This window comes from Cnephaeus nilssonii (assembly GCF_951640355.1).
Source record: "Cnephaeus nilssonii genome assembly, chromosome: 1".
NCBI lineage: Eukaryota > Metazoa > Chordata > Mammalia > Chiroptera > Vespertilionidae > Cnephaeus > Cnephaeus nilssonii.
The window spans coordinates 41,457,905-41,529,993 of NC_137072.1; positions in this window are offsets into that span (position 1 = coordinate 41,457,905).

The following is a 72,089-nucleotide window of genomic DNA, read 5'->3' on the forward strand; positions in this document are numbered from 1 at the left end:
TATAAAATAGCAATAAATTTCAATTCATAATTGGTTTCACATAATAATGACTAAATTATTTTATTACATTTTATGTAATCAGAGCAAACCAACTGAGCCATTCAGAAATTAAGTATATCTGAGATTTATTGGGAGAAATAGATAAAATTCCAAATACTTTTTCCAATTAAAAATGCCTTTTAAAAGACTTTTTGGATCTCATTACCCATACTTCAAAACAAATTGTTTTAACTTCACAGACATATTTAGAAAAGCCTAAGTTCATTTTAAAAATACTTGATAAATACATAGTTCTCCAAACATTGTGCATTACCTTAAAGAATCCCATTGACAATAGAGTTCCTTTGCTGAAACAGAGCAAAAATAAGCTCAATTACAAATATGCTCCCAAACTGTTTAAGTTAACAAATGGCTGCATATTTTATACCAGAGTTTTAGCAGATTCTAAATCCATGCTTATTACAACCAAGAAGATATGCCACAAACATCACAGGAAATATTTTTCCATGCAGACCATTGGAAGGCATGTTGATGTGAAGCCCAGATACTATGAAAGCATGATACTTCAGCGTACAGCTTGAGCCCAGGAGCGCCTGATAGTTGTGGCAGGCTGCAGTCGTGCACAAGTGCTCACAGCTGCAGTGACATGGTGCTAAGCATGTTTTAAGACTAGTCCCAGTCGAGCGGCATCTTATCCAACCAGAAACAATCCCACAATCCAGCTCTTTTTAAGTGATCATCCTTGTATCATAACAGATTAAGGTTGCAGCTACTTTGGATTATGTTTAATCTAACCTTTATCCATTCACATCTTCACCTGAAACTTACAAGGACCAAGAGTCAATTGCCGGGGCATAATTCACAATGACACTGATCTTTCCTTCCTCACTCTAATTATCTGGATTAAGAATAACACTTTTGAGTAATTATTTTCACATTGGATAAACATTAAGCTTTCCTGGATTTATCTGAGCTTTTTCCTAACATGAAATAGATCCAACCAGGCTTATAAGAACATAACTGACAGCAGTGACAGCTTAATCAAGGCAACCCTAAACATCTAAAACAATAAGGAGATGTTTATTTCCCATTGTTTGGAGTATTCAGGAGTGAGAAACTTGACAAAATTAGTGGCAAAAAAATCCTGGACATTACATTTTAACGCTCTGTGTTTTTTTCTTTCACCATAATGATTCGGTTATCTTCAAGTAAAATTCAATCTCTAATGATGATATAAAATTGGCTGTACTAATACTAGTCTTGAAAATGAAATATCTTTATTTTTATAGTAAATGTAATGTCCTAAAACTAAAGAACATGCTACATTAGAATCAGTGTGCTGAAATAATAATTAGAGTGAATCAAGTACTTGCTGTATTACCTCTGATGTCTATTTTTGATCATTCTGTTTTGTTCACCCAAGATTGCACACAATCTCTAAAATTGCTATCACATACAGGCTAGAAAAATCTTCCAAGCTTGTCTTTGAAACTATCTGAGATCATATACAATTACACACTAAAATCACATCACAAAACCCAATTACACTTTGGCTTTGCAGATCCACAGATAACCTCTTAAAGAGCAAACTCTCTCACTGTGTCGACCTTTGACCTCAGCTCTTTTTCCAATCTCCAGCAGCAGTGCTGTATGTTTCTTAGCCCATCTGAGAAACCCATGCTTCCAGTGGTCAAAAAGGCCTGCAGGACTTTTGAAGGGTGCCAAGTGTCCCATCTATCACTAATTGAAGATTAAGATTAACATTACTAACGTTTTATTCCTGCTCTTTAATATATCTTGTATACTGTTCTATCACAAACTAATATTTACTAATATTTTAAATGGAGCAATTTATATAAAGTGCACTGGCTTTTATTTTAATGGTTTAATGATTCCTAGACAGGAGCATTATTCAGCTTGAAAAAAAAAGAAAAGATAAAAAGAGAGCTCACTATTTTAATTGAATTGAAAAAACACTACAGATAAATAAAAAATATTCCAAAAGAATATCAAACAAGCATTTGCAATGAGAAGAGTAAAAGAAGTGAGCTGGCTCTTTCAGTAGCATCTCTCAGAAGTCCACAATTACTTTGTTTGTCCATCCAAGTTTGGAACATCATAATCATTGACTACATGACTTTCCATAGAACAAAGAAGGATTCCAATTTTGTGAGAACTCTTATCTGCAGTCTCTGAAGGAAATCACCCAAAAGGAAAATATGTACCAGCTATTTATATTTTCTATGTCATAAATAACATTAAAAAATAAATAAAGAGGTAAATAAATTATCTAATTTTAAATGTGAAAAAACTCAAAATCATTGCTGATTTTTCTTCAGCTTTGCATTTGTTATGACTTTAGTTGTCTAAATGTGCCCTTAAGCTTGCTCATCTATGTAATAGCAATCATGGGGTCATATATATCTGAAGTGCAATTGCACTAACTTGTCAAGCCTTATCCTCTATAGTGTGCATTGATGACTGGTAAACATCCATTCAAATGACTGTCTATACTATCCCGCATTATAATGTCAAGTGTGTGTGAGCAGCTAAGTCAAAGGTACTCTTTTGCAATTGCCTTCCTCTCAAATGAAATATTATTGTTTTATAAGGTTGCATCCAAGATGTGAACAATAAAATTGTTTTAATACATAACTCAGGGCATCTTCAGCAATAGTTCATTTCATAGTCAATTTCTTTGAAACGTTGCCTAAATGCATAGAATATCACTCTGTTCACTACCTCAAAGGGTCTGTGATGGATCAGGAAAAGAATTAGACCATAAAAGTGCAGTGTCAGCAAGAACTGAGAATTTTGAAAAACATTTGGGTATAGGAGCAATATACTAGAGAACAAATGAGGACCGAATTAACATCATAAAGATGAAATGAACATCCTTAGTTGATTACAGACATCTTATGAATGAGAACAAACATTTGATTTCATATTTGAACAATGAAAGGCAGGGGAAAAAAACCCTAAAAATAAAGTCCTGTTCTTAGATGATGTTAAATTCTACAATGATAACATATTATTTCCATTTTAGAGGATACTCCTTAAAACTAGAATGCATAGAAATTTATTCATCTATGCCGTCAAGCTAGCTGGTAAGCTTTATGAGGCCAGGAGCTATATTCTTTATGCTTAGTTAGCTCATTTAAAGTGATTAGTCAACTGAATGAAACTCTGAGAGTACTCAGATACATGGATTAAATTAAGCTGCTATAAGTCTAATTACTAATACCCAAAATACCATTTCTATTATCTAAAATTATGGTGGGTCCCCTCCATAATCCTCTATACCCCTTAAATAAAGGAAAATGAAAAGGACTGTAATGCTTTTGCATTTCTACAGATCTGTGATGGGTGAAAGAGAAGCAACCAGAGACATAGGTAAGATTATTAAAATCTGAAAGACCAAAAAATATTCTAGTGCCTTAAAATACTCTCACATTGAAAATGTAATATAACTTTTTTTTCCAAGGAAAAATAAATAAATTAGGTGTTGGGTAGAAGAAGGTGTGAAATCGCGAACTGCTGACTGTGCTTTATAAACATTTACATTATCCTGGAGCTATTCATACTGTGAACTTCCTGAACACTATATAATTTTACCCATTGTTGTATAAATTGCCTTCCTCACACAAGTGTTGTACAAGGGGTATAAGGCATGTGTTCCTGACAATCTAGACAATTCCTTCTGGACAGTGCTGAGGGGCTGAGGCTCCATGACAGTCCCAGATGGTTTTTAGGTGAAGGATAGAAAAAGTGATATAATTGATTTGGTGCTTGTTGAGATGCCCTAAATGTTCAGTTTCAGCTTTTACCTAATTCATCGTTTCCACCTTTTTTTTTTTCTACTTTTTTTGTTAAAGCAACCCCATCAGGGATTGAGGTTCTTTGTGTAGTGTACTAAAATGTCTCAGAAATTATCTAGAGAAATAGATCCTTCAGAACTTTACTGTTAAGTTGCTATTTGACAAAGATGTTTAGAGTTAGTCTCTAAAAGGTTCTGCTAAGATATTCACCAGCTCCCAAGTTAACCTCCCTAAGTAACTAACCTTCTTTGAGTTGCTCTGCGTGAACATGGTTGTTGATAGAAATACAGATAACTATTCCCAAATTTTCAAATTTATATTTGAGTCCATGCAGGGGTGGGCAAAAGTAGGTTTCTAGTTGTTCGCATAGAAAATAAAGTAACTAATAAACAATAATACAAGAATAAACTCTGTTTTGTGTACTCATGACTGTAAATCTACTTTTGCCAACCTCTATACGTTCAGAGATATGGGAATAGAAATAATATGCATACAGAGTTCATAAATGTAAACATAGGAACTCAGGGCTATGAGACTGGTTATGGCTGAGTTTAGTTCAATTTCCTTTATACATCACATGATTTAATTTTACTGGATTTATCATAGTTTGATTTGGTTTTGTTGGTGTCATTGGTTTGGGAGAGGCAAGCTGTTGAAGCTGGGAAAGGGGCCCTGTGCTGGGTGGAACAATTAGTCACCCTTTGCCTTACCTTTTCACTTTAAAAAAATATATATATGTTTTTATTAATTTCAGAGAGAAAGAAAGAGGGAGAGAGAGAGAGAGAGAGAGATAGAAACATCAGTGATGAGAGACAATCATTGATCAGTTGCTTCCTGCCCACCTCCCACCCCCGACTTGGGATGGAGCCTGCAACCCTGGTATGTGCCCTGACAAGGAATCAAACCATGACCTCCTGGTTCATAGGTTAAAGCTCAACCACTGAGCCATTCAGCCAGGCCCTTTTCACTTTCTTAATGGTACTATTTAATAAACTGAACATCTTAATTTTAATGTAGTACAATTGTGTGTTTTTTTCTTTATGGTTAATTTTGTGTGTATTCCTCCTTAGCAAAACTTTGCTTTCTCCAATTTTGTGAAAATGTTCTCTTCTGCTTACTTTCTTAAAACTTTATTGTTTAGCTTTTCACCTTTAGGTTTATGACCCACCTGGATTTAATTTCTGTATATGATGAAATCTAGGAATTAAGGAATTTTTTATATGACTATCTAATTCATCCAGCCCCACTTATTGAAATCATCATTATTTCCCCACCATAATGTATTGTCATATTCATCATAAGTGAAGTGAGTGTATACATGGGGATCTGTTTATGGACTCTTTATTCAGTTCCACTGTTCTATTTATATCCTAGTTGTTAATTATTATGCCTTTGTAGTAAATCTAAAGATTTAAATACATATAAATATGTAGTAAAGTTGATCCTCCAACTCTGGTCTTCACTGAGATTGTCTTGGCTGTTCCCAGGCCTTTGTTAAATGTATTTTGGAGCCATCTTGTCAATTTCTACAATAAAATATCTACTAAAATTTTAACTGGGTTTGCACTAAATCTACAGATCTATGAAGGTAGAATTCACATCAGTGCAATACTGAGGCAAAAATTAAAGATATGGGACATTTCTCCATATATTATGTTCTCTTTTAATTTCTCTCAGAAATATTTAGTAGAAAAGTTTGCATAGGTCTTGTAAAAATCTTGTAGTTCGCTGCCCACCCTCCTGCAGATCCGTGATCCGGTCATTATGCGGTCGGTCATTACACCTCATGGCATAACAGATAATTAGCATATTCCTCTCTCATCATATAGAATGTTTTTATCCCTAAGGCTAAGTACTTGATGTGTTTGATGCTATTATTAAAAGTACCTTTTATTTTCATTTACTTTCCCACTTACTACTGGCTTATGGAAATACAGACATATTTTAATTTTGTACTATTTCTTCTTTATTATATATCTTTTACTTCCTTTACGTTACCTTATTGCATCAAATACAATATCTAGTTCAACACAATATAGGATCTAGTTCAATTTTGAGTAGAAATCTTTTAATAATTCACTATTAAGTATGATATATATATATGTATATATATATATGTGTGTATATATATATATATATATATATATATATATATATATATATATATAAAGAGAGAGAGAGAGAGAGAGAGAAATATACATATATATATTTTTTTTTCTTACTCTTTGACTTACCTTTTCACTTTCTTAATGGTACTATTTAACTGAATTACCATTTTGATGTTAACTTTCATCACCTGGCTAAGATGGCGTTTGTCAGGTTTCTTCACCACAAATTTATCCTTTTTTCTTCTTTTCATAATGCATGCTTCGGAAAGAAGTCACAATGTGCAACCCCTACCGAAGGGCAGGGGAGTGATGCTCCACCTCCTTGAGAGCAGGGTGTCAATATCAATTATTTTAAATTCTTCTGCATCCAACCCTTTTCTATTCTCTTCCTTTTATTAATCTATTTAATTGTTTATTTATATTAAATGCAATACTACATGATTTGTTTTATCATTTGGATAAAACATCCAGATTTGACCATTGGGAGTTCTTTCAGTTGGCAATAGTGTGCATTTTGTATACCCCCATTGTCGTCCTTCTTGTTGGGTGCTGTTGTTTGTATTGGGTTTTGTTCTCTGACAGTATGAGATGCTCCAGTCCTAATTTGTATATTTCCTGCTTGCCCCTAAAAATAGCCACTTTTCCAATGAGCTCTGGTTTCTCTTATTGAAGAATGGTATTAGAAATCAAAATCAGTGTGTTGAGTTTAATCATCATCACTAAGGTGTTGTTTCTGGAATCTCTCTGTTGACAGAACCAGAAAATATATGTGTGTATATCAATGCACATATATAAACATGTCTATAAAAGTTTCCCCATGTACCTGTCTTTATCTTGATTAAGCTAAACATGAAATTAATTCTAATCCAGTACCACATCGAATAATCCAAGCTTCCCCCTTGCTAGTCTGCAATCTCCCATATCAAAAGTTAGAAACCTGACTCCTACCATCTGCCATTTTATTAACCTATTGTTTAGTTCCAGTATATAAGTGTGGTGGTTTCAGAATTATTAATCTATACCCACTCATGAAACAACATTACCAATCAGAGTTTGGTGTTTATGTACAGTTCCTTTTGCTTTTAGTCTTAGTCTCCACTCATTTTCAAAACTAGGCTAGAACATTTTCTGCCCACAAACTTCAGTGAAGTTATTTAATTAATTTTTAAGGTACTTAGATATTTTTGTTTTGGTCTGCATTAAATGCTTGGACCTAAGTGCCTAAATATACTTATTTAATTTGCACACATCAAGATTCACTCTCTATGGTATAAAATTCTATGAGTTTAAACAAATGCATGGTGCCATGTATCCATCACAATATAGATTCACCTCCCTAAAATCCCCTTTGCTTTACCTATTCAACTGTATTCCCTTCCCAAACCCCTAGCAATCATTGACCTGTTTACCATCTCTATAGTTTCATCTTTTCCAGAATGTCATATAAATGAAATTGTACAATATGTATCAGACTTCTTTCATTTATACAATTTCATTTAGCAACTAGTATCCCTGCACACAAATCCATGCACCAGTAGGTCGCTGCCACCTCCTGTAGCTCTCCGCCCACTACCCCCCCTCCTGTAGCTCCCCCTAACCCCCCTTATAGCTTGTTGTCCTGCTCCCTCCTGTAGCTCTCTGCCTCCCGCTTACTTGCTGCTCCTGCCCCCTTTATGTAGCTCTCTGCCCACTGCCCCGCCCTCCTGTAGCTCCTCCTGCCCTCTCCCACTTCCCCCCTCATAGCTTGCTGCCCTGTCCCTTCCTGTAGCTCTCTGCCGCCCACTTGCAGTTCGCTGTCCCACCCTCCTGCAGATCTGTGATCCGGTCATTACATGGTTGGTTGTTATGCCTCATGGTGTAACAGATAATTAGCATATTCCTCTCTTATTATATAGGATATGTTTTTAAGAATCATCCATGTGCTTGTGTGACTGGATAATTCATTCCTTTTTATTATTGAACTAGAGGCCCAGTGCACAAAATTCATGCATGAAGGGGGCATCCCTCAGCCCAGCCTGCACCCTCTCACAATCTGGGACCCCTGGCTCCTAACCACTCACTGGCCGGCCTGCCTGCCTGATCACCCTTAACCACTCTGCCTGCCTGCCTCATTGCCCCTAACCACTTGCCTGCCTACCTGATCACCCCTAACCCCTCTGCCTGCCTGCCTGATCACCCCTAACCCCTCTGCCTGCCTGCCTGATCACCTCTAACTGCTTGCCTGCCTGCCTGATCGCCCCTAACCACCTCTGCCTTGGCCCCTGCCACTGCGGCTTTGTCCAGAAGAACATCCAGAATGATGTCTGGGACGTTGTTCAGCTGTCTGGTCTAATTAGCATATTACACTTTTATTATTATTGAATAACATTCCATTATATAAATGTATTGTAGTTTATATATGTTTACCTACTGAAGGTCATCTTAGTTGCTTCCGGCATTGGCAATTATAAATGAAACTGCTATTAACATTAGAATTCAGGTATTTGTGTGGTCATAAGTTTTCAAAACAGTTAAGTAAATATGTAGGAGTATGACTGTTTGATCATATGGTAAGACTATGTTTAGCTTTGTAAGTAATTGCCAAAATATCTTCTAAAGTGGCTATACCATTTTGCATTCTCAAAAGCAATGAACAAGAATTGCTGTTGCTCTGCATCCTCACCAGAAATTATTACCAGTTGTTTTGTTTAAATAATTTTTTAGCTATTCTAATATGAGTGCAATGGAATCTCATTGTTTTATTTGTTATTTTTCTAATGACAAGTGTTGAAAATATTATTGTATGCTTATTTGCCATCTTTATATCTTCTTTGGTGATATGTGTGTGTTCCAATCCTTTGCACATTTTTTAATTATGTTGTTTGTTTATTATTAAGTTTTAAGTGTTCTTTTTTACATTAATTATGTTGTTTATTATTAAGTTTTAAGTGTTCTTTTTTACATTTTGGATATAAGTTCTTTATTTGTTTTGCAATTTGAAAATATTTTCTACAAGTCCATTACTTGTTTTTTCATTTTCTTAGGTGTCTTTTGAGAGAAAATCTTTTTTATTAAAATAGCCCAACTTCTCATTTTTTTCTTATATGGATTAATGTTTTTGGTGTTAAAACTCTTCACCAAACTAAAGATTATGTAGATTTTACCTATATTTTTCTACTAGAAGTTTTATAGTTTTATATTTTATGTAGAGTTCTATTGTCTTTTTGAATTATTTTTTTGTTGAGGGTGGTAAGTTCTGTGTCTAGGTTATTTTATTTTATTTTATTTTATTTTTGCATATGGACATCTAACTTCTCTAGTACCTTTTGTTAGAAAGACTATTAATTTGCCATTTAATTTACTTTGTGCCATTGTCAAAAATCAGTTGACTATATTTGTTTATTCCTGAACTCGCTATTTTGTATTTATCTATGTGTCTGCTCTTCACTATCAACCTGTCTTCACTACTATAGCTTTATTATATTTCTTGAATCAGGGCATTATGAGTTTTCCAACTTAGTTCTACTTTAGTCTGTAATTTTCAATTCTCTTTTTTCCATATAAATTTTAGAATTGCTTTGTCAATATCTACGAAATAACTTGCAGAACTTTTTATTGGAATTGCATTAAATCTATAGCTCCAGTTCGGAAGAATCGACATCTTAATATTGAATCTTTCAATCAATAAAGGAAGTTTATCTTTCCATTTGTACATATCCTAATATATATGCAGGTAGATAAATGATAGAGAAAAAGACAGAACAGATAGATAATAGATAATATTATACAAAGCATTTAATTATTTTTGCACTATTTTCAAATTTTAGTTGTTTATTTCTGGTAAATAGGAAAACAATGGAGTTTTATATAATGACCTTTTATATTGCTATACTCATCTATTAGTTCCAGGAGGGATTTTGCAGGCTCTTTGGTGTTTTCTAAATAGACAATCTGGTCATCTGTGAATAATAACAGTTTATAGCTTTCAACTCCATATAAATTCTATTTCTCTTTCTTGCTGTATTGCACTAGCAAGGTCATTTATTATGATATTGAATAAGAATGATGAGAAAGGACATCCATGCCTTGTTATTTGTTTTAAGAGTAAGAGTTTTCTTAAGTAGACTGTGGACATTGTATTTTGTTAAATGTTTTTGTGCATTTATTCATATGATCATATGGTTTCTCTTATTCATTCTATTACTATCACAATTAATTAATTTATGAATGTGGAACCAGCTTTTCATTCTTAGAATAAACCTCACTTAATCAAAATTGATTATCCTTTTAACATATTGCTTAATTAAATTTTCTAATATTTTTAAATAATTTTTATATCTATTTCCTTGAGAGTTATTAGTCTTTAGAGTTATATTATTAGTAATGTCCTTATCTAGTATTGATATTATTGTATTGTTGACCTCATAAAATCAGTTGGGAAGTATTCAGCCTGCTTATATTTTCTGGGAGAGATTGTAGAGAATTGGCTATATATATATATATTTATATATATTTTCTGGGAGAAATTGCTATATATATATATTATATATATAAAATATATATAATATTTTATTGGAATTGCATTAAATCTATAGCTCCAGTTCGGAAGAATCGACATCTTAATATTGAATCTTTCAATCAATAAAGGAAGTTTATTATTTATTTTATATAAATATATATATATAAAATATATACATATTTTATATATATATATTTTCTGAGAGAATTGGCTATAAATATATTTATATATATTTTCTGGGAGAGATTGTAGAGAATTGGCTATATATATATATATATATATATATATATATATATATTTCACTTATTTATTTTTATTGAATGTATTGGGGTGACATTGGTTCACAAAACCATACAAGTTTGAGGTCTACAACTCAACAAAACATCATGGGCACACCGCATGGTGTGACCATCGTCCCACTGGCTATCACCACATTTTTTGTCTGTGTCCATTGGGTTGTGCATATATGTTCTTTGGTTAACCCCATCACCTACTTTCATTCAGGCCCCATCACCCTGCCCCTCTGACATCTGTCAGTCTGTTCCATGTATCCTTGCCTCTGTTTTTATTTTGTTCATCAATTTATCTGATTCATTAGATTCCACATATAGGTGAGTTCATATGGTATTGTCTTTCTTTGACAGACTAATTTTACTTAGCATTATAATCTCCAGATCCATCCAATTTACTGCAAAAGGTAAGATTTTCTTTTTTTTTTTTTTTTTTTTTACAGTTGACTAGTATTCCATTGTGTCAATGTACCACAGCTTTTTCTTTTCCTGGTTTAAAAATCTTTAACAGTTTTTTATTGTATTTTACTTTTTAAAGTGGTTTATTTTGATTTTTAATTTTTAATTATAATTTATATGCAATATTATTTTGTATTAGTGTCAGGTAGGCAGCAGAGTTGTTAGACAATTATATACTTTATAAAGTGTTCCCTTGATATATCCAGTATCCAACTTGCTTATCCAGTCATCTACTGACAGGCACTTGGGCTGTTTCCAGATCTGGGCTATGATAAATAACACTAGAGGCCCAATGCATGAAATTTGTGCAAGAGCAGGCCTTCCTTCCCCCAGCTGCCGGCACTGGCTTCCCTCTGGCACCCGGGACCCGGGCTTCCCTCTGGCTGCCGGCACCTGGGACCTGGGCTTCCCTTACAGAGGGAGGCCCTGCCTATCCACTGCAGCCCATGGTTTGGTGGCCTCGGCCTCCCTCTGCGGGGTGATCATGGGATGATGGCTGGGCCCCCGACCAATTGCATCGCACCTGCCTTGGCTGGTCTGGCATCAGTGGGTGTCATAGCATGGTCCCGGATGGTCATCTGAATGATCGTTCTGCTGTTCAGCTGTTCGGTCGATTTGCATATTACACTTTTATTATATAGGATTGCAATGAACATAGAGGTGTATATATTCTTTCTGATTAGTGTTTCAGGATTCTTATGATATACTAGAGGCCCGTTGCATGAAGATTCATGCAATAAGCCTTCCTTCCCCTGGCTGCCGGCACTGGTTTTCCTCTGGCACCCGGGACCCAGGCCTTCACTGCGGCCGTAGCGGAGAAGCCAAGCCTCTTCAGTCTTCAGTCGTCTTCAGTCTTCAGTCTTCGTTCCATGCCTGTGTATGCAAATTATCCCACCATCTTTGTTGGGTTAATTTGCATACTCACTCCTGATCTGCTGGTGGGCATTTCAGAGGTACAGTCAATTTGCACCTTTCTCTTTTATTAGTGTAGATTCCCCGAAGTGGAATGGATAGGTAAAAAAACAGTTCTATTTTTAATTTTTTGAAGCAACTACATATTTTTTTTCACAGTGGCTGCACCAGTCTGCATTCCCACCAACAGTGCATGAAGGTTCCCTTTTCTCCACATCCTTGACAGCACTTGTTGTTTGTTGATTTATTGATGGTAGCCATTCTGACAGGTATAAAGTAATATCTCATGGTGGTTTTAATTTGCATCTTTCTGATGATTAGTGACATTGAGCATTTTTTCATATGTCTATTGGCCATTTGTGTGTCCTCTTTGGAGAAGAGTCTACTCAGGTCCTTTGCCCGTTTTTTTAAATTGAGTTATTTTTCTTGTTGTTGATTACTATAAATTCTTTATATATTTTGAAAATTAACCCCATATCAGATGTATTATTGGCAAATATGTCCTCCCTTTCAGTAGGCTCCTTTTTCATTTTGTCAATGGTTTCTTTTGCTGCACAAAAGCTTTTTATTTTACTTTGGTAGAATTTACCAGTGAAACTATCCTCTGCTCTCAGAATCAATCTTCATCTAACACTCCAAAAATCAAAACTATTGATTTCTTTTGTGAAAATATTTAAATTTTAAATTAAATTTCTTTAAAATAGGTATAGGGCCGAGACCGGTTTGGCTCAGTGGATAGAGCGTCGGCCTGCGGACTGAAAGGTCCCAGGTTCGATTCCGGTCAAGGGCACGTACCTTGGTTGCGGGCACATCTCCAGTGGGAGGTGTGCAGGAGGCAGCTGATCGATGTTTCTCTCTCATCGATGTTTCTAACTCTCTCTCCCTCTCAATTCCTCTCTGTGAAACATCAATAAAATATATTAAAATAGGTATAGGGCTATTTTGATTATCTATATTTCCTTAAGTGAATATTTGTAGTTTTGTCATTCAAGTAAATTGTCAATTTTATCTAAATTATCAAGATTGTAGGCAGAGAGTTGTTTCATAGTATTCCCTTATTATTATTTCAATGCCCAATGGATCAGTAGTGATGATCTCTCCTTCATTTCTATATTGATAATTGGTGTCTTTTCTTTTCCTTTCTTGGTTAGCCTGGTTACAGGTTTATCGACTTTACCAACCATTTCAAAGGACTAATTTTTGCTTCATTGATTCTCTCTAACAATTTCTTGTTTTCAATTTTATTGATTTCTTTTCTATTTCTTAAACTTTATTCTTAATTGTTTTCATTATTATGATGTCCCCATTTCCCCCACTTTTACCCACCTTCCCTTGTCCTCATTCCCCCTTCCCTCTGGCCATCACCATACTGTCCTCTGTGTCTATGAGTTATGCATGTATGTTCTTTGGTTAAGCCCTTCTCTTTCTTTCATCCAGTTCCCCAACACCCCACCCCTCTGATAACTGTCAATCTGCTCCATGTAGCCATGCCTCTATTTCTATTTTGTTCATTATATTCCACATATAAATGAGATCATATGGTATTTGCCTTTCACTGACTGTGTAGGCTACTTTTTATCAGACCCTTGAATCTGGTTCTGATGTGTACTCTGTCTTTTCAGAGTGTGTTTTTCATGCTCTTGGCATACACTGTTAATTTTTACTTTGCTTTGTTTTGTTTGTTTATTTGTTTGTTTGTTTGTTTATAAATACCAGATATTGTACTTGGTGATGGAAACTAGACAAATAAACCTTTCATGGGCTTCAAATTCCTGGAGTGAGGGTGAGGGTGAGGGTGGAAGACACTAGACCTGGGGAAGGGGTGGTGAGAGTTTTCCAGGCTCCATCTCTGCTGTCCCTGCCTCCCAGAGAGGCTCTCACTGAACCCCTGGTGGTATAACCAGGGAAGTAGACTGGCCTCACCACTGCTGCTGGGAGGTAGGAGTAGTTGTCAGGAGACACCTGGTCTGGGTCTAGGGCTCAAGAACGCAATAATATTCTGTCTGAGATTCTTACTATGTTAATAATGCCGACTGAGAAGATAGTTCTTCCCCACAGCTCACCCCCAAAAAGTGACCTCCCTTCTCACTTAGAGAAGACACCTATTGTCCTCTCCATCTAACACTCCAAAAAGTATTCTTTCTTTTATCTCATTACACTATAGAATTTGCTACACTACTGAATACAATGAAAACTATAAAATATCTATAGAATACAAGACTCTTGCCTGTCACAAAAATAGAAATAATAAAGATCCCTGTTCCTCCTCCCCTGCCAGTGGTGCCCACAAGCCTACACTGCTCAAGTTTACCTCCACCAAGGTACACCTGCCCAATAGCTCCCCTGTTTAATAAAAACCCTTACTAATGAAACAGGTCTCAGACAGGGAAACCCTTACTCCAGATGAAGACATTCTCATAAAAAGACTCTTGCCTGCTCACTCAAGTTACTCAACTACTTCAATGCAAAGATGTGAAAAAAACCTTTGCAATATGAGGGCACTTGGGGCAAAGGGAGTGAAGCAGTGACCCTGGGGATTGTGCAGTCTCTCTTTTCTCCACGTGTGTAGAATATCAATGGGAAAAGATATCATCTTATTTAAAGTTTGAGTCAGCGGTTTTATCACTATAACCTGGAAATTACTCCACGGCAATTTATATAGAACCCTGTCATTGCATGATATAGAGTAGAGCACTGTAGTGTTCATTTGTAACATGACATTTCATTTGTCCCCTACAAATAGACTTTTAGGTGTGTTGTATGTGTGTGTGTGTGTGTGTGTGTGTGTGTGTGTGTGTGTGTGTGTGTTTGCATTTTTGCTGCTATAAATATTACTGGATGATGTGAAAATACTGCATGTGCAAATGTGTGTATTTGCTAAAAGTCAAATTCTCATTTATGATCGTCCAGTTTTTACCTTCCTTGACAAGAGGCATCATAAGTACAGAAGGAAACAATTGCTTGTAGAAAAACCCAACTATTATCTTTATTAAGGAAGTTTTAGTATTCCGGGATACAAGAAAGCCCTCCTATGCTGAACAACATTAAAAATTAAATTGTATACATAATAAATTCATATTTTAAAATGAAGTGATTTTTGAAACTATGCTTGGTTTTATTTGGATCACATTTAAAAGTTGATTATTTATTTTCCAGTTCTCTAATGTTATACGCCCTCAAGTTAAATTTTTTCAAATGAATTTCACTCTATATATGTTGGTTTTCTAACACGTCTCTTACCAAATGTTTGTCAGTATTCTATCATTCTGAGACTTACATTAAAACGTTTCATTGGTTTACATGAAGATAGTTTGGTCATCCAGAAAATTTACCTCAGGAAGTTGTAAAACCTTATCATGTTTCAGTTATTAGGAATTTCAAATTGGAAATTAATCTTCCTCAGACTTTCAAGAAGGTTCTCCTATCATGGAAATAAATTTGAAATCAACCTTTCTTCCCATCCACCTGCCATCTTTATAGTCAAAACCATATGTGCTTGGTCTTTGAAGTACAATTTTGTTCTCTAATGATATCCTTCACATAACAGCATTATTCCACTAGCCCTAACTTTCCGTTGCCCAACCTGGGCCAAAGTCAGCAGAAGAATGACGAATGTTGGTGCAGATAGGTGATGCCAAGGTAACAAATGACCACAGCCTATGAAGTTACAAACACGAAAAATGTCAACAGAAACTGCCCAGACAAAATGGCAAACAAAATGAATCGATATAGGCTGAATATTTAGGGAAATTTCTGGTTTGAATTACAAAATCAATTTTTCTTATATGAAATGTTTCTTGGAACAGTGGCTCTATTGTTTATTTGTTTAAAATATATGGCATAGCCTTTTCCAAAGCAACTGTGATTAATGTGTACTGATTCCCTTATTTTGTTCAGTGAATGAAACTTAACTTTTATTAATAAAATATACGTTTCACAAAACTGAAAAAGCACAAATTCTCATTCACCAGTCATTGTCTTAACCATCATATTATTTCAAAAAAAAGACTTTGTGGTAAATGAAATTTTATCTTATTTTAACTCATAAAAAGCAAAAGTAGAGAGTTTTAACCTGGCTAATATCAGCTGCTGGAATGTTGGACAGGAGAGGTGGAGCCTACAGAACACAGGATGGGCTCCGGCCTTCAGAAAAAAGCTTGGGTCAAATAAAAAGGAGGCCATTTTGAGGGATAAGTGATACAGCTTTTGGTCAGTTAAATGTAAAAAACAGATGGAAAAGAAAATCAAAAGGAAAGCTGCTCCATTTTTCAATCACACATCACAAGGTAAGCCCAGAACGCTTTAAAGCCTATCTGTTATGGTGCCTCATTTTCTGCATACCAACCATTCTAATTTTGTCACTCGGGAATCCTGCAGACAGTTTTGAAAGACTGAAAGGTGCAATTTTATTCCATGTTCATTATTCGCAATGTGCCCATAGCACTGAATCTATCCTTAAAGAAAACTTCATTTAAAAAAATACACTTTAACCAACTCTACTAAATATTCATTGGGTCTCATAAACCTTAAGCAGACAATTCTGCCTTAAAACTTTAAAAAATCTATGTAATAAGCCTCAGGTGAATAGTCTGGTCAAAAGCATCTCAACAGAAGTGCCAAAGTGCACGGGTGTTCCATAGATAGGTAATAGTTCTGCCTAAGAAGCTGTAGGCCTGCAGTTCTTGGAGTAGCTAGACCCTGGACCAGCAGCCTCCACCCAGGAACAGCACTACACAAATACCCTACCTCACCTCCTTCTTCATTTAGGTTTCCTTGACAGGAACTCTGGTAGAGCAGTCCAAGGTGCCACACTATCTTTCCCCAGTAGGCAGGGCATGGGGAGTCACAGTCACACTTGCCCATCTACTGCAATGCACACCGAACACCCACCAAAGTGATCTGCCAAGATGACATCTACTTCAGCAGCCAGGGCAAGATGTGCTCCTGTGGAGCTGCTAGAGGAGTTTGTATTCCTGACTTTTCCTGGGAGCAGCCCAAAGCCTAAGGAACAGCTGGTTGGAGTGGGGAGTGGCAACTGATGCAGAGGCTGGACAAGAATCTTGAGAAGAGATGCTCCATGAAAAGTTATCAAATATTTCTATGGTTGTGAAACCAGATAACTATTCTAAAAAGACAGGCATTCTGCAAATTAGAATTGGAGCATTTGGCATGATTGTATAGACTGCACTTAAAATTAATTCAAGTTTTAAAATGTTCAACATTATAATTCATCAGGAAAATGCAAATTGTAGGCATAATGAGATACTTCTACATGTTCACCAAAATGGTTAGAATTTTAAAAGACTGATAGTATCAAGTGTCGACAAGAATGTGGAGCAACTTGATGTCTCATACACTGCTGATGGGAATGTAAAATGGTTAAAGTCACTATAGAAAACTATTTTACCAGTTTTCTTAAAATAATATAATACCTACCATATATCCAGCCATTCCACTGTTAGATATTTATCTACTCAAGGAAAATGAAAACATACATCTACACAGACTTAAACCGTTCATAGCAGCTTTATTTACAACAGCCCCAGAGTGGAAAAAACCCAAATGCCATAAACAGGAGAATGAATAAACAAAAAACATGTATATCCCTACAATAGATTCCCTCAGTGATAAAAGGGAATAATGAGCTATTGAAACATGAAACAATATGGATGAATTTTGGAAACATTATGCTGAATGAAAGATCTAGACTGAAATGATACATTTAATATGATTCCATCGATATAAAATGCACACTAGTTTATAGTGACAAAATGCAGACCAGAGGTTGCCTCTGACCTGGAGTGAAGGAAGGAATGGACCGCAAAGGGGCACAAGGAATCTTTAAGGACAATTGGAATGTGCTGTATCCTGATCATCATAGAGAAGCATGGGCCATATAATTGTCAAAACTTGTAAAATTTTATAGTTGAAATTTATGCAATGAATTTGTTATTTTTCAATGTCATTGATTAGAAACATATCATTGATTATACTACTACAAAAATGTCAACCTTATATTTGTAAATGAAATAATGCTAATATATATTACATATTGTTATACATATTGTTATACATTTTGAATTGTATAAATCTTTAATTTTTTAAATTATATTCTTATTGAAAAAACTTACCTGTACTAAGATTTTGAAGAGCTTATATAAAACATCTAGATTCAAAATTACAGTCATCTCAAAAATAAAGCTTGCTATAAAATTTCATGTTGATGAGAATTCTTGTTTCTCGTTTTTAAATTTGAATATATTTTACTTGAATGTATAATACAAGTTCAATATTTGTTATATCTGGTAATACTTTATATTTTTATTTATTTTAAGTTATATATTAGAAAGAAAACTTGCCACTTTTTTAACAAACTCTTCACAAATATGCTACCTAACCTCCTTTATAATTCTCATTTCCCACGTGTGCCATGTGGGAACAATATTGTGACGATCCCCTGTCCAAGTGTGGTGATATAGATATAGCCCTAAAGTTTGAGGATCCTGGGGGAAGAGTATGAATGGGATGTCCTCTATCTCTCAACATTAAAGTTATGTCATGCTAACCACCTGTATCTTCCCCCTTTGACAGATATACCTTTAAATAAAACGAAATCTCTAACATTTCTCCTTTAAATTTTTTCCTATAATTTCCATTTCTCTTCTTACATTACCCATCTGTTTTCACATGCTGTCCACTTTTTCTGTTAGAGCCCTTGTCATATTAATCATAGTGGGGGTTTTTAAATCCTGGAATTTGATCATTTCAACATTCATGCTATATCTAACTCTGATTCTAATCTTCTTTTCAAACTGTGTGTTGTTTTTTGTTTTGGTTTTTGTTAATCCTCACCCAAGATTATTTTTTTCATTGATTTTTTTAGGGAGAGTGGAAGAGAGGGAGGAAATGGGGGAGCGAGAGAGACAGAGAGAGAGAGAGAGAGAGAGAGAGAGAGAGAGAGAGAGGCAGAGAGAGATGTGAAAGAGATACATTGATCGGTTGCCTCCTGCCCTGGGTCCTTCACCGGTCCCAACTGGGATGAAACCAGAAACCCTGGTATGTGACCTTGACCAGGAATGGTGAGCCTGCAACCCTTTGGTGCGAGGACTCCCTTACGACTGCACTGAAGTTTTTCACCTGCAGACTTATTATCCATACTGAGCCTTCAATTCATCAGTTACAGTTCAGATTTCCCTACTCGGGGACTGGTTCCTGCAAAGGTTTCCTCTTCAGTTCTTGTGGAGCTTTCTGCTGCTGGGAAAGTTATGATTCTCTGTATCCAGCCTGTTTGTCTTCCTAATTTTGTGGCAAGTAGTTTCCCTGTGGCCTTCTCTGATATATCTAAGAAGAGATGTTTACTTCTCAATATTTAGAATGTTCAACCGTTTGTTCAGCTTTTTACTTGTTGATAGGATGGAGTGACAATTTCCAAGCTCCTTACATGCTAGACCAGAAACTGGAAATCTTCTCAATAAGTTAAATTGCATAATTTATCAGCAATCCTTATGTTTTATACTAGAGGCCCGGTGCATGAATTCGTGCACTAGTGGGGTCCCACAGGGTTGAAACTGGCTCTCTGACATCCCCCGAGGGGTCCCAGATAGCAGGAGGGTGCAGGCCAGGCCGAGGGATCCTTCTGGTGCGTGAGCGGGGCCGGCGAAGGATGTGGGAGGTTTGCCAGTCAGGGAGGTACCATGGAAGGACTTGAGGGCATATCCAGCCAGTCTTGCTAAGTCCTGATAGGCCAGACCCCAGCAGCAAGTTAACCTATCAGTTGGAGCGTCTGCCCCCGGTGGCACGTCATAGCAACTGGTCAACCAGTCAACTGTCTTCCACCTGGTGGTCAGTGCATGTCATATTTAGTGGTTGAGCGGCCTTAACATATCATTAGCATACTATGCTTTGAATAGAGGCCCGGTACATGAAATTTGTGCACAGGGGGGTGTGTCCCTCAACCCAGCCTGCACCCTCTCCAATCTGGGACCCCTCGAAGGATGTCCAACTGTCCGGTTAGGCCCGATCCCGGTAGGATCAGCCCTAAACGGCAGTTGAACATAACTCTCACAATCCAGGACTGTTGGCTCCCAACTGCTCACCTGCCTGTCTTCCTGATTGCCCCTAACTGCTTCTGCCTGTCAGCCTGATCATCCCCTAATCACTACCCTGTTAGCCTGATTGATGCCTAACTGCTCCCCTGCCAGCCTGATTGCCCCTAACTGCGCTCCCCTGCAGGCCTGGTCACCCCTAACTGCCCTCCCCTGCAGGCTGGGTCCCCCCCAACTGCCCTTCCCTGCAGGCCCTGTCGCCCCCAACTTCCCTCCTCTGCTGGCCTGGTCAACCCTAACTGACCTCCCTTGATAGCCCCCAACTGCCCTCCCTTGCAGGCCTGGTCCCTCCCAACTGCCCTCCCCTGCTGGCCTGATCGCCCACAACTGCCCTCCCTTGCAGGCCTGTTGCCTCCCAATAGCCCTCCCCTGCTGGCCATCTGGTGGTGGCCATCTTGTGTCCACATGGGGGCAGCTATCTTTGACCACATGGGGGCAGCCATCTTGTGTGTTGGAGTGACAGTCAATTTTCATATTACTCTTTTATTAGATAGAATAGAGGCCTGGTGCACTGTTAGGGGCTGGCTTGTTTGCCCTGAAGGTTGTCCCAGATCAGGGTGGGGGTTCCCTTGGGGCGCGGGGCGGCCTGGGCAAGGGGCCTGTGGTGGTTTACAGGCTGGCAACACCCCCTTGTGACCCAAGTGGAGGCCCTGGTATCTGGGATTTATTTATCTTCTATAATTGAAACTTTGTAGCCTTGAGCATAGGCCGGGGCCGGCCAGAGCGGGCGGGAAGCTTGGCTTCCTCCATTGCCAGGGAAACCCAAGCCTCCTGTTTGCTCCATGGCCGCAGCCATCTTGCTTGGATTTATTTGCATACTCACTCCTGATTGGCTGGTGGGCATGGCTTGTGGGCGTAGCAGAGGTAAGGTCAATTTTCATGTTTCTCTTTTATTAGTGTAGATTGGTTGAATGGACGACTGGATGACCGGACACTTAGCATATTAAGCTTTTATTATATAGGATTAAATAAAACCCAATAGATGATGTCTTTAGCTGTTCTATTTACTTTGAGTAAGCTGGCATTTCCTAACTGCTGCCAGCAGTTTATCTGTGATAAAATGCCTAGTGTTTATTTTTGAGAAGTATGTAGTTCAAATTAAGAAGAGTGCCATTTATAATTGAAACATTAAGATATCCCCACCCATATTTCTTACAGGCTTGAAAATAGAGTGGTTAAAAACTAAACTTTAGAAAATGCATATAAGTTCAAGTTGGTTTTATCATAATTCATCTAAATAATTATACATCCAGTGTATGTATAGGGGGAAGATGTTCAAGGGATAGATCAGTTAGGGATTTGGCATGCCATTGATAAGAATCGATAGGCAAAAAAAAATTATATTTTTAATGTACATTACATTTTTATTTTAAATAGCTGATATTTATTGTTTAAGGGAAGATTAGAATATAAATTATTTAAATTAAATATTTTTTTATTATTATTATGAATTATATTAGAACATTTCAGTGGCTTAGCTCTAAACAGAAACCATTCCTTATATTTATGGGAGGATTTTAGCATCCAACTTAATTTCCAACTGAGGGTCTGCAAAGGCTGCTTCTGCATAGCTGCTTTTCATGGAACTTCATTTCAATGTCCTCTTTTCTACTCATTTCCATTCAATGAGTTCGCTAATAACTGCCAGGCGACAGTTAATTTGGGGGGTGTTTGAAGTAAGAATAGGTTGGAGCAAGTGGAACATGCCTAGTGAATTGAGGTTCTATTCTGAATTTTATATTTGTAGGAAAAATTTAGTTACATCCACTCATAGATGTGATATTTGAGTCTTAACTGATATTTTAAAGTACAGAATCCATAAAGAATCTTAAAAACAATGTAAAACTTATCGATGCTTTTTGATACGCAACATAAAATGTTATTTATAGTAAGACATTTTGCAAGAGAATAGCATCTAAGAAATGTTTGACAACTATACAATAGATATATTTACCTGGAGGTTTCAATGTTAGCTTCAAATCAATACACTTCAAAGTAACTTATTCTTCTTTCTGCTTTCCCTTGATTCCCAATAACTAAGCTTTACAAGATTTTGTAATGATCCTGGCATGTTTATTTCTATCCAAACTGCTTCCCATCTGGGAGGTTTCAGAAATTCCTGATTCCCGATTTAATCCACAAAGAGCTTTAGGCTTATTTAATAGGTCTAGAGTGTGGCTCAGCGCAAGGCTATGCCTCTATTCTATTTTATCTCCAACTAGTTTTCTTTGCTTGAAAGATCTTCACTCCTCATCTCTACCTATCAGATTTTTTTCATTTCAGCTTTATTAAGATACTAGAGGCTCAGTGCACGAATTCGTGCACAGGTGGGATGGGCCCGGCCAGCCGGGGGAGGGGATGTAGGAGGTTGGCCTGCTGGCCCCACCCCAGATTAGGGTGGGGGGGGTGACCAATCAGAGCAGGGCCAGCCAGGAAGGAGGGGCCACAGGCAGTTGGCTGGCCAGGGGAAGGAGCTGTGGGCTATTGGCCAGCCCCACCCCCAATCAGGGTGATGAACTCCTTTAGTTTTTTCTTGTCTGTGAAGCTCTTTATCTGGCTTTCAATTCTAAATGAGCTTTGCCGGGTAGAGAAGGGCGTGGCAAGAAATACTCAAAGTGACAAAGAGCAAGGACCTGCAGCCAGGGTGACCTTCCTTTTGAAAAGACTGGACTGCTCCAGGGGCCAAGGGTTCGGTCTCTGTGAATCCCAAGTCAGTCTTTGCATCAGGTGAGTGGAATCGCTGAGGCCTATTAGAGAGTTGCCAAGGCTGGGAGCGAGCGTGATCTCAGAACAGTTAAAAACACATTCGTGAAGGGACGTTATGGGTTCTCTCTCATCAAAAATCCCACGCGTGTCTGTGCTGCACCAACAGGGTTGCTTTAACACTGAAGCCTCCATCTGCAAGCCCACCCGCCTCCAGGAGCTGGAGGGAGGTTGAAAGTGGCACGTGGATGAGGCCGCTGCCAGGCAACCTAGCAGGTGTCAGTGGCTCGGCAGGCCGTCCGAGCCCCGGGCGCTGGGTGACAGGCTCTGACATCACCACCCGCGGAGGATTTGACGGCATCGGCAGCGGCTTCAGAGCTTGTTGCTATTCTGTTTTATTTTTATCTCCTTTTCCCTTTAAACCTCTCCAGGTAGCGTGCATTCGAGAGAGGAGCAGTCTTTTCAGCCTCCTCGGGGAGAGCACGCCTTCAATCTGGATTCACGTGCAGCCGGACAGAGTCCTGTTTAGAAACACGTGTGGGTCTTGCATTATTTGTGCTATTACCGATAGAGAGGGTTTCAGATTCTGGCACGTGAATATGTTTCCTGCTTATCCACAAGGGCAGGAGGCCGAGCGCAGCCACAGGCACAGCCGCAGTTCTTCACTCCTTCACAGGCCTCTCTCCAAGGGCGGCGGTGCAGGCGCATCACCCACGGAGGGGGCCGGGGAGCAGGGCGGGCAGCAAATGCAGAACACGGCCATCCCCGGCCCTGCATTTCCCAGACCTTATGTCTCAGTCCGGATCTTCCCACTCTGGGTCTGTAGCGTCTTCCTCTTGAGGCGGATTCAGGCGTCTGCTGGACGTGATGTTTATCACACGCTGTTTCTCCAAGTGGGAGGTCAGCACCAGGGGTGGGGGTGGGGGTTCTGAATCAGACTTTCTTTGGCATTGTGGTGGTGGTGGAGGGGGGCAGCATGAAGGTGTGAACACAATCTGAGCGAACTCCTCATTGCATGGCTTCTCCCCTTAAAAGGGGTGCGGACAGCTCAGTGGCGTGCTTCCTGTGTCCAAGACCAGCAGGTGGGGGAGGGGAGTGGGCGGTCAGGGGCAAGGCTGGCTGGGGGGGGTGTCCAACGGGCCAGATCAGGTTGGTTGGCTGCCACAGTGCATGTCATAGCTACCAGTAGTTCCAGTCGTTCTGGTCGTTCTGCCATAACAGTCGCTGGGCTTTTATATATATAGACTAGAGGCCACCCAGACAGGGCCAATGCAGGCTTTGTAAAAAATAAAAGTAAATTAAAAGGTTGTTTTTAAGATCTAAGAGTACAAAATTTCAGAACTGCTAACAAAAAAAGAAAGAAAAAATGCAAACTAATGCCTAGAAATTAAACTATGAGTTGCATTTTAGGAGGATGTAACTCACTGTTAGAATTAAATGAAAAATTTGTATATAACTGCTTAGTCATATATATTTACATATGCATGAGCTCAGTTCATACAATTTTTTTAATCTTGTCTGTGTGATTTGAAGCACAAAAATAAACAAATGGAATCTTAATATATAGGTTCTTCAAAAAGTGACAATTTAGCCCTAGCTGGTTTCTCAGTGATTAGAGTGTTGGCCTGCAGACTAAAGGGTCATGGTTTTGATTCCGGTCAAGGGCATGTACCTCGGTTGCAGTCTGAATCCCTGGTCCTGGTCGGGGTGGGGGTGGGAGGCAACCAGTTGATGTGTCTCTCTTGCATAGATGTTTCTGTCTCTACCTCTCCCCCTCCATTCCATTTCCTATAAATAAATAAACAAATAGGAAAAATATGCTCGGGTGAGGATTAACAACCAAAAAATATGACAATTTAGAAGTTCAGTAAATTTTTTTTTGCAAGAATATGTAATTTAAACTAAGCTTCAGAAAAAAAAAACATGCTTAAGACAAATAAAAACCATCTTATTTAACTCTTGGATAAGGAATATTGCCAAAATGTTTGCAGAATTGAGGGGTTTCCTATTTCTATTCTATGCTGACTCTAAGTCTGAAATTACATGGTAACCATAGGCAGGGAAGAATTTTAAAAATGTATATGCACATCTAGATGATCCCTAACCTACTTAATATAAACACTTATTAGCTGATCCTTTATATATTCATTTAATAAACAATTATTGCACTTCTAAAGTGTTTAGCAAAGCACTGAATAAGATATTTCAGAGTATATAATACGTTATCACACATAATCCCAGTCTTTAAAAATGTGATACCCAGCCAGTGTGGCTCAGTGGTTGAGCGTAGACCTGTGAACCAGGAGGTCATGCCCCAGTTGTGGGCTCGGTCCCCTGTGTGGGGCGTGGAGGAGGCAGCCAATCCATGATTCTCATCATTGATGTTTCTATCTCTCTCTCCCTCTCTCTTCCTCTAAAAAGAAAAAAAAGAAAAGAATGTGATATCTAGGTTGAGAAATATTATAAAATATGTATCCAAATATCTATAGTACAGTACAAGGTGTTAAGTGCCATTAGTAAGGTATGTTTAAATTATAGAGTATTTCAAAGTTTGGTGAGATTGCTTTCAATTAAGTGTATCAGATATCTGCACACCAAGAATCCTGGGTACCTATTCCTGATGTAATAGAAACCTAATATGTTTTATTTGAAAAGTAGCAACCTCTCCCTTGTTCATAGCCCCCAGCTGGAAACTAAATATTTCCTAAATATCCTCCTATCTTTAATATATAAGTGTGACAATAAATGCTTTGTCAACTGTATTAATTGATTCTAGCTGCTGAAACAAGTAAAGCCTGAACCACGATGGTTTAACCCATGGCAGTGTATTTCTCATTCATGTGAAGTCCAGAAAGGGTCTTCCTGATCAGTGAAGCCTCTTCTCTAAATGGCAATTCAGATATTCAGCTGTCTTTCATTGGTAGCTCTGCTATTTTTAACGTATGTCTCCCAAGGTCATGCTGGTAGTTACGTCCATTCCAAAGAGCTCAAAGGGAAAGGAATGGGTAGGTTCACTGATGGTAGGTTCTTATGAGCCAGGCTGCAAGAGTCATCGTTGGTACACTAGCTAAAAACTCAGTCAAGTGAGAACACCAAATTGCAAGAGAGACTGGGAAATGCACAGCAAGCCATCTGTGCCACTGTTGTGATGAGCATGTATGGGTCCAATAAAAGCATAGCTTGTTAAGATTCCAATCTTTCTTGACAGCACATGCTTTTTATAAAACTGAGTTTTTGATTATTGAAATATCTATTGTTATCCCCACATCCCAAACTACTCTAGGGAAGAGCAATGTCATAGAAAGCATTGCCACTGGGAATATAACCCATAGTTTTCTGGACTCCATGTCCGTGTATGTACCAGAGATGCTCTATTCTCCCTCTTTTTCAATGTCACCAGCATCTTTACCAGTCAGTCACTCAAACACTTAGTGAGTCCCTGTGTGCTGACTTAACGCTTTTGGGACAGAAGTTGCAAAGAACTCTAACAGCTCTTCATGAACCTCATTCATTAGCTGTCATCTGGACCTAGGTAAGCTGAATTTAAGTCTAATGCTGCTGGTCTTTAAAATCCAAACACATTTTAGTTGCTCCCCTGAAAAGTCACTCTTCTAGTTGCTAAACCAAGTGAATTGGCAATAACATCCACCTCCAGGAACTTAACTTGCAAAATTTTAAAGATAATCTCAAAAGTTAATGCTTGTTTTTATTTTATATTCACTGACTGCTTTGTCACTGGGACAAGATTTAGAGCCAAGATCTTTTAGTAGTAATGAATGATTTTTCCAAAAATTGTTCTAAGGGTTTTATATGTATTAACTCATTTATAGGTAATGCTCAATTTAATCTTTATACCAACTCTAAAAGTAAATACCATTATTAATACACAAAGGAATGGGAGAACAGAGAATATACGTAATTTATCTAAGGTCACATAGCTAGCATGGGGGGGGGGCTGGGATTGAAAACTCAGCATTTCTACTCTATAATCATGTCCTCACTCACTGCATCACACTACTATTGAGCACATAAGCAGCTACTAGTCGTAAACACTGGCATGGACCTTGGCATAGTGTACATACAGTACATCCCACTGAACAGAAGGACACAAAATTTATAATATAGCCACAATTTTAGACACCTAGAAGGAGTTTCCAGTCTGGTTTCATATTAAAATAACCTGAGGACCTTTTAAAACATTCCAATGTCCCAGCTCTACCACAGAAAAATGAAATCATATCTAAGAGTGAAGTCCACATAAGTGTTCTTGAAAAGTCCCTCAGGTAATTGTAATGAGACACTGTTGCATTGGAGAGTTAAAGACATGTATTTACTTAAAATTTAAAAACATACACATGTTTTTGCAGATGGTCTCCTTTTGTTTTGCTATAAGAGAATGAAAGTAAGTTTATTAAATATTCCACAAGTAGTTTGTGGAGCATGATGCAATAAACTGAATTTAAATGATAGTACCAATATATACAGTTATAACTTATTCAGTGTTTTGTCTCTTTATTAAATGGGATTTGGTGATAATGATCTGACAAACTAATTGTTATAGATAGCAATTAATTAGTATGATGAGAGTGATGGTTGTATTAATTAACATGTTGTGATAATCGTTTCACAATATATTTGTATATCAAATCATAACTTTCTACACCTTAAATATATACAATTCCATTTGTCAATTATTTGTCAATAAAATTGGGAGAAAATTAGTGTGATGACTATTGGGTCATTCAGAAGCCATTCTGTCCTGATTTCTGATTCTGCACAATTTCCCTTTATTCAAAAGTAAACTATGATTATTTTAGAATGTACTTATGCCTGCTGGATGAAATGCCAGATTTCTCCACATTCCCTTCTTGGATCCAATCCATCTGAGTAGCCAGGGTCCTTCATCTATACGTGACACTTTTAAAGCTTTGTATGAAACATCTGTTTTCCATTTTTAAAATGTCGACTTGTCCATCTTGAATGGGCATTGGGTAAAGTAGACAAATCCTGCTTTGTCTAAAGAGCCCATCTTGATTGTTATGCCAAAACCATATTTTCTCCATTAATCAGCTCCCTTAACAACTCGTCAGCAAATGCAGTGGGCAGTGGGTAATTCTCTGGTGTTACTTCTCTGTTAACCACTCGAAAGAACACTGTGTAGTGGGCAATAACATGTGCTTTCTCTCTGAAGCTGTATTTTCCTTCTACATCTTGTTTTGCTCAAAGTTAAATATTGCAGTCACAAAAGAGGTCCAGGGAGACTTAAAAATAATGGGCATTGATCCTCTCATGCCCCTTTCCCTGCAGAATCACTGCTCTTTTCTCAACTCAGCTGACAGCCTTCTGCATTTCCTATCCAAGGGTCAAGCACAGGAGCAGTAACTCCAAGGAATCTTGTAACTGAAGAGATTTCCATAGAATTATATTTGGGATACAGGACCCTCAACTCAACTCTAAGCCTATATGAAGACCCACTGCTTACCTTCACCCCACCCTTAGGGTATGGAGCTTCGGACAATGGGGATGAATTAAACTAAAATTTCAGTGTTGCCCAGACACTCCACCCAGTGGTAAAATTTTTTCTTCACCAAACACAAGTCTGTGGCTCTACTTTGCTGAGATGTAGGTGAAAAGGGTGTGGGAAGGCACACCTCTAGCAGGAACTGGAGTAAAATGCCCATGATGCCAGGCGTGGTGGCCCTAGCCTCTCTCTCTTCCAGGGTTCCACATTCCTTTATGGGTTCTGCTTGCATCATATGACAATGTGGGCCTCGGTCATTTCCTAATGTTCCCAGCTCCCTAAAACTGGGAAGATTTATGAATGACCAGTCTTCTCTGCCAACAAGTCACATGTACAATCTGGCCTTTAGTTAACAACAGTGGCGTCAGTGATTTTTGTAGCATGCCCCCCTCTCCCACCCCAGCCCTGCCTTTCTCATTGGCCTTCAGCATGATCTCGTTAAGGCTAAGTGACCCAGGCCTGACTTCAGCAGCTCCATCACTTGCTATGCTGCTACTGTTTCCTCTCCCAAGACATCTGCTTCAGCGCTGCTTCAGATAATGCTTCATTATGCCCTGGAATTACTTCTTACCACTTTGTGCACCTTTGTGTGTTGTTCACTTTGAAGTTAATGTGAGTTTTATGTGATGATATGAAATATACGTCAGAATGTACTGAAAAATTATGGTCCACTGAATAAAAGAAAATGAGAAAGTTCCCCTTTTCATTTGTTAAATTTGAAATAGCAGAACTCTAGAAATAGCAGTTTGCCTGGAGATTAAAGAGAGAGAAAAGAGAATATTTTTATTTACTAAGGCAGATCAGAGCTTTAAGGAGGATAAAGGAATGTTCATGCCACTGAGTAAGTGATGGACTTATTCGGTGTTTATGGCTCTTCAAAATCCCTAATAAAATTCTGGAAATACCCACATAGCAAATACTTAAGTTCTTAGAAAGAAATCTGTTTCACATTCCATGGTTTGACTTTGAGTGTGTATCTATTATGGCTCTATCAGTTTTTAAACCACCAGGTTATATAGAGGGTATGTGCATAGTCCTTAGGTTTATAAATATTTGACCATGTGCAAATATTTAGGCTTAATAATAATTAACATGTAGAGTGTACTCAATATATATAATGTAGTGGGCTACACACATGGCATAGATGTTATCATTAAATTCATACAAAACCATGCTATGAGTAAATGATGTTATGTTTTTTACATGTTGCAGATGAGGAAACTGAGGAATTGAGAGAATAAGTAACTAACTTGTTCAAAGGTCACAGAGTCGGCAGTGGAACAGGATCCAACCCTGGCAGGCTGCAGCCAGAACACATGTTGCTCACCATATACAGTGGAAATCAAGTTTCTAGAAGTCTGGGAAAGCCAAAGACCCACTCTTGGATCAGGCAGTATTTCAGAATAGCAGTTTGAAGGAGACTGTTTATCCAAGCATTGTCCGCTTGTTTCTACTATGCACCCAACTCTGTCAGCTCCCCAAGTCCTTTGAGACATTGAACCATTTAATTGACCTTCACAAAGCAGATTGTTCATGAAACAAGGAAAAATGAGAAAAATCTATCTTAGCTTATACTTCCCTGCTAGGCCAACTTTCAACAGATTTACAAAGTTCAGCTATTGAAGTTTATGTGAAAAAAAATCTTCTACATGCCGGAGGATATTTGCCACTAAGGAGCTACAAATCTATGAGTTCTGAAATACCTTTGTCTACAAAATTGAGGATAATTACTAATTAGCTGTATTTGGTCATTTGTCCTTTATTCCATTCATTTAAACACTTAGAGTGCCAACTTCAAGACTTATGCGTTGATTACAGTTCTTCCTAAATTTTCAAAACTCACAAATAAGAATCAAGTATTACTATTTAACACCCCCCAAAGTTATTTTTAAATGTTTGATGAAATTTTTTAAATATTTAAAAATTTTAGTCAAATATCTTTTATGGATTCCTAATTAGACTAATATTTTAGTAATGGCATGTGCAATAATAGCTCAATAGAAATTCTCTTCTAACTATTTTACCTATGATCCCCCTTATTTTTTCTATTCACTACAGGGTACGAGCCTGGCTGACTTGATATTTTCTGTTCTTGGAGGAAAAAAATGTATAAAAGAAATCTTCCTAGTCATTTTATCTTTAAACTGGTTCCGCTCTACCTATGATAATATATTTAGTGCAATAATTCTTCATTAGAAGATGACATCTACTTGAAAGGGTCTCTTGTTAGCTAAGTGTTTCTTTTATTGAATTATTGGCCCTAATTTCTCAGTGGTGAGAAAACAGAGAAAGGAAGGGGGCAAATGAAGGTAGAATTCAACTTGAGACTGAGCAAGAAGATAATAAAGACATCAGAAAAATGTCAAGAGAGCTTTCAGATTTCAAATTCTAAACTAGTACTCCCATAAAGTATTAAACCTCAGTCATAAACCACTCATGATATCCTCCATCATCTGTAACTTTGAGAAAGTGCAAACAAAGATGGCAAAGATGATACATGTCAAAGGTGACTTTGAATCATCTACTACATGCAGTAGATGTTCAGAATGGATATGAACTGAGACCTTAACAAATCCCCAAACTCGTGACTACCACCATGTTCTATTTTCCCCATCATATGCTCTAAAGCACACATTTTATTGAAAATGTTGAGTTACCTCTTTGATTCAGTTTGGACTTTTCATACTGAAAATCTGGTATCAAAGAAGCTAGAAAATAAAGAAAATTAATATGCTCATAAGGCTATAAAGTCCAGAGCTGCCTTCAGCAGCTTGAATGAGGTGATCAGGACCTACTAGTAAGTATTATTTCTGCCTTTCCCTCCACTCCATTCCTATCCCCGACCCTACTTCTCTACCACACCCCATCAGTGCTGGAGTAGACAAAGAGATGAGGACACTCATGGGGGTTCTAAGAGGACCTCAGCTCTATTATTTTCTCATAATTGAAATCTCAGGGGAAGGGGTGAGAAATTGCTCCAGGAAAATAAACCAGGGAGTTTAGAGATTTTCAGATATAATAGTCACTAGGAGGCTGAGTGAGCAGAAAGAGTTCAGATTGTGACCTCTCAGCAGAGGAGGCAATGAATTACACAGAGCCCAGAGAGGAAGACGCCAGCACCCAGAGACCCAGCTTGATGAGGACTACAAGACAATGCGGAACCCAGAAGGAGCCCCATTCCCACCTCAGGGATACTACGGAAGCTTCTTGTCAACCAGAAGAAGCCAAGAGAGCAGGAGGAGGGGGAAGCACAGCAAGGTGGAACTCTGAAAGTTGGAGCATTTAATAAAAAGGGACCTAGTTAACCTGCAGGTCTCTGTGTAAACTGTCAATAACAGAATTACTTCTAGTAGACAAGATTAAGACTTTTTTCCTTGTTTCAAACTTTCATTTCAGTCAATTAACAAGTATGGATTTTGATCCTGTTGAAAGCAGCCTTGTCTAAATACATGTCCTCAAAAGAAGTTATCTGCTCCTCTTCACCCCCACCCTGTTTCTGAAGGTTCTTAGTAGTGTATATCCAATCAGAACTAGTTTGGAAGAGCCCTGACCAAGCCACTGCTTGAATGCTCGGACTTACCCACGCAGGATTTCAGACCCAGAAGATTTAGCTGCCAGTCCAGATTTCTTGGCCTCCTTTGACTTCATAGTGTGGAAGGCATTCTTCTGTCTCTGCTTCATCACATTTCTTCATCATCAGATTCAAACAGAGCAATGCTATTGTCACCTCATGGCTCCATTCCCATTGGTATCTTCTCCATCAGCCAGAGTACACATGCCTAAAGCCTCCTTCATTCTAAGCACGCTGGCTTCCACCTTTTCTCAAGACACATTGTGATTGTATTCACACAGGACACAATACAAGTCAGCAAGTGGTGAGCAGAGGAATGCTTCAAGTATGCCATATCAGCTTGGGATACTGTTCTCAATATCTATTGTTTCCTCTTGTGATGTTTTGTTCCATGTAGCTATCGTCCTCCAGATAATCATTGAGGCCCTGGATGTCCTTGAAAGAACTTTGGGATCTGAAGTCTATGGTGGGGGAAAAAAAGGAATTAAGCTGGTTTGGGGCTCTTTTAGTTAGGAAGATTAATTGGTCTTTTTATTTATTTTAATTAGTGTGCCTTGTTTCCTCCTCTCCCTCCCCCAACCCACCCTCACCCATTGCTTAGTAGAATTGAGGATTCAAAAGCAGCAGATTCCACTTGGTTTTAAAAAATTAGAAACACTGCTATGTTTCTGCACATCTGTGTTATAACTCTACTGTCAAACTCACTGCAGTTGGAATCAGTGCCCTGCCAGTTGTTAGCTGTTTAACCTTGGGTTCTTGTAGCTCAGTTTCCTCATCTTTAAATAGATATAAAAATATTGCTTTTCTCACAAAGGTGTTGCATTAAATGAGATAAATCAATGTAAATGCTTTAGCTCAATGCTATGCACATAGGAAGCACTTAACAAAAGTTGTCTATTTTTATTAACTTCCAAGAATAGTTGAGTTAAATGAGAATTAATTACCATGTGATGACCTGAGTGAGGATTTTAAGGGTACATAGAAAGGATAAATAACCCAGAATTGCTGGACTCATGAAAGAAAATGTCTTTTGAACTGAAGGTAAATAAGATGAAAGGGTGAATCAGACAGGAGAAGGATAAAGATCACTCCTAGAGAGAAGCAACAGAACAAGAAAAGAAACAGTAAAGATGTGTAGGTGGTGGCATTGTAACAATTGATTGTTCCTACTGGTTTGAGTGCCACTGCATATGGGAAATAGAAGATTAATCTGGAAAATGTACAAGGAACAGCAAAGGGACATCAGTTATGAGGGCACACCAGGAAAAATAAGAACCTGAATTAAGATAGCCACTAACAAAATAGTTGGAGGTGGAAGGTGAGGTTGTCTGGGTGGGATCACACATCTGAAAGTTATTTAAGAAGTACTACTGATAGGTTTTAGTGACTGATTAGATGTGCAAGGATGGAGTACAGGGGCAATAAAGGAGAAAGAGAGGGAAGGATTAAAAAATGTTCTTCGTTTCTAGCCTGGTGGGATAACTAATTAGATTACCCATCTAGGCTCCAAAATGAACACAGGAGAAAGAACAAATTTAAAAGTCATCTCAGTTGGTGGGAATTATATTTTCAGATATTACTTAATATTCTCCGTAACCTTCTTAATCCAGTGGCATCACAAGACTCACGTCCAGTTTACTTGAATGTACCATATTCTCTTCCTTTTGCTGTAGCCCTAGTCGCTTTGTACATTGCATTCCTTCTTCCTGTAATATTCTTCACCTTCCCATAGACTGCCTCTCTCCTGACCTCTCCTCTTAGTTTCAATCCAGATCCTTCTCTGAGGTTTCTACCTTACCCCACAAGGTGGGAAGGTGTCTCTTCTGTGTGTTCCTATATGTGCTTATTCCCCTACACTAGTGACAACAATGAATTGTAATGATCTCTTAAGCTATTTTTCTTATGAAATTGAGAGTTCCTCAAAGATTTTATTTTGTTTATCAATTATACATCCAGCATATAGAAGGAGCCAACTAATACTAGTATTTGTTAAATGGAAAAATAATTATGTAATCATATGGAACATGATTATAATATAGACCAGTGATTTTCAACCTTTTTCACCTCATGACACACATAAATTACTACAATTCTGCAGTACAACAAAAAATACAATTTTTGCCTATCTGACAAAAATATAGGTATAATTTTGATTCATTCACACCAGATGACTATTGTTGTGTTGGCTGTTGTCTTTTTTTATTTGACAACTTAAGGGAAAAGAGGACAGTGCCCCTGACTAAATAGTCAGGTATTGCATGTTTCAAAAATTCTTGCAACACACTGGATGAAAATCGCTGATGTAGACTATGAAATTAAACTATATATACAAAAGTTATAACAAGTATATAAACATATATTTTTTAAAAATATTAAACACATGCAAAAATGCTGTGACTATATGAGTCATAAAGTTTGTATAAGAGCAGTGCTTTCTGGGTCACTTCCTGTTTAATTTGGTTTTTATTTATTTATTTATTTAAAATTTATTGCGGTAACACTGGTTAATATTATATAATTTCAATGATTTTGTTTTAAGTTTTATAAGAAAACATATAATGAGTTTATAAATGAATTGCCATATTTTCCAGCTAACACTGCCATACTTACATATTTATAAAACACTCTATTGAAATATTTCCCTAGGCATGAGTTATTCATACTCTAACATAAATTTGAATATGGAAAACATAAGAAAGTGGGATGAATTCTAAAATTTGCTTTTATGAATAGGTCTTCTATCAAATCTTGTTTTTACTGATTCATCTTTACTGGTTCTCTCCTTCTGCCCATTTTCAAATACACGTTTTCAATCTAAAATGCCTATTGCTATAAATTGGACACTTGTTTCAAGTTGTTTGTGATGCAAAGATATTTAGATTTGACCTATGAAACAAGCCATCAACTTTTGACCTGTAACACAAACCATAACCTTTGAGTTTTAAAATATTACGAATGTTCAAGGTTTGTTAAACACAATTCTACCCAATCTCCTAGTCTCGCTCTATCTCTGACCCTACCATTCCTACATCCTGTACTTCATACTCAGAAATGAGGTTGACTCAGATTTCTTGAAGGTATTTTCTGCAATCCTTGCCAATGTTTTATGCTATCATTTTTTTGTTTAATTTTTGTTAATGTAATTGGTAAAATAGTAGTAGCTTGTTTTATTTATTTGTCTAATTTCCAGATGACAGTAAAAAGTTTAAACAGCATGGAGTTATATGTAAAGAGAGAGGAAAATTTTAAATTCACTTTGCCCAATGTGCTCTTCTACAAAGATAATTACTGTTAATACTAGGGTTCATAATCTTTCAAATTTCATATTTTTATATTATAGTCAACTATCATATATTCCTATATACATAAATATGTACCTTTAGTTATACAAATATGTACACATATTAATATGTGCATATATATGTAAAACTATAGTTGTATATGTATTTCTGCTCATTTTTCTACCTAATTTTTTTTTCAATATTCTTTCTTCTTCTGATATACGTTTCCCTTGCTCTAATGACTTAAAGTTGAAAGCTTAAACTTTTCTCCCCAACAATTAATTAAATTATTCTGTCTCTTGCCCCACAAAGTTCATTGAAGTTGAAAAAAGTAAATACTTATGTTCTTCTCTTTTTATAGTTTCAGCTTATTTAGGTTAGAGCTTGCTTCAATTTTTTAAAAATTTTAATTGATTTTTAGATAAAGAGGAAGGGAGAGGGAGGGATAGAAACATCAATTGAGGATCAAGGCCACAACCTGGGCATGTGCCCTGACTGGGAATTGAACCAGCAAACTCTTGGGGTAGGGGTCAACACTCAACCATTGAGCCACACCAGGCAGGCAGGGTTTGATTCAATTTTTTATTCTTATTTCTTCATAGTTTGTAATTCCCCTATGCTGAGAGATATTCTTTTTCCATTTCTTAAATTATGCAGAGTAGTAGTCTGTAGGAAGGGCTCATTATTAGTGTGTGTGTATGTGTGGTTTTCTCTCATTATTTCATTGCAAGGCAATATTTTTTTAAAGACTTCATGCTGGTAAGTGGAAGTTGACATAATAATAGAGCATAACAACTTTTTTGGAGTCTGAAGGTCTGTGATGTAAACCCCCAAGTTGTTTTTTATAAGGTTTTTATAACCCATTGTATAAATATGCTTATTTATATAATTTCCAAAACATGTACTTTGAAGCCACAGCCCTTTCAGCGTTATCTATTAGTAACTACTACATGCAGGTTCTGTGAGCTTGAATTCCAACATACCATTTTGTCATTTTTTAATTTTGTAAGAGTTGGATTTCAGACAGACTTACCCCATCTTGCTTCAAGAACACATCTTCAGCATGTCATCCACTTTGGAGGAAAGAAGGTTCCCATACTTTCATGCACATGACCTCTGTGGAATTATATCAGAGGGAACAGAAGTAAAATAAATGTTTACAGGTGTTGAACTTTAAAAATAAATAAATAAATAAATAAATAAATAAATAAATACAGTTGAAAGCTTATATTTAGTCTACTAATAGTTTTCTTTATATTAATTTTTTCTTTACTATAAATGTTAGAGAATAGCATCTATTAAACCTCAGAGAGGATTAAAAATTTAGCATACTTTATCTTTCCACACTACTTTTCTCTCACAAATTTCTTTATAACATTCATATAATTTGGAATTTATGTCCTTCTGATTGTAATTAAATTATGGTTTTTAACCTTATATATTTTCTTTCAAAAATTACTTCTGCATATAAAAATACTTAGAACCCCACTAAAAACAGTTTTTAAAAACTCATTCTGTATTTTGTTGACTTCACTGCTACTTGTATAGTCTTTTAATTACCCATCCCCCATATTTTATTTCATCTTTATTTTAACTTATAACAAGCAACTGTAATTTGTTTTTGAGTACATTTTTCAAAGGTGTATTAGTGTTTTGCAATATCAAAAATATTTTTATGTTTTGCACATGAACAGCAAAAATAATTTCCACTTTGAATCTGCACAAGGGTTTATCTTTAAATTAGCAACATTGATTTTATTATTTACTAGAGGCCCGATGCACTAAATTTGTGCAAGAGTAGGCCTTCACAGCCCCAGCTACCTCGGTCCTTATGGCCTGGGTGGCCTCGGGGGCCACAGCCCCAGGGCCGCCGGGAGGTAGTTCTGCCATCTGGTCTAATTAGCATATTAGTTCTTTATTATATAGGATTTAAATAGTGTTATATGCTATCTGTACTACTTTTTCATTCTTTATATGTTTAATTTTTTCTATTGTTGTTGTAATACTTTAGGTATATTTTTTGCTGTTTTGCTGTGGGGTTTTTTTTGTTGTTTATAAATTTTTATTGATTTCAGAGAGGAAGGAAGAGAAAGATAGAAACATCAATGATGAGAGAGAATCACTGATTGGCTGCCTCTGGAACACTCCCCACTGTTGCCCACAAATTGAGTCTGCAACTCAGGCATGTGCCTTGACTGGGAATCGAACCCTTACCTCTTGGCTCATAGGTCACTACTCAACCACTGAGCCACACCAGCTGGGTTGTTTTGCTGTTTTTAAAAACTATTTTATTATATTTTTGGTATTCCTAATATAAATGTGTTATATTTACTAACTCCTCTCTCTCTCTCTCTCTCTCTCTCTCTCTCTCTCTCTCTCTCTCTCATCTATTCTTTTGTTGTATAATGGAAGAATATATTAGCTTACTTTTTTTGTATTAATTCTATTTTTTCAAGTATCTAATATCCTCACTACAGTGTTCAGTATGGTTTTTAATTCCACAATGTGTGTTTTCATCACTCTACAACATTTACCAATTACACATTATTCTTTCATTAGATACCAGCATTAATTTCATACCTGTACTTAGGTGTACAATTTCTTACTCCTGCATATTTTGGTAGGTCTAATACTTTTTCTTCTGTCATTGAGTTTTTCTCCCTGTTTCATTCTGGTTCCCTGGAGGAAAGAGATCTATGTTGCAGAATTTCTGATATTTTTTGCTGCCTCCTTGGGAGGAAGCTAGAAAGATTTCTGCAGACACTTCAGACACTTGTCTCAAGAAGACATATAAATGGCTAACAGATACATAAAAATATGCCAACTGCATTAGCTATAAGGAAATGCAAATAAAATTACAATGAGATACCACCTCACATCTGTTAGAATGGCTATAATCAACAAGACAAGTAACAAGTGTTGGAGAGGTTAGAGAAAAAGGAATATTTATTCACTGCTGATGGGAATGTAAACTGATACAACAACTATGAAAAACAGTGTGGACGCTTTTCAAAAAATTAAGAATAGAGTTACCATATGACCCAGCAACCCCTCTTCCAGGTATCTACCCAAAAAGTTTGAAAACATTTATTTGCAAATACATATGCACCCCTATGTTCACTAGAGTGTTATGTGGCCAAGACATGGAAACCACTGAAGTGTCCTTTCCTAGATAATTGGATAAAGAACATGTGATACATATATGCAATGGAATATTATTCAGCCACAAGAAAAGATGAATTACTGCTATTTGCAGCAAAATGAATGGTTCTTGAGAATATCATGCTAAGTGAAATAAGTCAAACAGAAAAAGTTAATTAAGAACCACATGATTTCACTCATATGGGGGATATAAAACTGAAAGGAACAAATGAACAAACAAGAAAAACAAACAAACAAAAACTCATAGACATAGATAGCAGTATGGTGGTTACCAGAGGGAAGGGGAGTGGGAGGAGTGTAATAAAGGGTAAAGGTGATCAAATATATGGTGATGGAAGATTTGACTTTGGGTGGTGGCACACAATGCAATATAGAAATGATGTATCATAGAACTATACACTTGAAACCTATATAATCTTTTTAACCAATGTCACCCTAACAAATTTAATTTAAAAGTGAATGAATAGCCCTGCCGCAGTGGCTCAGTGGTTGGCCATCGACCTATGAACCAGGAGGTCACAGTTCGATTCTAGGTCAGGGCACATGCCCAGATTGTGAGCTCAACCCCCATGGGATACATGCAGAAGGTAGCCCATATATATATATATGAATGAATAAATAAATAATAAAAAATATTTTTAAAAAATGGTTTCTGCTAGGGGTAGCAATTAACTCTGCAAGGGAGCTCATGTAAAAGTTTTCTATTCCTCTGCCTGGTCCTTCAGAAGGAAACCCCACTACTGTATCAGCTGGTTGCAAGTGTCTACTGCCGGTGGAGACTTCACCAGTGGGCCAATTTCATGTCTCTTGCCTCTGCTTGTTCTCTAATGTGACCTCATCACTGTGAAGTAGAAGATAATTTGACCTTGGCCAACATGTCACCCATGAATGTCTATAAATGCTGCTCTTCTATAGTAACTGGGATTCCCAGAAAATTCTCAATGCCCTTTTCAATATCTCTGTGCCTATCCTACATCTAATTAAAGTTTCTCAGGGTTTTCATTATGTAGAACTTTCATTCATCAACAATCTTTTTTTTTTGTTTTTGAGAACTGAGGATATAAGTAATGACAGAAACAGATAAATCTTGAACGCTGAGAATCATGTATTCTAATAGGAAGGAGTCAGATAATAAACAAATGAACATGTAAATGTATATTATGACAGATAAAGAGAAATATTAGATAGATAAACAGAACACAGTCAAGGACAGAGGAAGAAGGAGGTGAAACTGTTTCTAAATTTCATGCTGGTTTAGATCTCCCATCCCAACAAAAGTATTTTATGTCTACTTAACTTGTACTTTCTTTGGGAATCTAGTCATAGACGGGAAGGAGGGGTGGCAGGGCGGCAGGAGTACATCCCCCCTTCTGCATTCCATAGAGATCAATGTCAGAGCAATGACCGGAGTTGTCCCGGTTTTAAACATTGAGTCTTCTTCAATTCCTGTTTCCCTCTGTGTCCTCAATTCGGTTTCTAAATCCTATCCATTTGTAACTTATAAGAAATTGTTCACCAGTTCCTTCATTTCTAACCCCCTGACCATTGTCTCATCCACCTCAATTATTCAAAAGCAACTGAATAGATTTTTCTTATGATTGTCCTTTTTCTTCTGAATCCATTCTAAGTACTGAAGATGGCATTAGCAGCCTAAAACACAGGTATAATACATAATAACATCACTCTCTGGCTTCAGTGACCCCCAACAAATTATTTTTAAATCAGGAAGTAGGTTAGGTATTTTTCTGTATTTAAGGTATATTTAATTGGACATGTATTATTTCAGTCTCTATATCTTTGAAAACATAAAGTGACTTATGAAGACAGTAAGATGGTCTAACTATCGAGCTAACACAAAACTATAATTTTCAGCATTTAAAAATCTTTACAATCTAAAAAAAATATTAAATTGTTATTCTTAAGACTTGGCTTTGTTCTCCTTCCATGATGAGGACTATAATCATGTGAAGATTGAAGTTTATAACTTCTATTGGCTTTGAGTTAAAGGAGCGATATAAAGTTCAAAACCACTTTCTTATAAGAAGAATAATTGCATTTGTCTTATATTTGAATAATGTCAAATGGCTTAAGTAACCCAGCTCAACCATGTCAAAGTGGAGCAAAGAAACTATATAATATGAACTTTTGCTCAGAAGAAAAGTGTTTGAGGAAATTATGGCCAACTGAAATATGACACAGAAACTATAATCAGTATGTCTTCTAGTTATGGTATTACCTACATAGCTATAAATAAATAAGGGTATCCTAATCATTTCAACTACCATAGGAATGTAAATAGCTTTGCAGTGAAAAGCAGCAACTTTTGAATAAAGTACAAATGCCTATACATCATTCAGGCAGAAAAAAAAAGAATAACCTTCAGCCAGTGAAATTCCACAAGCAGGTAGGTAGGTGAAATGATCTTGATCAGAGAGGAGCACGGGTCAAACAAAGTCCACGTGCACAGTAAATTTCCTTGTCTTTTAGAAAAAAATTTGCAGAGACGAGGCAATCGAACTACCATGATAATTACCCAAGATATTGCCTTTACTCTTCATTTTAACATATCATGTAATATTTAAGGCCACCTAGAGTTAGAACCTCAGTCACTTAAAAAATAGCCTAGGGCAGAAAATAAGGAATGGAGGCAGTGGATCACAGTCCCATAGCAGGTAAAATGTTTTCACCTGTAGGCTGTTAGATGTGTGAGAGGTTCTGGAAAGTTATATGTGGGGTGCTGGTGTCACACACTCCAAACTCTCCAAAACACATTTTGCTCCCAACACTATACCTTTTCTCTCCAAAATTCTCAAAGTAAACCCATATCGTCCATGTTCCTGGAACATACTAGTGCATTATAGAAATGGCAAAAAGCTAGCATGGGGAAAAAAAGAGGGGGGTGGGAGCGGGGAATAGGACAAGAGTACATGGGAATGGTTCATCCCCCTAAAGATCTGAGCAACTTGTTTGTAAAATGCAGCCCTGGAAAACTCATCCTTCAGCTTCTTTCTTTCTCTTCCCATTTTCATACAGCCTTCCGATAAGCCTCCTCAACCAAGCCCACTCAATAGTATGATTAACGCAGAGGGTGTTATTCACGAGCAAGCACCTTGTGCCAAGTTACACAAACTAGTATGCATTTAATGTTTTTGTGCCAGTACCATTTTGTGACGTTATGTTTTCAGTACTTTGTCTCTTAACTCAACAAGCGGCTTCGTTTCTCTCACCCACACAAAAATGTAAACAGATATTATAGTTTGGGAGAAACTTCCCTGGCATTTCCTTTCTGCTTTTTCAACTACAGTCCTGTCTCCGTGTGCCAAAGGCAGACTGGTTCCAACAAGGCATCCTTGCAAATGCACAGGCAGACTATCAACAATGCTATTGTCTTTAGAAAATGTGCAGAAAAAAGAGCTGACATTTGACATACAAGGTAAGCCCAACAAAGTATTCAGAAGATTATTCTTTCCTGCTGTTATAATCCACTAACCTCTTGTTGTTAGTTCTTAATCCAGTATCATGTCTAGACTGTTTCTTCTATACCTCCAACAAAGCTTTGGGAAAAATAAAATTGCATCTTCACATGCTTCTACACCCTTCAGCTATTATCACCGGCCAAATCATGGAAACAGCACACCGCATTCTCACTTTGGAGTTTGGACTTTTTGTCTCCCAGGACATTGGCAATCTGCTACAAGTATAACAACAGACAAGAAACACAGGTACTTGAGGCCCTTTCTACAAGATTAATTAAATCTTCTTTTGAAACAAGTACTAAGTAAACATTAAGAGGATATTACTATGACTTCTGGAAAGTATTAGTGCAATATAACCAGTACATAAAGGATGATATCCTGACTATATTATAAAAGGGCATGTTTGAAACTTTAAATGTGTCGAAATACACTTCAAATAAAGAAAATATACTCTAAAATAAAACTAATTTCTTTAATGCAAAGCATTTATTATTAGAATAGATGCAGTATTCAAACAGTGAGGAGGCATTTCAATGTCATGGTGAGAAGCTGTCCCCTTCAGTCCAAATCCCCCTCCTCCCAAATCAATTTACAACAGCCCTCAGGACAAGAAAGGAGTCCTGCTGCCTTTTAAGTTAAGGCAGCCCTGAGTAAGAGACAAAGTTGATGCAGAATAATTTACAATTTCCTGCAAAATGACTGCCATGAAGTTTAAAGTCATCCAGAACTGCAAAAGTGACCAGAGAGATAAAAAAAAATAGGAGCACATTTCAATCAGGTTGGCTTTTCATTACAATATGCATCAAAATAGATGTTTGCAAGCTAGAGGAATTTTAAACAGTTTTTCATGAAGCAACTTTTGAAAAATCTTCTTTTCTACCATGTTTTTATTAACTTTTGAACTATTATTACTTAAGAGAAAGAAACAAGGCTAAGAACCATTAAAAATAACTATTTACAGCCCAAACTGGTTTGGCTCAGTGGATAGAGCATCGGCCTGCAGACTGAAAGGTCCCAGGTTCGATTCTGATCAAGGGCATGTACCTTGGTTGCAGGCACATCCCCAGTAGGAAGTATGCAGGAGGCAGCTGATCGATGTTTCTAACTCTCTATCCCACTCCCTTCCTCTCTGTAAAAAATCAATAAAATATATTAAAAAAATAACTATTTATAAATTTGTCAAAAATGTGTTTGGGTAATTGCTTCTGTCTATATATGATCTATATATGACCTAAATACTCAGAATGTGACAATCTGAAGAGAGAAGACTAACAATTTTTGTAGTGACTTGTGAACAATAAACAATAACATATTACTAAATATACTCATATTGGGTATCAACTATTTTTTTTCTTGGATGAGAAAGATAAAAGAGGTTGGAAAACTTGAAAGAAAAGAGATGAAAATTGGGCTGGATTTGAGTAAAAATAGGTGAAAAAGAAAAATAGCCTTCCTACTTGTAGAAAGTAGGTAAGGCACAAGATGAATAATTAAAGTGAATATGGGCCCTAACTGGTTTGGCTCAGCGGATAGAGCATTGGCCTGCGGACTGAAGGGTCTCAGGTTCGATTCCGGTCATGGGCATGTACCTTGGTTGTGGTCACATCCAAGTAGGAGGTGTGCAAGAGGCAGCTGATCCATGTTTCTCTCTCATCGATGTTTCTAACTCTCTATCTCTCTCCCTTTCTCTCTATAAAAAATTAATAAAATATATATTTAAAATAATAAAATAAAATAAATAAAGTGAATATGGGCTTGGTATGTGTACCAGTGAGTGTGTTTGGAAAGAGGGGTTTGTAAACATTGTTGCTTAAATTAGAGAATAGGGCAAGGGAATGGCTATCAGCTTTTACTGAGCACTACTAGCTGCCACATACATGCTAATGCACATGGAACCTAGGGTTTATTGCCCTTCTATGTACCAAGCAACCTCTTATGCTGGTCAGTGTATTACAGAGTAGGAAATAAGGCTGAAAATAATCAGATTATGGAGGGACTCAAAATATATTGGCCCATGTCATGGATCACATAAAAATAAGTTTCTGCCCTCTTGGACAGAATCATGCATTCATCTGTCAGTGCATTCATCCATTCCTTCAGCCATTCATTTAATGGGAATAGAAAGATCAATGATATACAATTTTGGCCCCCAAGCTCTCCCTTCCTTCCTCCCCACTCAGTCAAATGAGGAAAACAAGCAAGCGAACAGACATTAAATGCAATATGTTTAAGACTATGTACGAAGTTTATGAAGTCAACTAATGTAGCTTTTTTATTCAAATTGGTTACATGACACAGTTATTGCAATATTAATTGATGAATTTTGATCACAGAGATGCTTTAAATGCCTGCATTTCACAAGGGGTGTAAGTTTTCTGGGGGCATAGAAAACCACATGAAGTTATTTTTTCAACAAGTATTTGTTTCCCACATACCATATGTCAATTGCTGATCTGGATCCTTGCCCTATTGTGCTTAAATAATGGGCAAAGAATAAATAAATAAATAAATAAATAAATAAATAAATAAATAAATTTAACTAGTTCAATAAAAAAGTTAAAAAAATTAACTGATATTGAATGCAAATATTACTATTATATGAAACAACCATAGATATAGTATTATGAAGTAAAATGCACTATCCAGATGAATGCTTGGATAAAATAGAAATTTCAAATTAAATTTGTGCTTCTAATTGACTCCTCAGGACTATACCGAAGAACATTGCTGATAAGTATTGCTCTCTTTTGGTATAAGTGATTCCTTGTTATAGAAAAGTTAACATAAGGCTGTTTAAAATTAATGGATTTATTTTTTTTGCCACTGTTTAGATGGACCATCAGGTATTAGTGAAGAATAAATGTTTCTTAGATGTTACATAGATGTAATTTATGAGAATTTTTATATCAGAAATATATATTTTCCTTTAAACAGTTTAGAATTAATTTACTCAAACCATTTCTTATAGTAATATGATCCCAAAAGATTAGGCATGATTATCTTTACTACATAGGGGTCCTACTTTGCAAACTATAATTTAACTTAAATTCAATTAAAGCTTTATAAAAATCAAGTGATACATAAACGTTGCATTATTATAAATATTTCAGTATCTTGAAATGTGAATTACCATACTTGGGATTGATTCTTTTCTTGAAGAATACATATGTTAAAGTCATCATCTATCACTAGTGAAATTGCAAATAAAAAGGCTTTATTGATAATTAATCACTATCTGTCTCAAATTGGATTGTAGCCTTTTCCATTCCAACTGTAACATATCTGCAGTCTGTGAAAGAGGTGAGGAGAATTGGGGAAGAAGGTCCTCATTGCTGGGAGGTTGCCATAAGAGACCCTAGTGCAGCTGTCATTTAACACCTGTCCTCTTTTCAAAAGCAGGGGGTAGCATTCTTACAGAGAAACCAGAGAAATATGGATTAGAGGAAACTACGAAAAGATGGATAGCCTATTGTTTCTGATCTCTCAGGTAGCAGAAAAATTGCTAATAGACTAATGCCATGTTTGAAGAAAATGTACAGTATACATTGTTTTCTCCACCGTATAATTCAATGATGTGTTTTAAATTGGGAACACAATCCAAAAGATAACCAAAGTAATTATTAAACATGCTCATGAGCAACAAAAAAGTAAGAGTTATAAATACCGTTGAGGAGCGATATTAATACAGAATGACTTTTATTGCATTTGAAAAATTGCTTGAAAACAGATGTAAAATAGTTATTCGAAGGAATAAGCTGTTCTCATTAACACAAGAGGCAGTTTAATAGAACCAAAGGCTCTGATGTTAAAAATTGTGGGCAATAAACTTAGAAGGATTAAAAACAATCTATTTCCAATAAAGGCAAAGACTTTAATACACCTAGATTTTAAGCGGAATGCAAAAAGAAAGAACCCACTTTTACTGCTTTGAGTTGCTCCATCTAGGCCTACTTGAGGTTTGTGTTCTGTTTTGGATATCATATGTTTGAATAGAAAGACGAACTGGAGTGAGTTCAAAGGAAAGCAACTGAACTGATAAAAGGTTTGGATACAAGACAGACCAGTGAGCAATGGGCATGTTCAGGCTAGAGGGGAGACAATTGAAAGAGAGACATGTTAATTGTCTACAAGCATTTAGGGAGATGTTATGGGAAGAGAAAGAATACGTTCATGTTAAACATTAGGAAAGAGTAGAAAGCCATAAATTTAGTATATTCATGGGAATTGCCTAGAATATATACATACATATTTTTCCCTTTCGAGGTAATTTATGTAACTTTGTGATTTGCCATCATTCAAGTTCAAGTACACAAGCACAAATGGCATGTGCTTTTAAACCCGAGGGCACAAGAAAGATCGCAAATCAATGTTTGTGGATAAAATCTGGTTAAAGAGAAATATGTGGCCTTTCTCTTTTGATATGAGTAGCTTGAAGTAATCTGTGGGATCCCAATGCCGTTTAAGATATCTCAGAGCAAGGACAAGTTTTAGTTTATTAGGGAGAGATAAAAGAGAAAAAAACGCAGACTAATTTTCCTACCTAGCAAAGAAACACCTGAAGTTGAGTTAATATCTTTACACACAGATGCTTCTAGAACATACTGGCTAGCCCTGAACACTAAGTAAGCAACAATTTTCTTTCACCTATTTTCAATGCCTCTCCCGCCATTTGGTGGTGCAGGGGGCAGGAAACTGAGGGAGTATAAAGTTTTTATAATTAAGGCTGGATTAGTAGTAAGAATGTCCAGCAATCCAAAGGCTGAGCAGCAGTTTTGATGTTTGAAAGAAGTGTGTAATGTTGGATTAAGCTACAAGCAACCCAGCATTTCTTTTTCTCCCTCAAGGCTTTGATGTTGGGGGTCAAGTGGGCCCCTTGTCCCTCTGCAGTTTCTTCCGTGCATTTTTGATATGCTGCTTCTTGTTCTAATCCATCGCAGCAGAGTCCTTGAACCAAGAAAAACTGACACTCATTCTCAGTAATGGGTTCCCCTGGATTGCCATTTACTTCTTGCTGCTCTGAATTTCTCTTACTTGAACATTTTCTAGTGACTTTGACGGATCTAATGTGATCTCTTTTTTCCACTTTTTTTCCAAAGCGTAAAAAGTTCCCTGCCAGGTGGATATTCCCCAATTCTCACAACTCAACTTAAGATTTTTTTTTTCAAATGAGAGTGATTCTGAACAGTGAGAACTCATAACTCATTTGAATGGAAAACAGTTGGGGGGTTGCCACACTTCATTGTACTTGATTGTTGACACTAGTGGCAGCTGTTACTGCCAATCTATCTTCAACCAACTGTGAACATATCCAGATCTCTCTCTCTCTCGCTCTCTCTTTCACTTTGTCTCTCTCTCTCTTTTTCTCTCCCACTGTCACACACACACACACACACACACACACACACACACACACACACACTCCTCTTTCATTAACCTAATGGGGTTTGGAGAATACTAGAGTATATTTTCTAAATTCTTTCTTCAACAAATTTTAGTAAAATTGAGGTTGGTTTTGTATTTTCCATTCCCATAATCACTATTTATAGCATTGTAGTTATTAGCGTACTGTATTAATTCAAATTAACAAAAAAAAATGAGACAGGCATAACTATACGGCTCTAAAAGAGAACCCCAATAAAATCATGAATTCCAGGCTAATTAGTTTGTCCTATTTACGTAGTTAGGGAAAGTAGTTTCTATTTTTTATGCTCCATTGGGTTGTGACAATTTCAAATTCAATAGGGTGATAAAATTTGCTGTTGGTTTCTATTTGACCCAAAAACTTAATGCATGCACTGTGCCAGTGTCCGTTAAAACAGGAAGGTTGAGCGAGTGACTCAAACTAATGCTAATAACCAAATTTCAGGTTCCAATAGGGTTTGATAATACATATACTAGAGTCTGAACACTTTTTATTACCTTATAAAGATGAATAAATTTCTCTTGCCTTCCTTACTGCTATCATAGCTGCCAGGAGTACCTCAGATAGTTCTATTAGTTAAGTCGTAATTACACCACCCTCTCCAAATATTTCCACAATCTAAATGAAGGTAGTCAACGACCATCATTAATGTATAAACCATTTCTGTGTGACCTTTTCTCTGAACTCTTTCTGTTTCTGAAAGAGGTGAGTCTCTGCCATAGGATTATAAATACTAATTGGTATATGTACATGCTAAATGTGCTCTGAGGAGCAAGGTGGTAAGCCAAACAAAAAATCACTGATTTACACTGGATTACTGTCAGCATACGAGTATTACTGTTTTGTTGTTGAAAAAGAGAGAGAGAGAGTTCCATTCTTCCACTAGACGTGTAGAAAACTCGGTGATAATCACATATTTGGGCTACTTTTTATGTGCAAGAATAATAGTCATGAAAAGTAGTCTATTAACTAAGATTACATGTTTACAAATTTAAAACTTTTGTGATATACTTTTATCTATTATCATACAAGCTTTAGTGCAGTTAAAAGATCATAGAATATGGGAATAAACTTAGAATTGTTTTTTCTTGCCTTTTTTGCTATTAATTTTATGAAAGAACTGTGAAAAAGAAATAAACAACAACAATAACAAGTACTATGACATTACCACATAGGCCTTTTCCTAGCTAATCGATAGGGAGATTTTCAATAAAAACAACATGTTTATGTTTGTTGACTGTAGCTACCTCTCAGGATAAATGCCACATTGTAAGTCACTTTGCTCCCTTCGCTCTCTCTTTTTTTTTTAAATTATGTTTTTTTTTTATTGATTTTTATGGAATTGGATAGACTCTATCTAATTTAAAAAAATTATCTGATAGAGAGATAGAAACATTGATGAGAGAGAAACATTGATTGGCTGCCTCCTGTACACCCTCGACTGGGGATACCCCAGGCATATGCCCTGACCAGGAATCGAATAGGTGACCTCTTGGTTCATGAGTTGACACTCAACCACTGAGCAACACTGGCCAGGCTCTTTTTTTAATGTATATATTTTTAATTTTTATTTCACAGAGAGCAATAGAGAGAGAAACATCAATGATGAGAGAGAATCACTGAATGGCTGCTTCCTGTATGTCCCCTATTAGGGATGTGCCCTGACCAGGAATTGAACTGTGACCTCCTAGTTTGTGGATCAACACTCAGTCACTGAGCAACACAGGCTCCCTTCTCTTTTTTAATAAATGTACCACATTATAAATAAACTACATAGGCTTGAATATGTATGTGGAATCACACCCATCGTAACTGCTCAGGTGCCATATAAAAGCTTCTGAGACATGTGTTGCAGAGTTAGTAGGCAAGGTGAGTGGGAGATGGATTGAGATAAGACAGGAAACATTTCTGCCAACTTGTTTAAGGATGGTTGTTTTTTCTTTATCTCTGTTAATACTGTTTCTTATCTGTTTTATAGAAATCACTGTAAAGATGCAAACAATGGTAAAAATGGAAAGTCATTAGGCATCTAGTTTGTGTTTAAACATCTTTTTAGAGAGACTAATAGTCATTGAAATGTGTAAGCTTAACAACCTAAAATTCAATTTAGAATTAGTATATATTTAAAACAGTTAAAGAATAATTGAAAAAATATTTAGCTGTTGGAGTTTCTCTTTCTCACTTTTTGTAACAGCCAATCTTTATTATATTTCCATGATTTCTATGTTAACATGCAAATAACCACAATTTAAAGTAACATACAAACTAAACAACATATATTTTCATGTGCATAATTCTATGTTTATAAACAATATATGTACTTATTTTTCACATTCAATAAGACCTCAGCTTTCTATAATATGAACCAAAACAAGAAACAGAGGTAGACAGACAGTGTAATTTGATTTCCCGTTTTCATTTCTTAACAATGATGAATAAGTATAGCTCTTTTCCTCATGGCCTTGCTGTCTAATGCTGCCGTTTCCATCTTTACTGTCCTAAATGCAGGTACTTTATAAAACATGGGAGAGGACAATTTAATTCAATGTGGTCACATTCTCTGAGCTCAAAACAGAAAAGATATTTTTCTCCACTTGGGTGATGTCCAACCTTATTCAGGGAAGAATTAGATCAGGATTTCAGAACCTATGAAATGAGCCCAGAAAAACAAGCACAGGATCTGTGCCCCACAACCCTCACAGAGATATTCTCAGGAAGGATCAGGTTACCTATATCGTTCAGACGTTGTAGGACCTGAGCAGGTCTGCTCTGGCCCACGGGAGAATTCACACATAATTCTCACGCCCAGTGAGCCTTCTCTGGCATCCTGTTTTACCTGGGAAGGAAGAAATGTTACAAAATTACTGATAAACATGTACTATAGTATGGCTGTGAGACATAAAACAAGAAAAGATGATATAATGATTCAGTGAGTAAACAATATAAGAGTAAAATGTATTTTTAAAAAAACCAAGAGTATTATCTGCCAAAGATGTAAAGATGCACAGGTTCCGCATTAAAGTAAGATAGCTTAGTCCCCTCCATGTGTTTAATAACTCTAGTATTTCAAGCTATTATCTGGTATTATAAAAATGACTCCTTCCCTCTTTCCTCAATGCCAAAGATCTTTGAAGGAAAAAAAAAAAAAAAAACGTTGCAGGCAAACCAGGGGGTTTTATAGTTTTCCATTCTTCTAGTTTAGAGCAGTTCCATTAGCAAAATTGTCATGGAAATCTATTTGTGTATTTTGTGTCTACCATAAGAAGCCTGTTTTTCCCGCTGTGCTTTGCTTTTGCTGTTCACTTCTTAGGTATAATGAATTACTTGTCAATTATTTGCAGTTGAGCATTCTAACTTAAACTAGTGACTCAGTTTTAGTCTTTTACTTTATTCTATACACAGTAAAAATAATGTTGGTTCCACTACGTTTTGCACTGCTACTTTTGACTTCCCATGACTACCTGGTCAGTCCTCTATTACAGGACACTTTTATTGTTTCCATGTCTTGTCCACTGTGAATAATGCTGCAATGAGCATAGGGGTGCATATATCTTTGTGAACACATGATTTTAAGTTTTTTGGGTGTATCCCTAGGAGAGGAATTGCTGGCTTGTATGGTAGCTCTATTCTTAATTGTTTGAGGAATCACCAGACTGCTATCCATTGTGACTGTACCAGTCTATATTTCCACCAGCAGTGAGTGAGGGTTCCTTTTACTCCACAACCTCTCCAACACTTGTTGTTGCTTATCTTGTTGATAATGGCCACTCTAACAGGTGTAAGGTGGTATCTCATTGTAGTTTTAATTTGCATTTCCCTAATTGCCAATGAGTTTGAACATCTTTTCATACATCTATTGGCTGTTTGTATGTCTTCTTGAGAGAGGTATATTTTCAGGTCCTCTACCCACTTTTTGATTGGTTATTTGTTTGTTTGATGTTGAATTTATGAGTTCTTTATATATTTTGGAAATTAAACCTTTGTCAGAGCGACCCAAACATTAATTCAAAATGGATCAAAGACCTAAATATAAGACCTGAAGCAATAAGTTACATAGAAGAAAATATAGGTACCAAACTTATGGACCTTGGTTGTAGAAAACATTTTATGAATTTTACCCCAAAAGCAAGGGAAGTAAAGGCAAAAATAAATGAAAGGGACTATATCAAACTAAAAAGCTTCTGCACAGCAAAAGAAACTACCAACAAAACAAAGAGGCAGCCAACCAGATGGGAGATTATATTTGCAAATAGTGGCTGCAACAAAGGTTTAATTTCTAATTTTAATTACATTTCAATACTTTAAAAATTATTAGCCTATCTTTTGAATTCCTGCTAATTTAATATAGACTAAAAAACACCATTAATTAGAAAAATCTATTTCTCAATCACAATAGCTAAGGGATTACATTTTATAAAACAAGGTAAAAATCCTATTTTCAAAAGTACTGATTTTAAAGACTTATTTCTTAGAATTCCAGAGCCATTTAAGCATTTGGAAAATGTTTCCTCATTAGGGTAACTAGTTTATTAGTCAGGTATTTAAGTGTCTAAAAAAGTTGGATGCTTTGTATATGCAGCTAAAAATAGTTACAGTAATTTAATTAACTAAGTTTGAATGTGACTAAGTTTTTTTAGTGTTATAAAATTTTTATTTTTTATCATTGCAGGAGTATTAATTTTTATAGGTTAACAGTTAATGTTTTATGAAAATAGAAATATTATGCAAAATATAAAAATATTAGTAAAAAGAGTGTTATTGCTTTACATTTTCCCAAATCATATATGTGTGTGTGTGTGTGTGTGTATATATATATATATATATATATATATATATATATATATATACTAGTATATATATATACTAGTATATATATTGGAGACATCTGTAATACTGTCAACAATAAAAAAAGAATACATATATATATATATATATATATATATATATATATATATACTAGTATTCTTTTTTTATTGTTGACAGTATTACAGATGTCTCCAATTCCCCCCTCCCTTACCTCCCTCCACCCAGCCTTATCCCCTCACCCCCAGGCCTTCACCACCCTATAGTCCATGTTCATGGGCTATGAATATGACTGATTTTTAAAAGGGGAATTGAGGACTTTCAACTTGAGTAATGAAATTTTTACCAAAAGGCTCCCTAAAATATAACTGTTCTCTCTTTACATTAAAAAAATAGATATTAAGATAAAATAATAATGTTTGTAAAATTGAACTTAAATTAATACTGAATTTTTTAGTAGAAACAACTACATAAGTAATTATAAATAGTATTTTTCTCTCTCTCTTACTCACAAATACACCTTGGAGCATTGAGAGAAACTGTACTAAAAGTTAAGAAACATTCAGTAGAAACTTTTTCACTTGGTAATTTTTAAATTTGCCTTCTCTACAAAACCTTCTTGACTCTTCCAGGAAGGTGAGTGATTTCCTGTATTGTATTTTCATATCACTTGTGAGAACATATGAGAAAGTCTATAGATTAAGAAGACAAGTTTTGACATTAGACAACCTAATAACAAATTCTGGATGAGTAAATTACTAGATGTGTATTCTCAGACAAGTTACTCAGCTTTTCTAAGCCACCATTTCCTACAATGTAAGAGGTATGATAATATTCACCTCTTAAATAAAAAAATATAAGCAAACTGTTTAGTTCAATGATTGACATTGCTTTGACCTTTAGGCATAGTATTTGAGTTTATTTATCCAGATATCAGTTCTGATTTTAAGCATAGCTGCTTTTGTTAATAATAATAATCCTATATAATAAAAGCATAGTATGCAAATTGTCCCCTGGACAGGAGTTCTTCCGGGAGTTCGACCAGGGGTGGGCAGCCAGGGAAAGGGAGGGAGGCCCAGCCAGCAGCCGGCAGCTGCTAGGGACCTACCAGTGCACAAAATACCAGTGCACAAATTTTGTGCACTGGGCCTCTAGTAATAATCCTATATAATAAAGAAGTAATATGCAAATTGAACATCACTCCAACACACAAGATAGCTGCCCCCATGTGGTCAAAGATGGCTGCCCCCATGTGGACACAAGGTGGACAGCAGGGGAGGGCAGTTGTGGGCAATCAGGCCAGTAGGGAAGGGCAGTTGGGGGGGACCAGGCCTGCAGGGGAGGTCAGTTGGGGGTGACCAGGCCAGCAGAGGAGGGCAGTTAGGGGCGACCAGGCCTGCAGGGGAGGGCAGTTAGGGGCAATCAAGCCTGCAGGGGAGGGCAGTTAGGGGCAATCGAGCCGGCAGGGGAGCAGTTAGGCGTCGATCAGGCTGGCAGGAGAGTGGTTAGGGGGTGATCAGGCTGGCAGGCAGAAGCGGTTAGGGGCAATCAGGCAGGCAGACAGGTGAGCTGTTGGGAGTCAGCAGTCCGAGATTGTGAGAGGGGTCTCATATTGGATAGGGTGCAGACTGGGCTGAGGGACACACCCCCCCATGCATGAATTTCGTGCACCAGGCCTCTAGTAGTAGTAATAATAATAATAATAATAATAGTAATAATACTATTTTATAATGCTTAATTGGGGCCAGCTAATTTCTAAGCATTTGATATATATTAATTTATTTCCTTCTCACAAAAACCCCAATATATAAATTTATACTAGTAAATCCCATTTTACAGGAGAAAAAGCAAAGGCCCCCATAATGTTAAGTAACTTGTCCAAGATCACACAGGTGGCACTTGTGGAGCCAGCATTTGAACCCAGGCAGTCTGATTCCAGAGTCTACACTTTAACCAGTACAATACACTCCTTCTCTCTTAAAATAATTTTCTTGTTGTTGTTAATCCTCACCCGAGGAAATTTTTCCATTGATTTTTACAGAGAGTGGAGAGGAGGGGGAGAGACAGAGAGAGAAGCATCAATGTGAGAGAGACACATCGATTGGTTGCCTCCCACATGCACCCTGACCAGGGCCTGAATGGAGCCTGCAATCGAGGAACTGCCCTTGACCCGAATGGAACCCAGAACCCTTCAGTCCGTGGGCTGACTCTCTATCCACTGAGCCAAGCTGGCTAGGGCTCTCTTAAGATAATTTAATAAGATTATTTGACACTCAAAATTGCCTGAGGTGATGTTGTTCATATAAAGTTCACAGTATAGCAAGATTAGCATCTATACTTCATTCTGTTAAAACACCAATGAAGTCAGCAAGTCTTAGATCAATTTTTTCTTTCTCCTTTCACTGCTCACTTCAAATGTCAACTGAAGCCCATTATCTACCAAATTGGTATTATGTTTTCTGTATTGTCCAGTTTTCCCACCAGCGTTCGTGAAGACACTGTCTTTTCCTCATTGTATATTCTTGCCTTCTTTATCAAAGATTAATTGACAATATAGGTGTGGGTCTATTTCTGGGCTCTCTGTTCGGTTCCATTGTTCCATGTGTCTGTTTTTATGCTGATATCATGCTATTCTGATCATGATGGCCTTGTACAATAGGTTAGCATCAGATAGTGTGATGCCTACGACCTTATTCTTCTTTCTCAAGATTGCTTTGGCTTTCATGGTCTTTTGTGGCTCCATTAACACTTTAAGATTATTTGTTCCAGTTCTGTATAATATGCCATTGGTATTTTTTAAATTTAATTTTATTGGGGTGACATTAGTCAACATGAACATATAGGTTTCATGTGTGGATTACTAAGTTACAAAATCTGTATATAGGACCACGTACCCACCACCCAAAGTCAAATCTTCTCCTGTCACCTCATATTAGGACTCCTTTCTTCCCCCACCCCACTCCCTCTGGCAACCACCACACTGCTATTTGTGTTCATAAGTTTCAGTTTTATATTCCACATATGAGTGAAATCATATAGTTCTTAGCTTTTTCTGTTGGACTTATTTCACTTCTCATAATGTCCTCAAGGTCCATTAATGTTGTTGTAAATGATGCTATTTCATCCTTTCTTATGGCCATGTAGTACTTCTTTGCATATGTACCACATCTTCTTTATCCAGTCCTCTATAACAGGGCACTTTGGCTGTTTCCAAGTCTTGGCCACCGTGAATAATGCTGCAATGAATATAGGGGTCCATATACCTTTGTGTATAAATGATTTGAAGTTTTTCGGGTGTATCCCCAGGAGTGGGGTTGTTGGGTCATATGGTAGCTCTATTTTTAATTGTTTGAGGAATCGCCAGACTGCTTTCTATAGTGGTTGTACCAGTCTACGTTCCCACCAGCAGTGAATGAGGGTTCCCTTTTTTACACAACCTCCCCAACACTTGTTGTTGCTTGTCTTGTTGATAATGGCCATTCTAACTGGTGTAAGGTGGTATCTCATTGTAGTTTTAATTTTCATTTCCCTAATTGCCAGTGAGGTTGAACATGTTTTCATATAAAACTTCTGAAAAAGAAATAGAGAAAACAATTCCTTTTGCAATAGCAACCAAAAGAATAAAATACCTAGGAATAAGCCTAACAAAGAATGTGAAAGACCTATATGCTGAAAATTACAAAACATTATTAAAAGATTGAAAAAGACACAATGAAATGGAAAAATATCCCACGTTCATGGATTGGAAGAATCAACATAGTTAAAATGGCAATTTTACTCAAAGCAATATGCAGATTTAATGCAGTCCCCATCAAAATCTCATGTCATGTTTTAAAGAAATAGAACGAGAAGTCATCAGATTTGTATGGAACCACAAAAGACCCAGAATAGCCAAAGCAATCTTGAAATAAAAAAGAATGATGTTGGAAATATCACGCTACCTGACTTCAAAATATACTACAGAGCTACGATAATCAAAACAGCATGGTATTGGCAGAAAAACAGATACACAGATCAATGGAACAGAATAGAGATCCCAGCTATAAAACCACATGTATATGGACAGATCATTTTCGATAAAGGAGTCAGAAATGCACATTGGAGTAAAGATAGTCTCTTTAATAAACTGGAAAGCCACATGCAAACAAATGAAACTAGATTGCAGTTTGTCCCATGTACAACAATTAATTCAAAATGTATCAATGACTTAAACATAAGACCCAAAACTATAAGTCACATAGAAAAAAATATAGGTACCAAACTTATGGACCTGGGTGGTAGAGAACATTTTATTGACTTGACCCCAAAGGCAAGGGAGGTAAAGGCAAAAATAAATGAATGGGACTATATCAAACTGAAGAGCTTCTGCACAGCAAAAGAAACGGACAACAAAACAAACAAGCAGCCAACCAGATGAGAGATGATGTTTGCAAACAGTAGCTCTGACAAAGGTTTAATTTCCAAAATATATAAAGAACTCATAAAACTCAATACCAAACAAAAATCTAATCAAAAATTGGGCAGAGGACCTGAAAATACACCTCTCCCAAGAAGATATACAAACAGCCATTGACATTTTAGTAGGGATAGCATTGAATCTACTAGTATACAGTAGATTGTTTTGGGTAGTATGAGCATTTTAATGATTCTTCTTATCCTTAATCATGGAATATGCTTCAATTTATTTGTATCTTCAAGTTATTTCTTCAATGTGTTATAATTTTCCAAGTACAATTCTTTTACCTCCTTGGTTAAATTATTCCTACATACTTTTTCTTTTTGATGCAATTATTAATAGGACGGTTTTCTTAATTTTCCTTTTTGATAGTTTATCATTGTTGTATATATTTAGGTATGTTCCTTCTATCTCCATTTTGCTGAGAGTTTTTATGATAAATGGAAGCTGCATTTATCAAGTGCTTTATTTTCATATACTGATATGATCATATGACTATATCCTTTATTTGTTTATGTGGTGGATCATGTTAATTGATTTGCAAATATTGGACCAACCTTGCATCCAAGAATATATCCCACTTGATCACGGTGTCTGATATTTTTAATATATTGCTGATTCGGGTTATTAATATTTTGTTGAAGAGTTTTCAATCTATGTTCATCAAGGATGTTGGCCTATAATTTTCTTTTTTTATTTTAGTATCATTTGGATTTGATATCAGGGTAATGCTGACTTTATATAATGAGTGGGATCCTTCCCTTCTCTTCAATTTTTTGAAATAGTTTTAAAGGGGAAGGTATTAATTCTTATTTGAATGTTTTGGTAAAATTCACCTGTAGATCCATCTGGTCCAGCTGGATTTGTGGGGAGTTCTTTGATTACTTTTTTTTTTATTTTGTTAATAGTTATGTCTGCACATATTTTCTGTTTCTTCCTGATTTAGCTTTGAAAAATTCTATCTTTCTAGGAATGTATCCATTTCTTCCAGGTTGACCAACTTGTTGACATATAATTGTTGATGGTATTTTCTTATAGTTCTTTGTATACCTGTGGTGTCAGTAGTCACTTCTCTTTTATTTCTTATTTTATTTATTTGGGCCCTCTCTATTTCTCAATGAGTCTTGCTAAATATTTATTTATTTAGACTCTATTTAATGTATTTAAGTTATGATCTTTATTTATTTCTCTCCAACTTATTTTGGGCTTTGTTTGCTCTTCCCACCCCCTCTCTCCCCGCCCTTTAGGTGGAAGGTTAGATTGTTTATTTGAGATTTTTCTTGTTCTTGAGGTAGGTCTGTATTGCTATAAATTACCCTTAGAACTGCTTTGGCCATTTCCCATAGATTTTCAGGCATTGTGTTTTTCTTTTTATTTGACTAAGGTATGTTTTGATTTTTTTTTTTTGCTTGATCTCATTGTTAATCCATTCATTGTGAGTAGCATGTTATTTAGCCTCCATCGGATTGTATATTTTCAGTTTTCTTCTTGTAATTGATTTCTAGTTTCATATCATATGATTAGAGAGGATGCTTGATATTATTTCAAACTTCCTAAATATATTAACCTTTTCTTTGAGTCCCAACATGTGGTGTCTCTTTAAAAAAATGTCCCATATGCACTTGGAAAGAACATATATTCTGCTGCTTTGGGTAAATGTCCTAAAAATATCTATTAAGTTCATCTTGTCTAATATTTTACTAAAGGCTATTATTTCCTTGTTAATTTTCTGTCTGGATGATTTATTCATTGATGTAAAGGGGGTGTTTAAGTCCCCTACTATGACTGTGTTACCATTAATCTCTCCCTTTATGTTCATCAATATTTGCTTAACATATGTAGTTGTTCCTAGTTGGTGTATAGGTGTTTATAAGAGATATGCCCTCGTGTTGGATTGATTCCTTTATCATTATAAAATGCCCTTCTTTTTCTTTTGTTATAGCCCTTGTTTTATTATTATTTTTTTAATTTAAATTATTTATTGTTTAAAGTATTACATAAGTCTCCTTTTTCCCCCATTGACCACTCCCCGGCCTCCCCCATCCCCCAGCACATGCCCTCACTCCCCACCCCGCCCACATCTGTGTCCATTGGTTATGCTCATATGCATGCATACAAGTCCTTTGGTTGATCTCTTACCCCCTCACCCCTCCACCCGCCTAGGTTGGACAGTCTGTTCGATGCTTCTATGACTCTGGTTCTATTTTGTTCATCTGTTTATGTTGTTCATTATATTCCACAAATGAGTGAGGTCATGTGATATTTATCTTTCTCTGACTGGCTTATTTCACTTAGCATAATGCTCTCCAGTTCTATCCTTGCTGTTGCAAATGGTAAAAATTCCTTCTTTTTTACCACAGCATAGTATTCCATTGTGTAGATGTACCACCATTATTTAATCCACTACTCTGCTGATGGGCACTTAGGCTGTTTACAAATCTTAGCTATTGTAAATTGTGCTGCTATGAACATAGGGGTGCATATATCCTTTCTGATTGGTGTTTCTGATTCCTAGAATTTTTAATTTTTTGAGGAAACACCATACTGTTTTCCACAGTGGCTGCTCCAGTCTGCATTCCCACCAGCAGTATAAGAGGGTTCCTTTTTCTCCACATCTCTCCAGCACTTGTCCTTTGTTGATTTGTTGATAATAGCCATTCTGACAGGTGTGAGATGGTACCTCATTGTGGTTTTGATTTGCATCTCTCGGATGATTAGTGACTTTGAGCATGTTTTCATATGTCTCATGGCCTTCTGTGTGTCTTATTTCTAAAAGTGTCTATTTAGGTCCTTTGCCCATTTTTATTGGATTGTTTATGTTCTTTTTGTTAAGTTGTATGAGTTCCCTGTAAATGTTGGAGATTAAACCCTTATCGAAGATAACATTGGCAAATATATTCTCCCATGCAATGGGCTTTCTTGTTGTTTTGTTGATGGTTTCTTTTGCTGTGCAGAAGCTTTTTATTTTGATGTAGTCCCATTTGTTTATTTTCTCCTTAGTCTCCATAGCCCTAGGAGCTGTGTCTGTAAAGATATTGCTATGACATACCGTACTTTCTGGCGTATAAGACGACTGGGCATATAAGATTTTTCTGGGTTAAAAAGTCATTTTATTGGCCGGAAAATACGGTATATTGTACTATATTGATGGGATTAGATATAATGGATTAGATATATTGGACTACCATATTTTCCGGTGTATAAAACGACTTTTTAACCCAGGGAAATCTTATATGCCCAGTCGTCTTATACACTGGAAAGTACAGTATGTCTGCTATTTTGCTGCCTATGGCTTCTTCTAGTATTTTTATGGTTTCCCATCTTACGTTAAAGTCCTTTATCCATTTTGAGTTTATTTTTGTGTATGGTGTAAGTTGGTGGTCTAGTTTCTTCCTTTCTTTCTTTTTTTTTTTTTTTTTTTTGCATGTATCTGTCCTCTTTTCCCAATACCATTTATTGAAGAGACTGTCTTGACTCCATTGTATGCTCTTGCCTCCTTTGTCAACTATTAATTGAGCATAATGGTTTGGGTCAATCTCTGAGTTCTCTGTTCTGTTCCATAGGTCTATATGTCTGTTCTTGTGCCAGTACCAGGCAGTTTTGAGAACAGTGGCTTTGTAGTATAGCTTGATATCTGGTATTGTGATGCCTCCAACTTTGTTCTTCTTTCTCAAGATTTCTGCAGCTATTCAGGGTCTTTTTTTATTCCAGGTGAATTTTTGGAGAATTTTTTCTAGATCTTTGAAGTTTGCATTGGTATTTTAATAGGGGTTGCATTTAATTCTATTTTATCTAATATAAGTATGGCTGCCCCAGCTTTTTTTGGTGTTTGCATTTTGATGATTTTTTTTTTCACCCTTTACTTTTAGTCCATGTATGTCTTTCTATCTGAAGTGGATCTCATACAGGCAGCATATGTACAGGTCTTGGTTTTTATCCATTCAAGTAACCATCTGTCTTTTGATTGGAAATTAAATCAATTTCCCTTTAAAGTAATTATTAATAGTTGTATAGTTATTGCTATTTTATTAATTGTCTTCTGATTGTTTTTATAGTTATACTCTTTTCTTATTCTCTTCCATGTTGATGACTTTCTATTGTGTTGTGTTTGGATTCTTTTCTCTTTATTTCTTTTACATGTCTTATAGATTTTTGGTTTGTGGGTACCATGTGCTTCCTACATACTGATCTGCTTATAGCAGTCTTTATAAATTGGTGGTTGCTTAAGTTCAAACACAATCTAAAATCACTACCAGTTTTACTCACTATATCCATCTTTATGTTTTTATCATTATTTTTTACTCCTTTTGTTTTTGTGTATTTGTGTGTGTCCCTTAATTTAGTGTTGAAATTTCACATGATCTTCCTTTTAACCTTTGTACTCTCTTTATAGATGGTTGATTCACTTCTTTTTATGTTCTTGCCTTTGTCAGATAGATTTTTCCTTTTCTATATTTTCATATTCATATTTTTATCTTTTCTACTTAATTAAGTCAATTTCGCATTTCCTATAATAGGGGTTTAGTGGTGATAAACACTTTTATATTTTTTCCCAGAGAAAACATTTTATTCTTTTTTTAAATTCTTATCCTCACTGAGCATATGTTTGTTTGTTTTAGAGAGAGAGGGGAAGGAATGGAGAGAGAGACATTGATTGGTTGCCTCTCATATGTACCCTGACCAGAGATCAAACCTGTAACCTTTAGGTGCACAGGATGACACGCCAACCAACTGAGCCACCTGGCCAGGGCACATATTTTTTTATTTTTATTAAATCTACTGGGGTGACCTTGGTTAATAAAATTATATAGGATTCAAGTGTAGAATTCTATAATACATCATCTCTATGTTGCATTTTGTGTTTACCACCCAAAGTCAGATCTCCTTTCATCACCATATATTTTACCTCCTTTACCTTTTACTACCTCTCCCTACCCAGCTTTCCCTCTGGTAACCTCCATGTTGTTGTCTCTGTCTATGAGTATTTTTTGTTTGTCTTTTTTTTTTCATTTGTTGTTTTCAATCTTATATCCCACATATGATTAAAATTATAAGGTTCCTAACTTTTTTCATCTGACTTATTTTGCTCACTTACCATGATATTTTCATGATCCATCCATATTGTAGCAAATGGTAGTAATAATTTTTTCATTGAGTAGTATTCCATTGTATATATGTACCACTTCTCTAATCAATCATCTGTCAAAGGACACTTCTGGGAAACTCTTTATCTCTCCTCATTTCTAAATTATTGCCTTTCTAGGTAGAGTAATCTTGGTTGTAGATTTTGCTTTTTATCACTTTGAATATTTGATGCCTGCAAAGTTTCTGTTGAAAAATTAAGTGATAGTCTTATAGAAACTCACTTGAATGTAATTGATTACTTTTCTCTTGCTGTTTTTAAGATTTTCTCTTTGTCTTAACCTTTGGCCTTTTAACTATGATGTTCCTGGTGTTAGCCATCTTGTTCTGGGCTCCGCACTTCTTTTACTTGTATGTGTTTCCTTTGTCGTTATTTTTTAAAATGGGTTTTCAATTCTTTGGTCTCTCTTTTCTACTTCAGGTAGCTCTATCACGCTAATGTTGGTATGCTTAATGTTGTCCCTTAAACTATCCTTGTTTTTGTTTTATTTTCTTTATTTTTGCTGTTATGTTTGAGTGTGTTTTCTTCCCTGTACTAGTGCCCCTGGCTGGGGGGCTGAGTATGGACCTGGAACCCCCTCACTCCTCAGCAGGGATCTCCACAACTGAGATGTCTCTCCTTATTCTTAATTGACACACCATGAGTGCAGAATATGCCTATTCCACATCTCTACCCCTTCTCTACCAGTCTCATAATGGCTTCATCTTTATATCCTTAGTTATAGGACTTCTGTTCAGCTAGTCCTCAGGTAGTTCTCAGTGGTTGTTGTTCTATAATTTAGTTGCAATTTTTATGTGATAGTGAGAGCAGGAGAGCATAGCATTTACCTACTTCACCATCTTGGCCAGAAGTCCTCTTCTTCAAGTCCTGTCAGCTTCTACTTCCAACTAGTCCCAAAGTAAATGCTGTGTGTGTGTGTGTGTGTGTGTGTGTGTGTGTGTGTGTGTGTATACCATATGACTTCCAAGTTGACTGCATGCAATTAGACAATTGTCATGTGGGTTTGTGTTTGAAGTCAGATAGTGATTTGGCTAGATACACAAGATAACTTCCCTGACATGTCTGGTACTTTATCTGGACTGTATGGTACAGCAGATTGTTGGTTTGGCACCTCTCTTTGTTTCTCTTTTTCCTTTTCTCTCTTTCTCGTTCTCTCTCTCTCTCTCTCTCTCTCTCTCTCTCTTTTTCTCTTTCTCTTTCTCTTTCTTCCCTTTATCTTTTTACATAACTAGTGTGGGCTTCTCAGTGTAGTACACTTTCTTACATGGTGGCTAGTTTTCTTAAAAATTAACATTCCACGAGATCCACTGAAAAACATGCAAGGCTTCTTATGACATAGCCTCAAAAGGTATTCAGTGTATATTCCATAAAAGTCTAGTGATCAAGACCCAGCCTGGTGGCTTAGTTGGTTGGAATGTCATCCTGTATACCAAACAGGTTGTGGTTTCAAATCCTGGTTGGAAAAGCAACCAATCTCTCTCTCTCTCTCTCTCTCTCTCTCTCTCTCTCTCTCTCACTCTCTAAAAAAAGGGCAATAAACATACACTTGGGTAAGTATTTTTTTAAAAAGTCTAGTGATCCAAAAACAAATGACAGGGCCAGCCAAATAGACTATTCAATGGCATGAAATCTTATAGTTATGGTTCATTGAGAATCAGAGCATCTATGGAGATTGACTACCATATGCACTTCTAAATTTAATGGGGTGACATGACCTCTGTGGCTCAGTTGGTCAGAGCATCATCCCATACACGAAAAGATAATAGGTTCAATCCCTGGTCAGGGCACATGCAGGAGGCAAACGATTGATATTTCTCTCTCAAATTTATGTATCTCTTTATTTTCCCTTTCTCTCTCAAAAATCAATTAAATTTTTTAAATTTAATTGGAAAGATAAATCATGAGTATACATTCATTATTACAATAAGCTTTGTGTGATGTGATAAAATAAATAAATAACCTGGAATGAGAAGTTCAATAACGGACATTTAAAAATTGTTTCAATGGCCACATGAAGAAGGAAATAGTTCTGCCTTATGAAAAGAAGAGGAAAGTCTTCCTATGAATGACAAAATCTGAATGTATTTTGAAGAATGACTATGTATTTAATATGGATAAAAGGGGAAATGTGTTCATAGGTAGAAGGAACAGCATCAACTCACATTAAAATGAGGAATCCATGATGTGACCTAGAAATGTGCAGGTACTCCAGCATAACTACAGCATATAATTGAACCAAGAAAAGGTTGATAAAGTGAATTCAGATCTCCACAAATAAAGATTTGTGTGGTCTGGCTGGTGTGGCTCAGTGGTGGAGTGTCAACTTATGAACCAGGAGGTCATACTTCTATTTCCAGTTAGAGCACATGCCCAGGTTATGGGCTTGATCCCCAGTGTAAGGTGTGGTGATCAATGATTCCCTCTCATCATTGGTGTTTCTCTCTCTCTCTCTCTCTCTCTCTCTCTCTCTCTCTCTCTCTCTCCCTTCCTCTCTGAAATCAATAAAAAATATATTTAAAAAAGAAAGTTTCCTGTGGATACATATATTTGGGAAATTACATGTTTTCTTAGAGCTCTCTTAATGACTCTCAATGAACCTTAGAATATTAAGTTGCAATAAAAATTCCATTTACCTCCAAGAAACTTTCCAATATACAGGCAGTCCTTGGGTTATGTTGGAGATCCGTTCCTACTGCGCAACTTAACGTGATTTTCGCCACAAGTCGGAACCCACCTACATAAGCACCTATATCACTCACATGGAGCACGAACATAGCAGTAATGAAGTGAAACAGTAAAAAAAAATTAAAAGAAAGATAACAATTCCTGACCTTTGCTTGTGGTAAATAAATAATAAAAAACATAAAACACATATGTCCATACGTCGAAATGACAAAATTTTTTTTTTTATAAATAAATGGGAGATGGCAACGTAACCACGAAATGACATAAATCGAGTTCAATGTAACCTGAGGACTGCCTGTATTTGAATAGAGAATGCTTTCTTGATACAGCAATCACAAATCATACCACAGCTTTTTATTTTATGAAACATCCTTGGGGAGCCATTCATGGCTCCAAAGAAAGTGAGAGTGATGCTAAGATTTTTCATTATAGAGAAAAACTCTGATAATATTTTGGATGGTTTTTGAAGGAACAAGACTCAATGAAAAAGGCTAGCTAGAATATAAAGGAAAAATATTGAGACCTGAACTGAGAAAGCAACACTGGGAATGAGGATGAGGGCTATGAGCACATCATCTTTCATAATTCTGCGTGAGCTCTTGGGTAGAAGATGAGTACTGTGGTTCCCATGGCAGAGGTTACTGTCATTCTTCCTAATGGAAGTGCTGTTACTCAATTATGTAGCTGTATCATTTTGTATTGACTTAAACTGAAGGATGAAAATGAAATTAAAAATATACATAGTACATATAACCTGTCTCCATCACACAGCATATTGTTGGATCAGGCCAAAGGACTGGGAAAAATGAATTACCTAGTTCTCAATGGTCAATAAAATGAACATAGCTATTACTGTTTTTTAAGGCAAACTGTTCTTCTGTAGCTGCTAAACTCTAACAGGAATTTATCATGTGGGTCTTCACTCAGAAGATGATTAACTACAGGATAAATAGTGTTATGAAGGCTTTTTTGCAAAAATTTCTTTTCAGGCTTTTTCCTGTGTATTGAACTGAAAGAAAATATTAAAATGTTATTCTATAGAGGCTTTACATTGCTTGTGTTTTTCAGGGACTGAGTTACATGACATATTCTACAGGTTAAAAGGTGACCTTATTGTTATCTGTACTTTTAGAAATTATGGGTGCAATTTAGAGATTAGATCTGGAACAAGTTAAGAGCAACATATACATAGGAGTTTCAAAAACAAAACAAAACAAAACACTGCTGGCCCAATTTCAGTAACCATGGGCAATTATTTGCAGATGCATGTATAGTTACAAATCTCCTGCATTGTTCATTTGCGTGCCTGACATTATGCTAGAGGCTCAACACCTGTGGACATTTGCACACATCTTTTAGAGCCAAATTTTCTGCAGAGGACAGGGAAAACTTCCATGGGAAAGGAAACTCTACTAAAAATAGGTAGAGTAATATAGTTGATCACTCCATCACTCAGACACAAAGATGTATATTGAGGTCTCAGTAAAATCTTTCTTCAAAGAGCCAAATTCATTACATAATTTGCATCATGCTTTCCATTATATTTGCAAAAGATTCACATATTTAAAACTTTTTGGTGCTAAGATAAAAACAATGATAATATTATAGACTAGAGGCCCAGTGCATGAAAATTTGTGCACTCGGTGGGGAGAAGGAGGTCCCTCAGCCCAGCCTGTGCCCTCTCATAGTCCAGCACCCCTTGTGGGATATCTACCTGCTGGTTTAGGCCCGCTCCCAGGGGATCGGGCCTAAGCTGGCAGTCAGACATCCTAGTGCTGCCACAGAGGTGGGAGAGGCTCCCACCATTGCCGCTGCACTGGCCAGCCATGAGCCAGTTTCTGGCTGAGCGGTGCTCCCCCTGTGGAAGTGCACTGACCACTAGGGGGCAGCTCCTGCGTTGAGCATTTGCCCCCTGGTGGTCAGTGTGTGTCATAGCGACCAGTCATTCCCAGTCGTTCTGCTGTTAGGGTCAATTTGCATATTACCCATTTATTATATAGGATAGGATGTGCTATTGCATTTATACAAAACAAAAACAGCAATGATAGTATAAGCCCATACTGGTTTTAAATGCCACATGATAACATCCATTGGATTTCAGTAGAAATTGTCACAACCTTTGTTTCCAGTTATAGTGAAGCTAAATAGACATGAAGTGGTAGCCACATTAAAATAAGGTTTCAGCACTATTTATGTCATAACTCTTTACTTTCATCCTCTATTGCTAATAGCAATGACAGCAGGGTAAAGCATTTCTCAAGGAAAAGTTGCATGACATTAAGTTTAAGTGAGATAATGTCCATAAATTATTTTGCACCTGCCTGGCACATAATAAATAGCCAATAACAATTAAATTTTACACTATAAAATAAGGACACAATAAACTTAAGCTGAAAATAAGCAGGTCTTGTCACAAGATGAAAAATACCAGTAGAGCCCTAACTGGTTTGGCTCAGTGGATAGAGCGTCGGCCTGCAGACTGAAAGGTCCCAGGTTCGATTCTGGTCAAGGGCATGTACCTTGGTTGGGGGCACATCCCCAGTAGGAGGTGTGCAGGAGGCAGCTGATCGATGTTTCTCTCTCATCGACGTTTCTAACTCTCTATCCCTCTCCCTTCCTCTCTGTAAAAAATCAATAAAATATATTATTTAAAAAAAAAAGAAAGAAAGAAAAGAAAAATACCAGTAGAGAGGTTTTGTGTGTTTTTTTAAAAAAAAATATATGTTTTATTGTCCTAACCGGTTTGGCTCAGTGGATAGAGCGTCAGCCTGGGGACTCAAGGGTCCCAGGTTCGATTCCAGTCAAGGGCATGTGCATTGGTTGCGGGCACATACCCAGTAAGGAGTGTGCAGGAGGCAGCTGATTGATGTTTCTCTCTCATCGATGTTTCTAACTCTCTATCCCTCTCTCTTCCTCTCTGTAAAAAAATCAATAAAATATATTATTAAAAAAAGAAAGAAAGAAAAGAAAAATACCAGTAGAAAGGTTTTGTGTGTTTTTTTAAAAAAATATGTTTTATTGTCCTAACCGGTTTGGCTCAGTGGATAGAGCGTCAGCCTGGGGACTCAAGGGTCCCAGGTTCGATTCCAGTCAAGGGCATGTGCATTGGTTGCGGGCACATACCCAGTAAGGAGTGTGCAGGAGGCAGCTGATTGATGTTTCTCTCTCATCGATGTTTCTAACTCTCTATCCCTCTCCCTTCCTCTCTGTAAAAAATCAATAAAATATATTTTAAAATAAATAAATAAAATAAAATAAATATGTTTTATCATCAGAGGAGATTCTCATTCAAAATATGAGGAGGCCAATAGTTAATGCTTGATGTAAAAGCTGGTGGGGAATAATATGCTTATTAAAATAATATAAACGTGAAGGTTATGTAAATCATATAAAATGGATTTTCTTAACCCTTTACTAGTGTCATCATTTGTTCTTCAATGTTTTCATTTTCATGTTTTATTTTTTTCTTCATTCAACTTCCTTTATCATTTGAGAAGTTTTGAATATCTTACAAAGAGTATATTCATCCCACCTCGTTATTCTAGCCTAAGTTTCAAAGACAATCTTGGACTTCCCCTTACAACTGACTGCAGATGCAGAAGTTCCTTGCTCCATCCTGTCACTGCCTTTGTTGTTGTCATTGTCAATTATGTCGTTGGGTCCAGTCCTTTGAGAGAAAGAAAACAGTGCTGCATTAGCAACAGGTTCTCTTTAAATGTGGGGCCTTATTTTAATAGCACATTGTTTCCCCACCCTCGAGGAGGAAGAAAAAAGACCTAGGAGCTTCATGGAACTGACACATTTCTCAAAGGTGTGAATGTTCACCAATCCAATCCTGTAATACAAGTGGTTTCTAATGATGAAAATATAAAGGAAGTGGGAAAGTACAGTGCCAAGTACACAATAACACTAGAGAAGAATTTGAAGGATTCTGTGAAGAACTGTAATGAGCTAAATCTAATACCTACCTACCTCTTCTACCCTCACGGTTTGTATCTCTCCATCACTCCATGATCACTCACCTCACGCAATGGGACCTGGAAAATTACAGCAATCTTCCATCTTGGCTCTCTTAATAAAAGCATTTTTCTTTTTCTCACCACTATGTAAGCTCCATCTCTCTATAATAGACCTCTTTATCAATATCTGTTTAAAAAGTCTTTATCATTTGAATCAGGTATAAACTCCTTAGCTTACATTTCACAGCCTCCACTCTCCAGTTCAAAACCACTCTCCTAGCTCATGTCTTAGTGCATATATTTCTTAGTTCCCTGAAACCAAAATATTCCATTATTAAAGTATGAATTGGGTAACTCTGTTTCTGTTTATGAAATCCCTCCACACTCTGTACTTGTCTGTACTTGTGCGTATTAACACAAGCATACTTATTATATATATATATATATATATATATATATATATATATATACATATATACCATACATAAAGATAATATAACCTATCTTATATGTGAGTAGAGGTCTTGTATAACTTCTAATTTTACATGACACCTAGCAGTGTAAATCTTACATGACAGAAACTCTGTTAAACTAGCAAAAAAACTAAATTACTGATGTGTTTATATTTAAGCCCAACATGTTATAAATAATCTTGATTAAACTATAATGTTAACCAATTATCTAGTATGCTCACAAAGATCTAGCTATAAGGGTATTTACATAATAATTATTGTCATAGAAAAACTTAGGAATCACCTAATGCCCAATAGTATTCTAGGGAAATAAACATGGTCTATTCCTATTTGGTAGTACAATAATATTTAAATTATTATTATAGAAGACTGCATGAGAAAAATGTTCATTATATACTCAACTGAAAAAAAATAAGTGAAACCATTATATAGTCAAGAATCGAAGAAAAAAGTGATTGCAGAGTGAGGGAATTGTATAATGCTATTTTTGCAACAACAAAAACATGAGCACATAGGTAACTAAAAATTTTATGCTACCATAATAATGTTAATGATTTCAAAGCAAAGTGAAATTTTTACATGATTTTAATTTTATTATTTTTGCTTATTCAACATTTTTTAAATTTCTTTATTGATTAAGGTGTTACATATGTGTCCTTATTCCCTCATTACCCCCGCCCCCCCGATCCCCTCCACTCACGCCCTCATCCCACTAATGTTGTCTGTGTCCATTAGTTAGGCTTATATGCATGCATACAAGTCCTTTGGTTGATCTCTCCCCTTTTCCCCCACCCTCCCCTACCTTCCCTCTGAGGTTTGATTCAACATTTTTAAGTAAACTCTTCAGTGTATGTGTATCATTCTTGTAACATAAATATAATACTATTTTTACAAATATAAATGTAGTTTAAAATATTATTTTAAAAACCTTTCCAAAGATAAAATCTATAGAAGAAAAAAACATAACAAAACATAACTATTCTTTAAAATGAATATTCAACTGCATAACTAAAATAGAAAATCAATACCAGTTGTTTTCTCTCAGTCTCCATTGCCCGTCCTGCTTAAGTCCTCCTATTTACTGGCCCTAGATTTTCCATTATCCAAATTATTGTGCATATTTTAGGGAATTTCTCTTCTTTCTCAAAACTCACCAATGGCTCCCCCTCACTTGTACATGGAATCAGAGTTTTGTTCCTGGATTTCAATCCTTCTAACTGTCCAAATGCTTTTCTTTACAGCTCACTCCCTTTTTCAGGCTCATTCTCTTCCTGGCTTCTAAACACACACCACTCAGGACTCCTACCTTCCTTCTCTCTTCTCTAACAAATTTCAGACTTGCTCTAAGTTTCATGTTCAGCTCTATTTCTTTTAAACAACTTTTTTAGCCCAACCTCTTCACTGAATTCCCATCTTGCTCATCAGATCTGCAGCATATCTAGCACACACTACAGGCTTGTCTTTATTATCTTTCCCTGTGTGTCATGTCTGCCTCATGTGATTATAATTCAATCAAAAGAATGGCAAATATTATTTTTTAAATACCTACACAATATCTTTCACTGTGTTAGGTATATGGTAGGTACTCGGTAAACATTTCTTGCCAGATTGATAGACATAAGATTTACATTTCTATACCATCAGAAAATAATTACTTTTTTAAATGACTGATTTGCCTTTGTTCACTTATATTAATGCTAAAACAACTAACATTGACTAAGGTGAGATGCCAATACATGTCTTTGATAATCATAGAATGCCATTCTAGGATGAAGAATTAGAAACAAATTGAGAGATGTTATATTCTCACACTGCTTATACACCATGATCTTTTAAGCTATAGAGTTTTAAGAAACAGATACTTTGAAATAGAAATAATATGATAAACTTCACTAAGAATCTTAATGATAAATAATCAAGTATAATGACAAAAATGATAAGGATTGTGAGAAATCTTTTTCCAAACCACTGCAATTTAAAAATGCATGCATCAAAAAGCTACTCAAATTATAACAAATCAGGGTATTTAAAAGTTTTGCATTTTAACCAAAACGTGATCCTGGTTGAAGCCTAAATTTAAAAAAACAGAAAGTCAGTGTCCCATTTATTTTGAAGGAGAAGTAGAATGGTGGTAATTCAGATAGAGAAATGATTCTGACAAGATCAAACACAAGATAGTAGGTAATATTATTCACTGTGGTTTAAGTATAATGTCACTGAGTTTGTCCAGTGCCATTATCACACACACTTTCTTCATTTTATAATCAAGGGTTGTCAGGCCACAAAAGGTTGGAATCATTGGGTTTGCATTCAGAGTTGTGTTTCTTATCCAAAACAACCACCATGGTTAGGACACTGGGTTACAAATCACGAGGAAAAACTTTCTCATGGGAACTCACTTATAACTAAAGTAACCTCTATTAGCTGTGGCAGAAGTTGGCAAAATCGTCTTGGTATCAGCTTAAATCTTGGAAGTTTTATATATCAAATCTTTTTTAAAAAGAACTCATAGAGGCAGAAAACAGATTGGTGGTTGCCAAATATAGGGACTGGGGAGAGGGAAATGGGTGAAGGTGGTCAAAAGGTACAAACTTCTAGTTATAAGCTAATTTCTGGGGATGTCATGTACAGCATGGTGAATATAGTAACAATACTGTGTTATATATCTGAAAATGCTGAGAGAGTAGATCTTAAAAGTTCTTGTCACAAAATCCCTGGCCGGGTAGCTTAGTTGGTTGGAGCACAGTCTCATGAACCAAAAGGTTGAGGGTTCAATTCTGGTCAGGGCACATACCTTGGTTGCAGGTTCAATGCCCTGGTCAGAGCGAGTACGAGAAACAACCAAATTTCTCTCTCTCTCTCTCTCTCTCTCTCTCTCTCTCTCTCTCTCAAAATCAATAAAAACATATCCTTGGGTAAGAATTAAAAAGTATTTGTCACAAGGAAAAAGTTGTGTAACTATACGAGCTGATGAATGTTAACAACACTTGTGGTGATTATTTTGCGGTATATAATAGATATGTGTCATTGTATTAGTTTAAGGTGTACAACATAATGAATTGATCGATTGGTTATATTGTGCACCTTAAACTAATATAATGTCATATGTTACTTATATCTCAATAAAAATGGGGGGGAGGAATAAAGTCTGAAACCTAAAAGGCCCAAGAAAGCAAAAAATAAAATAAAATAAAATTGTCATTAAACTATAAATTACCTTTGCATTAAAAAAATACTATTAGAG